This window comes from Tamandua tetradactyla (genome assembly GCF_023851605.1).
Source record: "Tamandua tetradactyla isolate mTamTet1 chromosome 22 unlocalized genomic scaffold, mTamTet1.pri SUPER_22_unloc_1, whole genome shotgun sequence".
NCBI classification, from domain to species: Eukaryota; Metazoa; Chordata; class Mammalia; order Pilosa; family Myrmecophagidae; genus Tamandua; species Tamandua tetradactyla.
The window spans coordinates 677,114-749,202 of NW_027518251.1; the positions used below are offsets into that span (position 1 = coordinate 677,114).

The window sequence follows — 72,089 nt, forward strand, 5'->3', positions numbered from 1 at the left end:
CACACTTTTTTCTGATTGAAGATTATAAATGTATTTCAAACTTATTTTAGTAGTAAGCTAATTGGTCTAGAACCCATTTTAGCTTTTTTGTTTAATTTCGTGGGCTATTTAAATTTGATGGCTTTAAAAACAACTCAAATATGTGATGATATTATCTTGTATTGTTACTACAGGATCAAATTCCAGAATTTTTTAGTAACACAATAAGATTGTATATGGTCAAGTAGAAATAGCTTAGATTTTGCAGTCACAGCAAACATGGCTTAAATCCTCGCTCAGCTGGTTATCTAACCTTGAGCCTTTGATCAAGTTAATGTTCAAATAACATCAGTTTTGTCATCTGTAAAACAACATTAGGAGTGTGAGGGTAGTTCAGTGGTAGAATTCTCACCTGCCATGTGGGAGATCCAGGTTTGACTACTGGTCCATGTACTTCCCAAACAAAGAAACCAACAAAAACAAGCAAAGAAAAAATCAACAAATTATGCTGCAATAATGAGATATTCACACGGAAATAATGAAATGTGACCCCACCATGCAGCATACAAAATGAACAAAGAAACAAAAACATTAATTGATTTAGGTTGCCTTTTACTATAAAAATTACATAAGACAGTGAGAGGGAATCCAAGATGGTGGCTTAGTAAGGTACATGCGTCTTAGTTCCTCCAACTCCAAATCAACTAATAGGTGAACAGAAACAGTACAGAACAGCTCCCGGGGCTACAGCAGGGAATGGACACACAGCCTAACCTAGTCTGGGCTGGCTAGTCTGACTGCGAAACTCGGCTGCGGTGAGGGAGATCCCTGAGCGGCATGCGATTTCCCGAGCAGCTGCAGCTGCAGCGGTCCGAGCTAATCCCTCCCTCCTCCCCGGGCTGGCTGAGAGACTCGGAGAGACAAGCTTCCCAGCCAAGGCGGCCGGTGCCACACTTTTGTGGGCGGCTTCGAGTCTCGGCTTAGAGTCCGCGACTACGAGTCTCGGATCAGAGGGCTATCCAAAGTCTGGGCTGGCAAGTCTGACTGCGAGACTTGGCTGCGGCGAGACCCCCGAGCGGCGCACGATTTCCTGAGCAGCCGCAGCTGCGGCGGTCCGAGCTAATCCCTCCCTCCTTCCTGGGCCGGATGAGAGTATCAGAGAAGCAAATTTCCCAAGCCGAGGCAGGCGGTGCCCTTCTTTTGCGGACGGCTTTGAGTCTCGGCTTTGAGTCCGCGGCTACGAATCACGGATCAGAGGGCTATCCAAGCCGCGGTAGCCCCCCCCGCGGGAGGCTTCCTGGTCCGGTGGGGAATCCCCCAGGCCTGCTGTGGCCTGCAACCAGCCACAGGGTCCCCTCAAGCCGTGGCAGCTGACGCCCCCACCACGCGCAGCCCCTGAACCAATGGAGAGAATTGGATCCGAAATCCCCAGGCTGCGGAGATCAGTGACTGGGGGAGACCCATTCCAAACACTTGAGACAAACCTGTGCCACGTGTGCCATGTACTGGGCAAGATAAGAAAAACAGGTCCCAGAGATTTCACAGAAAAATCTTACAACCTTGCTGGGTCCGACACCCAGAGAAATCTGAATAAATGCCCAGACGCCAGCAGCAGAAGATAACTGTTCACGCTCAAAAGATTGAGAATATGGCCCAGTCAAAGGAACAAACCAATAGCTCAAATGAGATACAAGAGCTGAGACAACTAATGCTGAATATACGAACAGAAATGGAAAACCTCTTCAAAAATGAAATCGATAAATTGAGGAAGGACATGAAGAGGACATGGGCTGAACATAAAGAAGAAATAGAAAAACTGAAAAAACAAATCGCAGAACTTATGGAAGTGAAGGATAAAGTAGCAAACATAGAAAAAATAATGGATAGCTACAATGATAGATTTAAAGAGACAGAAGATAGAATTAGTGATTTGGAGGATGGAACATCTGAATTCCAAAAAGAAACAGAAACTATAGGGAAAAGAATGGAAAAATTTGAACAGGGTATCAGGGAACTCAAGGACAATATGAAGCGCACAAATATACGTGTTGTGGGTGTCCCAGAAGGAGAAGAGAAGGGAAAAGGAGGAGAAAAACTAATGGAAGAAATTATCACTGAAAATTTCCCAACTCTTATGAAAGACCTAAATTTGCAGATCCAAGAAGTGTGGCACATCCCAAAGAGATTAAACCCAAATAGGCGTTCTCCAAGACACTTACTAGTTAGAATGTCAGAGGTCAAAGAGAAAGAGAGGATCTTGAAAGCAGCAAGAGAAAAACAATCCATCACATACAAGGGAAACCCAATAAGACTATGTGTAGATTTCTCAGCAGAAACCATGGAAGCTAGAAGACGGTGGGATGATATATTTAAAATACTAAAAGAGAAAAACTGCCAAGCAAGACTCCTATATCCAGCAAAATTATCCTTCAAAAATGAGGGAGAAATTAAAACATTCTCAGACAAAAAGTCGCTGAAAGAATTTGTGACCAAGAGACCAGCTCTGCAAGAAATACTAAAGGGAGCACTAGAGTCAGATACAAAAAGACAGAAGAGAGAGATATGGAAAAGAGTGTAGGAAGAAGGAAAATCAGATATGATATATATAATACAAAAGCCAAAATGTTAGAGGAAAATATTATCCAAACAGTAATAACACTAAATGTCAATGGACTGAATTCCCCAATCAAAAGACATAGATTGGCAGAATGGATTAAAAAACAGGATCCTTCTATATGCTGTCTACAGGAAACACATCTTAGACCCAAAGATAAACATAGGTTGAAAGTGAAAGGTTGGGAAAAGATATTTCATGCAAATAACAACCAGAAAAGAGCAGGAGTGGCTATACTAATATCCAACAAATTAGACTTCAAATGTAAAACAGTTAAAAGAGACAAAGAAGGACACTATATACTAATAAAAGGAACAATTAAACAAGAAGACATAACAATCATAAATATTTACGCACCGAACCAGAATGCCCCAAAATACGTGAGGAATACACTGCAAACACTGAAAAGGGAAATAGACTCATATACCATAATATTTGGAGACTTCAACTCACCACTCTCATCAATGGACAGAATATCTAGACAGAGGATCAACAAAGAAATAGAGAATTTGAATATTACTATAAATGAACTAGACTTAATAGACATTTATAGGACATTACATCCCACAACAGCAGGATACACCTTTTTCTCAAGTGCTCATGGATCATTCTCAAAGAGAGACCATATGCTGGGTCACAAAGCAAGTCTTAACAAATTTAAAAAGATTGAAATCTTACACAACACTTTCTCTGACCATAAAGGAATGATGTTGGAAATCAATAATAGGCAGAGTGCCAGAAAATTCACAAATACGTGGAGGCTCAACAACACACTCCTAAACAACGAGTGGGTCAAAGAAGAAATTGCTAGAGAAATTAGCAAATACCTCGAGGCGAATGAAAATGAAAACACAACATATCAAAACTTATGGGACGCAGCAAAGGCAGTGCTAAGAGGGAAATTTATTGCTCTAAATGCCTATATCAGAAAAGAAGAAAAGGCAAAAACTCAGGAATTAACTATCCATTTGGAAGAACTGGAGAAAGAACAGCAAGCTAACCCCAAAGCAAGCAAAAGGAAAGAAATAACAAAGATTAGAGCACAAATAAATGAAATTGAAAACATGAAAACAATAGAGAAAATCAATAAGGCCAGAAGTTGGTTCTATGAGAAAATCAATAAGATTGATGGGCCCTTAGCAAGATTGACAAAAAGAAGAAGAGAGAGGATGCAAATAAATAAGATCAGAAATGGAAGAGGAGACATAACTACTGACCTCACAGAAATAAAGGAGGTAATAACAGGATACTATGAACAACTTTATGCTAATAAATACAGCAATTTAGAGGAAATGGACGGGTTCTTGGAAAGACATGAACAACCAACTTTGACTCAAGAAGAGATAGATGACCTCAACAAACCAATCACAAGTAAAGAAATTGAATCAGTCATTCAAAAGCTTCCTAAAAAGAAAAGTCCAGGACCAGACGGCTTCACATGTGAATTCTATTAAACATTCCAGAAAGAATTAGTACCAACTCTCCTCAAACTCTTCAAAAAAAATTGAAGTGGAGGGAAAACTACCTAATTCATTCTATGAAGCCAAGATTACCCTCATACCAAAACCAGGCAAAGATATTACAAAAAAAGAAAACTACAGGCCGATCTCTCTAATGAATATAGATGCAAAAATCCTCAATAAAATTCTAGCAAATCGTATCCAACAACACATTAAAAGAATTATACATCATGACCAAGTAGGATTCATCCCAGGTATGCAAGGCTGGTTCAACATAAGAAAATCAATTAATGTAATACACCATATCAACAAATCAAAGCAGAAAAATCACATGATCATCTCAATTGATGCAGAGAAGGCATTTGACAAGATTCAACATCCTTTCCTGTTGAAAACACTTCAAAGGATAGGAATACAAGGGAACTTCCTTAAAATGATAGAGGGAATATATGAAAAACCCACAGCTAATATCATCCTTAATGGGGAAAAATTGAAAACGTTCCCCCTAAGATCAGGAACAAGACAAGGATGTCCACTATCACCACTATTATTCAACATTGTGTTGGAGGTTCTAGCCAGAGCAATTAGACAAGAAAAAGAAATACAAGGCATCAAAATTGGAAAGGAAGAAGTAAAACTATCACTGTTTGCAGACGATATGATACTATACGTCGAAAACCCGGAAAAATCCACAACAAAACTACTAGAGCTAATAAATGAGTACAGCACAGTAGCAGGTTACAATATCAACATTCAAAAATCTGTAGCATTTCTATACACTAGTAATGAACAAGCTGAGGGGGAAATCAAGAAACGAATCCCATTTACAATTGCAACTAAAAGAATAAAATACCTAGGAATAAATTTAACTAAAGAGACAAAAAACCTATATAAAGAAAACTACAAAAAACTGCTAAAAGAAATCACAGAAGACCTAAACAGATGGAAGGGCATACCGTGTTCATGGATTGGAAGACTAAATATAGTTAAGATGTCAATCCTACCTAAATTGATTTACAGATTCAATGCAATACCAATCAAAATCCCAACAACTTATTTTTCAGAAATAGAAAAACCAATAAGCAAATTTATCTGGAAGGGCAGGGTGCCCCGAATTGCTAAAAACATCTTGAGGAAAAAAAACAAAGCTGGAGGTCTTGCACTGCCTGACTTTAAGGCATATTATGAAGCCACAGTGGTCAAAACAGCATGGTATTGGCATAAAGATAGATATATCGACCAATGGAATCGAATAGAGTGCTCAGATATAGACCCTCTCATCTATGGACATTTGATCTTTGATAAGGCAGTCAAGCCAACTCACCTGGCACAGAACAGTCTCTTCAATAAATGGTGCCTAGAGAACTGGATATCCATATGCAAAAGAATGAAAGAAGACCCATATCTCACACCCTACACAAAAGTTAACTCAAAATGGATCAAAGATCTAAACATTAGGTCTAAGACCATAGAACAGTTAGAGGAAAATGTCGGGAGATATCTTATGAATCTTACAATTGGAGGCAGTTTTATGGACCTTACACCTAAAGCAAGAGCACTGAAGAAGGAAATAAATAAATGGGAACTCCTCAAAATTAAACACTTTTGTGCATCAAAGAACTTCATCAAGAAAGTGGAAAGACAGCCTACACAATGGGAATCAATATTTGGAAACGACATATCAGATAAAGGTCTAGTATCCAGAATTTATAATGAGATTGTTCAACTCAACAACAAAAAGATAGCCAACCCAATTACAAAATGGGAAAAAGACTTGAATAGACACCTCTCAGAGGAGGAAATACAAATGGCCAAAAGACACATGAAGAGATGCTCAATGTCCCTGGCCATTAGAGAAATGCAAATCAAAACCACAATGAGATATCATCTCACACCCACCAGAATGGCCATTATCAACAAAACAGAAAATGACAAGTGCTGGAGAGAATGCGGTGAAAGAGGCACACTTATCCACTGTTGGTGGGAATGTCAAATGGTGCAACCACTGTGGAAGGCAGTTTGGCGGTTCCTCAAAAAGCTGAATATAGAACTGCCATACGACCCAGCAATACCATTGCTGGGAATCTACTCAAAGGAATTAAGGGCAAAAACTCAAACAGACATTTGCACACCAATGTTTATAGCAGCGTTATTTACAATTGCAAAGAGATGGAAACCGCCAAAATGTCCATCAACAGACGAGTGGCTAAACAAACTGTGGTATATACATACGATGGAATATTATGCAGCTTTAAGGCAGGATAAACTTATGAAGCATGTAATAACATGGATGGACCTAGAGATGATTATCCTGAGTGAGTCTAGCCAAAAACTAAAAGACAAATACTGTATGGTCCCAATGATGTGAATCGACACTCGAGAATAAACTTGGAATATGCCATTTGTAACAGAGTTCAGCAGGAGTTAGAAACAGGGTAAGATAATGGGTAATTGGAGCTGATGGAATACAGACTGTGCAATAGGACTAGATTCAAAAACTCAAAAATGGACAGCACAATAATACCTAATTGTAAAGTAATCATGTTAAAATACTGAATGAAGCTGCATCCGAGCTATAGGTTTTTGTTTTGTTTTGTTTTGTTTGTTTTGTTCTTATTATTATTACTTTCATTTTTTTCTCTATATTAACATTCTATATCTTTTTCTGTTATACTGCTAGTTCTTCTAAACCGATGCAAATGTACTAAGAAACGATGATCATGCATCTATGTGATGATGTTAAGAATTACTGATTGCATATGTAGAATGGTATGATTTCTAAAAAGAAAAAAAAAATGGTCAGCACAATACTGCCTAATTGTAATGTAATTATGTTGGAACGCTGAATGAAGCTGCATCTGAGCTATAGTTTTTTTTTGTTTTTTTTCTCTTATATATTTTTGTACTTTTTATTTTTATTTGTGTTTTCTCTCTGTGTTATCACTTTATTTCTTTTTCTGTTGTCGTGCTATTTCTTTCTCTAAATCGATGCATATGTACTGAGAAATGATGACCATACACCTATGTGATGATATTAAGAATTACTGATTGCATATGTAGAATGGATTGATTTCTAATGTTGTGTTAGTTAATTTTTTTAATTAATTAAAAAATAAAAAATAAAAAAATAAAAAAAATTAAAAAAAATTACATAAGACAGTGAACACAAAAATTCTAACCCCTAGCAGCCACTTAATATTAGGTAGCTGGTATCATAGCTTTCCATCTTCTCAAACTCAGTATTTGCATGACTGTTCTTATCATCACCTGCTACTTTGTATTCTAATTATAGAGTTGTGGAATTGATTTTATATGAGTGTTTCAGATTGATCAAGTTTTTAAATAAATTCAGAGTCTGTGTATTTCTCTTACTGTCCTTTATTTTTAAAGGGAAATCAGCTACACATAACCACAAATATTTTAATATTAGTTAACAGAAGTACCTGCTTGAAGAGCAAGTGGGGTAACATAACCAAATCCCATATATGTTGTCTGTCAGTTTCCAGATCCTAATAGGGAAATACAGAATTTCCCTCCTGTGATCTATTTTTATAAGACATACATTCATTTGTAAACCAACATCCTGATCTACAAACAAGATCAGAGCTAATAAGAGATGCCAGAGTATTATATTTATAAGAATATCAGGGCAATTTAATCAAAAGATAGTATAATTTTGCTGAGATGTCCCAAAACAGAATGTGGTGATTGAGATGCATATATTTTGATTCCTTAAAACATAGAATAATGTGATTCATTGGGTTTAATCTCAATGGAATTATATTTAAATATTATATAACAAGCATATGCATAGATTAAGGAAGCAATATTTACATTCTGATTTGAGGTCATTCATTCTTCAGTGCTTTGATGAAAAAAGATATATTTCTATTTATTTTGTATTAGATAAATTAAATTAAAAGTAACATCAATTGTATGGATCCTTCACATATAATGAAAATTTCATATAATAAAAATATTTAATGCATTTCTATATAAGACTCTGGAATGACACCATATTCATGAAGCTTAACTTTACATTCTTTTGATAATTTTGGTCTGTCTTATTCTTTGGTTTGGAAGGATGAAATTGCTTTTCCATCTCAACTTCATTCAGACCTAACCTCCTTTTTAAAATAGGGTTTTAGAGGCTCTTCATCATCAACAATTATCATGTCTCAGACATGGTTGTGAAGTGTTGACCTGCAATATTGTTGAAATTTCATGGTGTATGTTAACCAAGAAGTTTTAAGAAGTGAATTCCTTTACTAGAATACCAATTGGTAACATTCACCAATGAGTATATAAATATATATATATTAGAATACCAATTGGTAACATTTTTGAAGTTTGCTTGCATATTTTTATGTCCTTTTACAGTATTTCCTATTTCCAAATTCCTATTTGTCCTAGACCACTGGCATGAATATTTTTAATGTATTCCAACTCATTCTTGTTAAAGAATTCCAGAGTCTTCTCTGGAATTGAAGAGCAGCTGGAGTAAAATAACCAAATCCCATATATGTTGTTTGTCAGTTTCCAGATCCTAATAGGGAAATACAGAATTTCCCTCCTGTGATCTATTTTTATAAGACATGCATTCATTTGTAAACCAACATCTTGAGCTACAAACCAGATCAGAGATATTAAGAGATGCCAGAGTATTATATTTATAAGAATATCAGGGCAATTTAAGCAAAATATAGCATAATTTTGCAGAGATGTCCAAAAACATATTAACCATAAACACTGTCTAATTACCAAATTATTTACTGAACCCAAATAGGAACATTGTACATGATAAATTTTAGCTGTTTTATGATATGTTTGGTTTTTATTTCATGGGTTTCTTTGACATGTACTAATCTTTTTTAACATATGCTACACTCCTTTAAACTCATGGAAATATATGGGCCAATAATTTTAGAAAGGGTCAATTTAGTTCATGACACATTGGAGGAAAAAACAAAAGCTACTATACAGACATCTCATGCCTAAACATGGTGGCTTCTGAACTTAATTGTGATCCATCAGTCAAAGTTTCAATAAATATAACTGCCTCTTACACACAGTGGATTTTTTTAGAGAAGTTGTGCATTTATAGAAAAATCATGCAAAAAATACAAGATTCCTGTATATCACCATATTATTAATATATTGTAGTGATGTGGAACATTTGCTAAAGTTGATGATTGACATTCTCCTCATTGCAGTATTAATTATGATCCATGGTTTAAAGTAGGGTTCACTGTGTAGTGTAGTTCCCTGGGTTTTTAAAAATTGTATTCTGTTATCATACATGCTATCTAACATTTCCTCTTTTAACCACATTCAAATATATATTTCAGCACTGTTAATTGTGTTTACCATATTAACCATCACCACTGTCTAATTACCAAATTATTTACATCAACCCAAATAGGAGCATTGTACATGATAAATTTTAGCTGTTTTATGATACGTTTGGTTTTTATTTCATGGGTTTCTTTGACATGTACTAATCTTTTTTTCACTTTCCTCTGAAAGAGAAACAAACTGATGACAAAGGGAAAAAGGAGAATTCAAATATTTCTTAGTGGCAAATAATGTGATTTAGTTATTTTAGTAATAGTTTTTTTTGCATGGGCAGACACAAGGAATTGAATCTGGGTCTCCAGCATGGCAGGCAAGAATCCTGCCACTGAAACCAATAGTTTTTATAAACATTTTTATTAGTGATCATTAGGTGATAGTGTTTTAGAGACTACATAAATGATTATAAATATTAATGAAATGGCCATCATTTCCTCTTGTTAGAAATATGTCTTGAAAGTTTATCAAAGGGCATTGTAGAGATAGAAGAGAAAATCAACTCATATTGTCATTAAGTTAAAATTTGAACAACAATAATAATAGTAAGACAAGTGACAAAAGCCAAAACATGAAGAAATTATCTTATGTATCTTGAGAGAAGAAATTGAGAAAAAGATATTTTACTTTTTTAATGGCACACAAGTTACATTTACCTCCAGAAGACCTACTGCTGCTCTTTCATTATTGCTTCTGAAGGAGTATTGGACTGGAATCAGCAGAGAGCAGAAAATAATTTTGTGTGAAAAGAAAGCCCTGTGAGACAACTTGAAATGTAAGTTTAACTGACAATTTTCAAAATCATATGGAATCTTTTTTTTTTATGGGCAGGCACCAGGAATCAAACTCGGGCCTCCAGCATGGCAGGCAAAAACTTTACCTGCTGAGCCCCCATGGTCCATCTGGAAACATTTTTAATTGAATAATTTTCATATTATTTCTTACTTATATTTAGTAAAATCTTGTGATGTGAATGTGATAAAACAATGAGTTATGGTCTGACATTGGGATTCAGTCCATACCTCATTGCTCAATAATAAAGGAAGAAAATATAATAATAATAAAGGAAGAGAACTTTTAGTTCTAAATTAATACCTTTATCATAATTCCAAAGAAAGCATTAAGCACTGCTCCAACCTAGAATTTAATAAATGTCAGTAAATTATGTCAGCTATACACTGATGATTATGTTCATACTGATCCCTATTAAATATTCATTAATAAATAGATTGTTATTGTTAGTTTTTGTGTAATTTGATTTTCACTAACTGTGCTTAGCATTTCCTTTCTGAGGATTTGCTGGCTAGACATAACCTCACATTATTATGAGTTCTACTCTCATTGTGAAGTGAATTTCTCTTCTGGAATCCCTGTGAAAGACCTCCAAAAAGCATGTACTTACTTCATGCGCACTCATACTCTCAGTTCCATTCTCTGGATATGAATTTTGCAATTTATTCTATTGTTTCCTTCTTGCTATCCTGTCAGAAATCAATTAGATTCATTCTAAATCTCTCCTGAAAATATGATCGTCATATGATTGTATGTACTAAGTGTACAATGAATGCTCTGAAAGAACAAATAAAAGTGTATCATAAGGAATTATTTAAAACTGGCTACTATGTATAGATGTTCCAAGATTTCAAATCTAACCTAAATTTTGGAGTTCATATACTGTCATATCCTTTTTTATTTGTTGTTGCATTGGTAAGAAACAGGAATCAAACCTAGGTCTCTGGCGTGGCATGTGAGAATTCTGCCACTGAGTTACCATTGCAGCACCTGATGTTATATACTTTTGTAGTTGCCATTTTTGCATTTATCATATAACTATGAGATACAAACTTGCATTTATTATCATTCCAAAATTTAAAATTTCTGAACAAATCACAGAGAAATGTTCTCATAACACATCAATTCACATCTACTTCCACCTATTTATTCTGCTTTGTTTATTTTTACAGCTTTTTTTTTTATACACGGGCAGGCACCAGGAATTGAACCCGGGTCCTCTGGCATGGCAGGCAAGCATTCTTGCCTGATGAGCCACCGTGGCCCTGCTTTGTTTATTTTTATCCTAAGATTTATTTATTTGCAGGAGAATAATAGTATAAATTTACTTTTCTTTCAATAAATCTTCTATATTAAAATCTTTTGAACAAATTGGCCAATAGCTCAACTCAAGAATTTATTCTTTTTTAAAGAATAAAACAAAATTGTAGCAATCAGAGAAAAGGGAATGATTAATTTTAATCATGTCTAAATTAAGCAAAACTGTTATTTACTGAAATTTGTTGATATCACAGGATAAGGCTTTGAAATTGTTAACAAGCAGAAACAAAAGAGATATTATAGTATGATATATTTAACCTGATGAATTGATAAACTTCAGATCTTAAATCATTGGAATATTAAAGTCTTGATTTTGCTTATGTACAAAAAACATTCATGTCTCAAAATTAAATTACAGCAGAATTAACAAAGTTTTTAGGGATGAGTGGAAACTGAAAGCTGTAAGAAAAGAAATATAAAATTATAGAAATTATTTATATATATGTAGTATGTATATACAAAGCATAATATTAGTCTAGATGACTATGTAGAACCTATTCCAATGCTCAAGATATTCTGTTCACTTATATTTAAAAATATTTTCCAAATTTTCTTCAATGGTCACAAATCATTTTTCTGTAACTGAATTCTATCACAGTATTTTACTTCACTATAAGAACACATGTTAAAGTATTGATTTTAGCCACTTGTTTGTATATACATATGATTAAACAAAAGTACATGTAAAGCACCAGTGAATATTTTCATAATGAAAGCATTCAGTGATCAAAATTTTGCAAGAATGTTAGTGTTTTGATGATGTGGCTAAAATTTATTGCTACTGCATTAAATTTGTATTTAGAGTTCTTTCTTGTACATAGGAGGAAATGAGATTTAAGCTTTCCATTTCTGAGGAATATATAGTTAAAAAGCTGGCAGATCTAGAAGCTAAACCCTGCATTTTTCTATTCTGAAGCAGTGCTCTTTACTACTCTCTAAAGAATAAAAGGGATTTCTGAAAGTTTTCATCATAATGAAATTATCTGAACTTGGAACATTCATGGGGAATTTTATGATACAATTTGAAAGATAAAAACCACAGGTTTTTGCACATTGGTTGCCCACAAAAAAACATGTGTATCTAAATCACAATTTTAACACATATTTCATAGCTTCTTATTACTATGTAGGTTTCTAAAATCATATTTTTGGATATCTTCCAGATCATGTATTCTTAAGTGTAAGATGGTTCAAAAGACATGCAAACTGACTAAATGATGTTAGTGTGTTTAGAGAGGGAATGAATAGATAATCAATTAGGAAAATGAGAAAAGGTAAACTTAAATATTCAGCATCACTGTCATTTCAATTGCCTGGAGCCTTCTCTTTTCTGCATGACTCTCATGAAAGCATTTTTCACTTCTCTGTTCCTAAGACTATAAATGAGTGGGTTCAGCATGGGAATCACCATAGTGTAAAACACAGAGGCCACTTGATCCCTTCCCAAGGAGTAGGACTTCTTTGGCTTTAAATAAGTAAAAATCATGGTGCAGAAAAAGATGATGACTCCCAGGAGGTGGGAAGCACAGGTAGAGAAGGCTTTCTGCTTTCCTGAGGCAGAATTAATTTTCAGTATAGTAGACAGAATGGACCCATAGGATACAGAGATTGTGATAAGAGACACCATTACTGTTATGCTGGAGAGGATAAATATCATTATTTCAGTGTCATAAGTGTCAGTGCAAGAAAGGGCTAAAATTGGGGCTATGTCACAGAAAAAGTGGTAGACTACATTGGAGCTGCAGAAATGCAGATGACTTGTGCAAAGAACATTGACCAAAGAGTCTGTAAAGCCAATCATGTAGGACCCAGTGATGAGGGTACAGCAGAGTTTCATAGACATAACAACAGGGTACTGAAGAGGATTGCAGATAGCTACATAGCGGTCATAGGCCATTGAAGAGAGAAGGAAAAATTCTGTGGCACCAAGGAAAACAAAAAAATACATCTGTATGAAGCAGCCCATGAAGGATATATGTTTGGAGGAATTTAGTAAGTTCTCTAAGGTTTTAGGCATGATGACAGTTGAGCAACAGAGGTCAAGGAATGAGAGCTGACCAAGGAAAAAATACATGGGGGTGTGAAGCTGGAGATCCAGGTGAATTATCAGTATCACCCCTGCATTCCCCAGCAGAGTAATCACGTATATCAGGAAAAACACCATAAAGAGGACCTGCCTGATTTCTTCAGATTCTGTCAATCCCATAAGGATAAAGTGATGTATATTTGTGTTATTCTTATTTCCCATGGTGTTCAGCTCTTGCAAACTGTTGAGAAATCACATGTGATACTCAGAATGAATACTGCAATAGTTTTTTTATTTTATCAACTATGTTGCATTGAAAGAAACTAGTGTAGTGTGTCTAGAATGTTATAATAAACTGTAGTTTGTAAAATATGAATGGAAAAATCTTAGTTTGATGGCTAAATGAATATTATGTATAAATCATACTCTGAATATTATATAATAGAAGCTTCTATATGTTGCATAATTAGGATGCTCTTGGTATGACATTTCAGTTAAGAAAAAGGACATGGAAAGTTAAGTTATCCAGAGTCACAGCACTAACTGTTGGTCCTATGATTTCTTCAAGATTTGTTGAGTTAAGAGACTAAACTCGTAACACTGTATTCCTACTTACAATAAAAAAATAAATCTTAGATATATAAAAAGTAATGATAGAGAATATTTTTGAATCATTTCCTCTCCTTTCATATCCAATATTATTTCATATAAATGGCACATCAGAAATTGAAACCTTAAGCTTTAATGTGGTGTATTAATGCTGTAGACCACACATTATTATTAAATTTTAAAATATGCTTTTATGTGATTATTTAAAATAACATTTCTTCCAAAAATGTATTTGTAATATATATATATGCTCTTTTGACTCTGAATCCATCAATTCTATAACTCCAGGCATTTCTTAGGTTTTGGCTCATGATAAATATATACTCCACATTCTAATAATATACCCATTTTTTTCAGATAAACTAATGCACTCTAACTTTGAGAACAACATTTATCATTAACCAAAAGTTAAGTTTTTCACAAAAACTAAAATAGGTAAACCATATAAGGAACCTGAAATTTCTGAGATATATTATTTGTTTTCTTTGAGATAATTTGTGGTTTTGTGCATGCATTTTTATTTTATTCAGGTCCTGGTCAGATAGAAAGTTCACTTGGAAATTATGTCTCACATGTTTGCCTGGGAACTAGTCTGAATACAAACAGAGCAGAGTATTGTTTGACTTTCCTCCTGGCTATGTCCTGTCACCTCTTATTTTGAAGATTATTGATAATGGAACATTCACTCACCCATTGTACCAATTTCTAAGGAATTTTGGTCAGCATACTTCCAATAATAATTTATCCATGCCAAGTGACTTCACTTTTGAATAAACTTCTGTTTTCATTTACTTACACTGCCAAAATGGGATATAGAAGAATGAGTTAGCATGGGAAACTTGTAGATTTAAAATTATGAGGATATGAAAATGTCAAAATCAAGACATCAGTGGAATGATACCTGGACTCTGAAGACAGGCTGCCAGCATCCTCAGCTCCTTTGTCACATGAAAAGGCAAATGGCATAATTGTTAGTCCCCCACTTTTCTCCTGAATTTCATCATTTCCAGCTTCTGGCTTCAGTGGTTTCCTCCCTGAGTTTCTGCATATTTCTCTCATTTAGCATCTGTCTCTCTAGTTTCTGTGTATGCTTCTCTCTAGGCTTCTCTGGCTTTTATATCATGAAAAGAGCTCCAGTAAGAAGATAAAAACTCACCTAAGGCAGGTCTCAACTTAAATAACGTAATCAAGAGGACCTACCAGCAATATGTCTAGACAGAAAGGAATGGATTAGTTCTAACAAGATGATCTTTTCTGGGGTAAATAAGAGTGTCAGACCATTACACTCCACTCTGCAGTCTAGTCCACTAGACTCCAAAAAATCATGTTTTTCCATATGCAAAATACATTCATTTCATCACAATATCCAAAAAGCCTTAAATCATTTCATAATGTTACTAAGTACAAGTTCTCATAAAAATAAAAAATAAGGTACAAGTTTGGTCTGTCCTGCAGCACAATTGCTCAGAGGTCATAAATCTGTGAAACTTTGAGCAAGTTATGTACTTCTAATACACAAAGGAAGAACAATCACATAATAATACTTCAATTGGCATAGGAAAAATTTGGAGAGAAAGCAGGGGACACAAGCCCCAAACAGTTTGAAAACCTGTTGCATAGTTAATAAAATTTCAAGGTCAAAGTGTCATCTATAGAATAATGACTTGAACTCATGGTTAGATAGAGTGTCAGCCCCACCTTTTCCAAGGACTGGTGTAGTGACCATTCTCTCTGAGCACTGGAGGGAGTTTCCAAACAACGGGAGTGATAACCAGGCTTTAGGTCCCACTCTCCTCAATCATCATTGTGTGGTCAGATTCTCCACAAACTCTTGAGTACAGGCTCAAGCCCTCAGAAGAGTGGGATGGCAACCAGGCTTTCCCCAGTCTTTGGCAAATGGGCTTCACCCACTGTGAAGTCTGGGGTGGCAGCACTCATCCTGAATAGTGGGGCAGCCAATTTCTGCTCAATGTTCCAAACATCTGAGAACACTGGGGTGATAACACTTATCCTGAATAATGGAGCAGAAGGTCCACCTTCTGCAAGATCTGGGGCACACTAACCCTTTCCACATACATGGATATGTACATTCTTTCAGCCCAAGTAGATGTCTTGGTTCCAAACCTCATTTATGGTTCTGCCCTTGTAGTCATTTTTTCCTTCAATCTCTCACTTTTATGTCCCTTTAGTGCATGATGACAATGGCTCCATTCTTATATATTTCACAAAATATTTATTGGTTTCACACATAGTATGCAGGATTCCCAACCTTCAGACTATATGCCTTGCCATAAATTTTTTTCTGGATAGTTGCATTTCCAATCCTGACTTGTACTAAAATGGCTGACTGTTTCCATGTTCAGTTTAATTCTCACATGAGACACTGTTTTCTGGGGACTCATTTTTCTAAATTGCATAATATTATAAACCATTAATTTTTGATTTCTTTGTACCCAAATGTTCAGTTTTAATCCTACCTCTTTCTCTCACATTTTATTATAAGTTGCAATGAGTAGCTACACTTTCCACATTTAGTTTGGAAATCTCCTCAGCTAAATGTCAATGCTATTCACTTTCAAATTCTGACATCCATCTGGCATCAGTACTCAGTTTGGCCAAATTCTCTGCTACTTTAAAACAAGGATCACATTTATTCCAGTTGGCAATGGCATACTCATAATTTTGAACTAAAGCCTCATTAGAATTGGCTTTAGTGTCTGTGTCCATATTTCTACCAAAAAGCTCTAAGCCTTTCTACCAAAACAGTCTGAGCCTGGTCTATCAAGTATCTGTCAATTCTTCCAAAATCTTCCCCTTACTTATTTATAAAGCTATGCCAGGATTTTTGGTATTTGCATTCACAGCAACCCAATTCTCATACCAAAACCTGTTTTAATTTATGAAAGTGGGTGAAATTCACTAACCCCTAAATGGGTTGGCTTTTTAAATGGAGATTTGTTACCTTACAAGTTCACAATTCTGAGGCTGTAAAAATGTCCAAGTCAAGAAAACAATAGATTGATAACTGGATTCTGAATGTAGTTTGTGTAGGCATCCTCCACTCCTGTCACATGGGCAAGGAGAGCTACTGTTCCCTTCTGGGTTTTGGTGATTCTAGGATTGGCTTCAGTGGTTTATTCTCTGGGCTTCTATGTGTGTCTTTTTAAGCCTCTCTCTTTATTAGCTTTTGTGTGTCCTTTTCAGTGAGCTTCTATCACTTTTTTCTCTTAGAAGGGCTCCAGTGAGAATATTGATACCCATCTGGGGCAGGCCTTAGCTGAAATAACCTAATCACAATACAATAGGTCTATGTTCACAGGAATGGATGAACCATTTTAGCTCTTTTCATATTAAATCACACTAATGCTGAAGGTGAACAGCTAATTGAAATTTATCACATGCAAACCCATGAGATAGTATATGACTGAACAGAATATTGAATTAGAACAACAGAGGTTCTAGCTTTTTCAGCAATTGTGCAAACTGAATTGTCATATTCTCTTCCCACTAGAAAGAATATGTCAATATATATCTAAGAATATTGGAATAAATATTGAAGTACAAAACATGTAGGGAATCACTAAAACAATTTTAAATATAGAATGTCTAAATGAGGTAGACCATACACAACCTTAGCCTCATGTATATTAATATTTTATGAGCTACTCTTTAAAAATGTACCACTACATAAGTGTTTTAAATATTTGCTGAACAGAATAAATCAACATATTTATTGGGGATATACATTATGATTGAATTAAAATTTGCATGAAAGTTCATGTTTCACTCAAATTTATTCCTTTAATAGTTAGCATTCTTCAATATTTAGCATAATATGAATGTATAAGATGTTCCAGTGTGTTGTTTTCAAAAGAATCTCTGAGCAATTAGAGAAGATGACAAAGGCATATTTCAAACCTCTGAAAAATGTCATTTCAATTTGGCAAGAGGCAAATAAAAAGCACAGCTTTAAAGGCAAAAGGAGTAACTTGGGTACCATTGCTGGTTTTTCTTCCACCCACACCCTAATGATTTGGAGCATGCCTACACCTCCATGGTGGCTTCTTAGCTGTATTTCAGTAATATTAGAGTAACCCCTATTTGCATAATGGGATGCCTGATGGAGCACCATCAAGGCAGGTGAAGCCTGAACCACCAAACTAGGGTATCCCTGTTGGGCTTGCTCTCCTAGAACTTGCCCTGCATTCAGAAGCAATTCTTGGGTAATGCAGTCAGTGTGAGAAACAGATAATTCAAATGGCCTGGGATAAAGGACTACCTGCTTTAAGGTAGGCAATAGAGCATAGGAGAGTGGGAAAAAGTCTATTTCATAGTGGGTAAAAGGGGAATTAATATTCCCTTAAAACGAGGAATTCGTAAGATCATGGGAAAATGCAAGCCAAAGCCAAAATGCTGGCTGAAAAATGATGGAAAGGAAACTGCACTTGTCATTCATTTCAGGCCAATATTCTTGATAGGAGGTCTAAAATTTTGAGGCACATATAGGCCACTATAGAGCCAAATCACAAAGTATGTGGAAACAATTGTATGCATTAATTTGGTACTTTTTGTGAGTATTCAAAGAAATCTCTATCAAATCACAAGTTGGGTATAAATGTAGGGAACAGAAAACTTTGGAACTAAATCCCAAAATTAACACTTTAAATCTTAAATTGCAGCATACAGAAAAAGACCAAAGACAAAGAAACAGGAAATGAGCACCCATGAAAAAGAATATGATAAAATTGAAAACGCCATCAAGGAAGAAGGCAAGACTTTGGCCATAACTAAAAAAGACACAAAAAATTCTCAAAATACTTAAGGAGTTAAAGGAAAACACAAACAAAAAGGTAAAGTATAGTTAAATAATGAATGAAAAATATGATATCCTATCAAATGGAAACACTATTAATTGAAGACAAAAATAAATGAATTTATAATTTCCTACAGAGTTTCAGTAGGTGTTAAGAGCTGACCAAATGAAGAATAAGTGAAGTTGAAGAAAAAACAATCAAAATGATACAGTATGAGTAAGAGAATGGAAAAAAATAATTTAAAGAAATGAACTGAGCTGAAGATCTATTGGGCACCATCAGGCATACTAATATGTGCTTTATTGAAATCCTAAAAGGATAAAGAAAGAAAGGTGCAGAAGAAATAGTCAAAGAAGTAATAGCAGAAAACATATTATATTAAAAAATGAAGAAATTCACACAATAAAAAATCCCATTTACCCCAAAAAGGATAAATACTAAGAGAAAAACAGAAACATGTTTCAAAGTCAAAATGTTGAATGCCACATACAACGGCAGTTTTCTGAAAGATTCGAGAGAAAATTAATGTGTTCTGCATGAGGGAATTCCAACAGATTAATTGCCAATTTTTGTTCAGAAACTATGGATGCAAGGAAACACTGGGATAAAAAAATAAAGGGCTGAAAGAAATTTCCAACCAATAATTTTACATCCTGAGGGAATATCTTCTTAAAAAGGACATTGATATTGACATTTCCCATAAAAGCTGAGAAGGTTTGTCACCACTATACCTCCCCTACAAGCAATGCAAAATGGTCACCTTCAGATTGAAGGGAAAGTCCACTAGTCAGAGGACCCTAATGGTGTAAAGACCTCCAGTGAAGGTAAACATATTGATAATTACAAACATTGGTAATTTTGCATTCTATTTTTTATTATGTGACTCCATTTTTTATATCCTACCAGTTCTAAAATGCAAATTAATAAAAACTAATATTTTAATTCTGGTTTGGGACATAGAACATAAGAAGATGCATTTTATAAATGTGAGGAAGGTGAGAAAATGGAGGGTATAGAAACAGTGTACATAAATGCTATTGAAATTAAAGTGATATCACATAAAAAAAGAATGTTAAAGATTTCAGATATCAAGGTTTAGCCTCAAGGTAACTACAAAGTAAATATATATATATATAGATAGGAATGAGAAGGAACTCAAAATGGTAACCATACAAAAAATCAAATACATGTGAATGCCAGCTTTAATGGAAGAATTGAAGGGGGAAATGTAAAAGATTTATAAAACTTTATAGCTAAATAACAGAAAAATGTCCTGCATGTATTAAGCTATCCAGTCAAAAGCCAGGGGTTGGAAGAATAAATAAAAAGCAAGACACAACTCTATGCTATTTACAAGAGAATCATCTGAAATTCAAAAAATGAAAGTGAAAGAATGAATACAATGTACTATTCAAAACAAAGCAAAATAGGTGTGGTAGCTTTACTCCTATTAGACTACATAGACCTTAATTACAAAATTGTTAAGAGGGACAAAGAAAATCACTATATACTGTCAATACAGTCAATTCCACAAGTAGACATAGCTCAAAAATTAATATGCCTTTAAAGGTAGACTCCCAAATTGTATGAAATAAAGTGACAGATTTGAGGGAGAAATAGACAGTTCTAGCTTAACAGTATGTGCCATGAATACAACACTTTCAATAACGGATAGAAAATCTAGAAACAATATCAATAAAGAAATACAAAAATTGAATGACACTAAAAATCAGCAAGAAAACCTATACCAATAAAACACCACATCAGCAGCAACAAAATATACATCTTTTCTGATACCCAGGGACATTCATCAGGGTAGAGTACATATAAGTTCACAAAACAAGTCACAATGAATTTTAAAATACTGGAATAATATCCTTTATTCTCTCCAAAACAATGGATTGAAGCTATAAATCAAAACACAGTGGGAAATCAGCAAAGTTGCTAAATACATGGAAATTAAAAATGTACTCTTAACCAACAGATGTGTTAAAGGTGAAATCACAAAGGAAAACAGGAAATGCCTTGAAGAGAATGAAATTGGAAACATAACCTACCAGTTTTATGAGATGTAGCAAAGGCAGTGGTGGAAGGGAAATTTATATCTCCAAATGCTAACTTTAAAAAAGCCTCAAATTGGAGATCTGAATCACAACTGGAGGATTTAAGATAAAGAAGAGCAAACTAAACCTAAAGTGAAGAGAAGAAAGGGCATAGCAAAAATATGATGGGAACAAATGAAACAGAGAATTAAAGGCAATAGAGAAAATCAAGAAACCCAAAATTGGTTCTTTGAAAATATTAATAACACAAATACACATTTAGTTAGACAAAGAAGAAAACAGAGAAGAAGAAAATAATTAAAATCAGAAGTGAAATTTTTAGCTCTATCATTGGAAAGATGCTCGATATAGTCCTTTAGCTGGAAAATGCTTAGTACGACCTTTAGTGTGTAGACAATATTTATTATAATCCCTCAGCTAAAACAGATTTAATTCATCTAAAGCCCTTGCTGAAAGAGCTGGCTGCTTATCTAATCTCAAAAGTTTACTCTCTGCTACACTAGTTACATTAGCCAGACCTTCTTATATTTGCTTGCAAGGAATGAATAACATTCTAAAACAGAATGCAATGGTGCCAGAAACACTGTATAGACTATTAAATCAGCATTTTGCTGCCTTGAAGGAAAAAAAAATATGAGCATGGATGGTCAGCAAAGGAAGAGGACCTATAAGATAACAGAATATTCTGACCAAATAAGAATGAAGCAGGTGGCCATTACTCATTTATAATGAAACTTGTGACTATTATTCAGTTTCTTTTCTTTCTTATTTTATACTTTCTTTGGATCTTTGCCATTCCTTTGTCTTCTTGGGCTATAAAAGCCTGAATGCCATCTCTCACTACAAACTGGTCTAGGAAAGATTTTTTCAGTTCCTTGCATGTGTACTTGTATTAAAAGTCACGTTCTTGACTAAAGCAAAAAATGATTATTTGGTACAAAACCTATATTTTGACTAGTGCACTTCCTAACATAACTTATGTAGACGGCTTAATTGAGCATCATAAGTACATGGAACCTTGAGTAGGGCATGAGATTTTATTAGCTTGTCCAGAGTGATGCCGAATAAATCCCAGAGTGACTGGAACAGTGAATAAAAAAGTATTTGCAAAGTCCTCTTGGGGCAATGGTGAGAAAGGGGGAAAATTCAACTTCCCCACATTGAATTCTTGATATTCTCAAAAGTAGTGGGGACAACCAAAGCAATAGGCTGAGCTCCCCATCTTGGGATTTGTTCATAGAAAACAACCCCACAGAAGATAGGTCAAGCCTACTTAAAATTAGGCCAAAGAGTCACACCCAAGAGAACCTCTTTTGTTGCTCAGATGTGGCTTTCTCTCCATCCAACACAACTGACAAACTCACTGCCCTCCCCCTGTCTATGTGGGGCATGACACCCTGGGGTGTGGACTTTCCTGGTAACATGGGACAGAAATCCTAGAAGCTGAGACTCAGCATCAAGGCATTGAGAAAACCTACTCAACCAAAAGAGGGAAGAGTAAAAAGAGACAAAATAAAGTTTCAATGGCTGAGAGATCCCAAACAGATTTGAGAGGTTATCCTGGAGGCTATTCTTACACACTAAATAGATATCACCTTGTTAGTCAAGATGTAATGGAGAGGATGGAGGGAACTGACTGAAAATGCAGAGCTGTGTTCCAATAGCCATGTTTCTTGAAGATGATTGTATAATGATACAGCTTTCACAATGTGATGTGTGATTGTTAAAACCTTGCATCTGATGCTCCTTGTATCCACCTTATCAACAGATGAGAAAAACATATAGAATAAAAATAAGTAATAGGGGGAACAAATGTAAAATAAATTTAGATTGAAATGCTAGTGATCAATGAAAGGGAGGGTTAAGGGGTATGGTATGTATGAATTTTTTTCTGTTTTTTTTAATTTCTTTTCCTGAATTGAGACAGGTGTTCTAAGAAATGATAATGATGATGAATATGCAACTATGTGATGATATTGTGAATATTAATTATATATGTAGAATGGAATGATAATAAGTTAATATGTTTGAGTTTGTTTGTTGTTATATTTAAAAAATAAAAATTAAAAAAAACCCCAAACATTCTCACCAAAGAAACTCATTTCTATGCTTAGGGTTAGTTAGGGTGAACCTACTTATTGAAAGCCATGATTTTACTATAACAAAACTGGGGACACTATAGCAGCTCCATATAAATAAAAAGACTATAAGAAGATATGATAAACATCTGTATGTCAACAAGTTATGTAACCTAGATGAAATGGAAAATTCCTAGAACTACTCAACCTACCTACACAGACACAAAAATAAGTATATATTCTACAAACTCCCACTGCCACAAAATGATATTGAACAAAACCGAATTCCTGTAATATATTAATTTTCTCACCATTAGCGCAAGAGAAACTGAATCAGAGGCTACCATTAAGAGACTATGAAATGCATAGTAATCTTCAATGCCTCCTAGAGAAGATAGCTAACAAAATACACTTACAAGCAATATAATTTTACTCATTATATCAAAATATAAGCCACTGGAAAGTTGAAGGTTTCTTACCTTCTATTAATAAATTTTCATACCTATTTAAATTTGGGCCCCAGTTTCAATGTTCTTTCTTTGAAATGACTGTCTTCTTTCATTGGAAAAGTGAACATATTCTCGGAATTTTGAGTTCTCTTACTGACCACTGTGAACATAAATTTTACAATTTATTTTCTCTTTACTGTTTTCTAATAAGAATAGTACTCAAATACCTATGTAGAAATCTATATAACTCAGGTTTTGATAGAAATGCTCTATTTGCCTTGGTACTTAATACCAGATATTTCACAGCATATTTTATCTTAATATTTTGCATTCTATCCCTAAAATACTTTGCAACTTAACTGAAATTTTCTCTTATTTGTGACACAGCAAAGGCAGATATTGTTTTCATTAAGAAAAAGGTTTATATTGATGGTTTATATCACTTTACTGGGCTGTTGGAATGAATAGGTGATACCTTGCCTTGAGGGAAATATGCTTCAATTATTTTCAGGTTCAAAACAACAATATGTGATCTACACAATAATGGAAAGTAAATGGTTCTAGAATAATGCACTTATTATTGACATGTGTTGAATGAATATTTTGGCCTCTCATTTAAAAAATATACCTTAGAAAAGTCATGCATATATGTTTTAACAATATATAAGGAATCTTAAGATATGGGATATAAACTTGCATCACAGGCTCTGACATGGGTTAACACTTAAATTCTCTGAGGTCCAGATTCCTAATCATGGCAATGGAACCATATTTTGTTGCAAAAACTTAATAATAGGATAAACTGTAATAATGTTATGCTACAATATATTTCTTGCTGCAACAAGCATTTATATTTAGAATCATCCAAATTAATTTTAATTTTATTCTTTTAACTTATGAAGTGCTGTTTAAGAATGAATAAAGGATGCATTTGACCTTATTCAAGAAGATAATGAAACTATGAAAAATGATATATGCATGTATGATGTACTGGAATTTTGTAATTTTGTGAATTCACAATACTAATATATTGACTACTCAGATGTGTTAATACACACATGCATGAACACACACTCACACACATATACACATACATTCATACCCCTAGAAACCAAATAGAAATTTAACATTGATAGACAACTAGAGACTAGAAAAGTTTTCTTTTTACAATTCTGTAGGTTTTCCTGATAGGCTATTTATCAAAGTACTTTTGAGGGCCTTTCTGTGAGTATTAAACACAACAAAAATGCCATGTTCTATTAACAGCATCAGGAGAAGCAAAGCAGAGAGAAGTGAAACCAAGTAAAAGGTTTTGTGGATTGAGGAGTCTGACATATATGTGAGAGAGAATAAAGGGTTTTAATGAAAAGGTGATATTGAAACAAAATCTGAAAGAAGGCAGACAACATGACACGGAATTTCTTTCAATGAACCACTCTTAAAAGTACCAGACAATAACATTTACCAGTCATTTGAATAAACAATCTGTTTGAAAGAGCAGAAAAGAAATAAATGCGAAAAGGAAAACTGAATTAAACTGAGACAAAGCAAGCAGAAGAAAAGTGAGAAAGGCAGAAACACTGGAACACAAGTTTCAAGTAAGAGATGACATACCAGACAGTATTTCACAGCAACATGTAAGAGGTAAAGTGCAGGGAAGCACTTATATAGGTAACAGCTGTATAACTATAGGAGTCAAAACGCTCAAGGTAGAAAGTGGTCATGAATCAAGCATATCTATGAGAATTCAAGCAGCTCACAATAAGATAACATTTAAATGTTTTCATAAAAACACAAGTGATTACTGAGTTCAAACTGGAAAAACTACTTTGACAAATCCCTAAAACTACATCTGTACCTCTTTCTGATAGCCAAAATGCCCAACACATTTAAACTTGGAAGAATAAAGGAATTATAATTAACCTCTATACAATGGTATTGAAAGGGCAACTAATAAAAAGAATAAATGCTTTTTCAAAAGTTACTAATGTCTCAACATAAAGTAAGGCCTTATGTCAGGCGAATTAGATATCAGTTTAAGATATTGAAATAAAATAAAAGACAAAAGGAAGATTAAAACATCATGAAAATTATATTTATCTGATATTAGATAGTTCTATCTGGAGGGTTTGAAGATATGATTCCAAGAAATCAGAAATTAACTAAAAATAGCAACAGAAATGGAAAGATTTTGTAAAATATAAAAATGATTGTCACCATACAAAGCATGGTTAAGAAATAAAAAAATGGAAAGGATATGTGTGAAGAAAACTCAATTTGAAATAAGAAAGAATAATTGAGAAAAATTGATAGACTTAAAAAGTGCTAAAGTATAAAATTCAAAATGTGAAAAATGTATACAATCATCAAATGAATATATGGCAAATATTTAATAAAAATTTCTCTAATATAAGAATGAAGATAATGATAAGATGATAAAAGAGCCATTAATTAACAAGGGTTCAAAGAATATCAGAACTACACAAAAAGTTTTTCTTTCCTGTGTAATATTTATTGTCGATAATATGCATATAGGGAAGTCCAGATGTCATTTGTGTAAAGCTTCTTGAATTTTCATAACCTGAAAATAATCCTGCAAAAAAGGTCAATAGGAAGCAAAGCATTGCCAACACTATGAGGACTCTATTTTGCTGCCTTGTAACCACTATCTTCCCATAACGCTAACTCTTCTGCAGCAAAGATAAATTTATGTAGTAGGTTGTTTTAAAGTTGGGATTATTTTAATATAAACATATAAAATCCACAATTTTGTATTCCAGTTATATGAATTTGGCAATGTTACACAATATAATTGTGCAACAACAATCAAGTTATATAACATTTCTATCACTCCAAATTCTGCCCTTGAACACTCTGTAGTCAATCATCTCTCTTTTCCCCAGGTTCTGAATTGTGTTCCACATTATTTAAATTTTACTCTGTCCAGAATGTGAGATAAATATAAAAGCATTGTATGTAACCATTTGAGTTTGGGATCTTCTATTCACCACACTGTATTTGAGATCCATTGTGTACTTTAATATACCAGTAGCTTGTTCCTATGTTTTTCTCAATTGTGTTACTTTGTAAAAATAAACCACAGTGGGCTTGTCCATTCACTAGTGGCCTAATGAAAACAATGTAGACTGTTTACAATTATGGAATGTTCACACTGGCATACAGTTCTTTATATAAGCATATGTTTTCATTTATCTTGGGCAAAGAGTGAAATTGCTGAGTTGTAGGTTAAATAGTTTCACTTCATAAGAAATTATCAGTTTTTTCTGAAATTGGCTGCATCCCTATCAGCAATTGTTGAGACTTTCAATTGCACTGCATTCTTGTCAGTGGTTTGTATTATCTTTTACTATTACAAATTTTTGTTTTAGTCATTTTAATATGCTTATGAGATCACATTGTCATTTTAAATTGCGTTTCTTGTGATGAATGATATTGATCATGTTTTGAGTGTTTGGTTGCCCTCTTTCTTGGCTGCTTGGTGAAGTGTTCAAGTTTTCACTTATTTTCAATTGAATTTTTAAATTTTAAGCCTATGCTTTTTAACTTATTAATTGGTTAATTTTTAAAAGTTTTTAATTGTTTATTTTTAAGTTTATAGAGTTTTCTATATATTATGGATACACGTTTTGTGGCAAATAGCATTATAGCACATATTTTCTCCCCTTCTGTGACTTGTTGTACATTTCCTCAAGTTCTTCTTGAAGAGCATATTTAATATGATGAAATACAATGTATCCAATTTTCTCCAACATATCAAGTATTTTGCATTATATCTAAAAAATGGGACTAAGTCTTGGTCACACAGATATCCTGTTTACTTTACAACTTTATAGTTTTAGGCTTCATATTAATATCTAAGCTCTGGTTTTAAATAGTTTAAACATGCTGCAGACAATGTGTTAATGTCTTCTCATTTGGGAAGAGACTTAAATTATTTCACCAATACTTTTATTTCTATTTTAAGACCTACTTTCCCCATGGATAATCTTTGACAGCTTCAAAAATCTATTGAACTTATGCATGTGAATTTTTTTCTGAACCCTTTATATGATCCCCTAGATCTAGGTTGCATCTTTTCACCATTATCACATTCTGTTGAGTTTTTGGTTCAAGGACAAATCTTGAAATCAGATTATGTGAATCCTCCAACTTTATTCTTTTTCAAATTTTTGTTGACTACCTTAGCTCTTTGGTTTTTCATCTTAACTGTAGAATAAATCAGCTTCTCAATTTATGCAAAAAACTTTACTCAAACTTCAATTGGATTTGCATTGAATTAGTGGATAAATTTTGGATTGCATGTAATTAATAGATTTTTCCCAATTGGGCAGCTTAGTGGCATGATATTTATTTTTTTCTTTATTTAAATTGAGATTCCATGGGCAGCCATTACATAATTAAGCTAGAATATATATTTGTAAATATTTCCAAGAGTTTTTTGATTAACATGCCAAATAATAGGCCCCATATTAGGGTACAGGATCAGAAATATAATAGTCTAATGTTGTATCATGTAAAATATTTCATTATCTGCCTACTGCCTCAACTTTCCTGTTAATATTTCCTATCCATTTGTTTACAATATTCATATCCTATCTCCTCTATCAAATTCTCAACAAGCTTAAACTCTGTCTTAATCTACTTAGAAGTGTATCATTGGACAATTTAAATGAGAAAACATTAATTTTATTAAACAATTATGAACTCTTTTTTAGGTTATGCTTTCATATCATTTCATTACATAAAAGCTTATGGGAATTTTTGATAGAGTTAAAAAGGTCACTTTCCCAGGGGAAGAAACTGGATTCCATGGTTTAATTTACTAACTTAATGGTACATATGTAATAAACATGAGAGTTAAGGTTATGTACTGCATGACTAGATTTCTTCTGCATTATAATACCATATGATTTCATTGTGGTTTTTTTTAGTGACGGTCAAAGTGCATTCACATAATCATTTTTAATCAAGTTGTTCATTGTTTCAGAAATATTCCCTTGCTTATTACAGGAAAAAAATTATCTTGTTGGTCTTCTGTCCTAGAAGAGAGTGTGTTTTCTCTTTTTGGCATCCCTTGGAAATTCCAGAACAGCTTGATAAGCTGTTATAAAAATCCAACTGCATTATACTCATACCTTAATTGAATGTGCAGTTCAGTTCCATAGGTAAAAGGAAAGAGTTTCCATTACTTAGCACAATATTTTAGAAATGATGAGCCTCAAACTCCAATTAGAGTATACAGTTTAATATTTAACTTAGAGATGGGATGCTCTTAGATTATACAATTAGAGCCTCAAACTCCAATTAGAGTATACAGTTTAATATTTAACTTAGAGATGGGATGCTCTTAGATTTCTATTAAAAATTGAACAGTATGCTTTTGACAGAATATAGCATGGAAAATAAGAAGAGTTCTCTATGCATGTAATTCAGTACATGTAAATTAGAAATTTGCTTTTATATTCATGATGAATTATAACAGACAGAATAGGCACACTAAAAATAATGAACCATGCTTTAAAGTTAGGCAAATTCTTAAATGGAGAGATTGCTAGGTTTCAACTGTCCTTTGGGTGTATGCAAATTTGAGACTGTATATTTTTCTGATAGAAAAGCATGTATATATATATATATATTTTAACCTTTTTTTTCACAGTTAGCTAATAGATATGGTTGCCACTTTAGTTTTTATTCATTTGTTTGTTTTAATTTCCTGATCTATGTTAGCTTGATTATTTTAAACAATACTTTCAGTAGGTGAGGATGCTATTTTGTCTTGAAGATAAAATTCCAGAATGTTGGCAAGTTACAATAGGAGTACAATATGGTCAAGTAGAAATAGTTAGGGTGTGCAGTAGAAGATGCCTTTGCTTGAATGCAGTCTCTGCTAGAAACTAACTATGTGGCTTCGGTCAAGTTATACATCCAATTGGTATAAGCTTTCTCATCCATAAGTGCACACTAAATTATTTAGTATTCATGTTGCTATGTAGATGACAGGAAGTGACATGAAAGAAAACTCCTACTCCTGTTAGTTAATATTATGTGGTCACTGCTACCATAGCTTTCCTACTTCATAAGCTGAGTACTTGTCTGCTACTTAGTTTTCTGACTTAAATGATTTGATCAAATGATTTTGTCTTCCAGATTGATCATATTTTTTTCTTGCTTCAGGATCTATATAGTTTTTCTCTCTAGCCTCAATCTATTCTTAAAGTTAAATAAGCTACACATAATCATAGCCATTTTAATAGAACTGAAATTCTAGAACTATGCCTTTAAAGAGTAGATAAGGTAGACTATCTAAACCATATGTTTTCCATCATATTAAAAGAGATTTAAATAATGTAGAGAATTTCAGTACTGGAACCTGATTTCTATTAAGGATATCTTCATTTGCAAACCAACATTTTCATCTACAAAGAAATTAGAGACATCAAGAGATAACAGAAAACTATATTGCCCAGGATATCAAGGCAGTTTAAGCATAATATACTATAATTTTGGTGAGATGTCCAAAAGCAAAATATGGTAGCAGACATGAAATTTTTGTCCCCTGGTACCATAGAATATTAGGATTCATTGGGTTTAATCTCAAGAAAATGATATTTTAGTTTATATCAAAGATCATAGCACAAGCATATATATAGCTTATAGAGGAAATACATAACTTCTGGTATGAGGCCTATATGTTGCTCAATGTTTTCATAAAAATAATCTGAGTTTATATCTTTGTTTTGTTTTATTTAAATTAAATAAGAAGTCATATTTTAATTGTATGCATCCTTCATAGATATAAAATAATGTATAATGAAAAATAGTACATAAAACTTTGAATGCATCTCATAGGTAAGCACTTTGCAATGACACAATGTTCATGGAGTTGGACAAGATGTGCCTGAAAATGTTGCTCAATCTTAGCTGTTCTTTGGAAGGATGAAGTTACTTTTCCAAGTTCATTGAAATTCAAGTAAAACTGATTTAATACAGGAAATTAGAGAATCTTAATCTTCAACAATTGTCACAGACATGCTAGTGAAGTGTAGAACTGAAATGTTGCTGAAATTTCTGTGGTGTATATTCATCAAGATATATTATATTACATAGTAGAATTCTTTACTTAGACTCCTTGACTCTTTATTGATGCTATTTTAATCATTTGCCTGAGTATTTTTATTTCCTTTCGCTATTCTTCATGCTATCTTCTTAATTCTTGTTTTGTTCCTGATGCTGTCCATTGAATATTTTTTAAGCTATTCCTTGGACTCTTATAAAACAGACAAGTGCAAAGTACTGAAAGACAGAGAAAAGGAGAGGGAAGGTGTGATAGAGAGAAAAAAATGAGGAATTTTTGTAGGAGAAATTTACTTTTGTTCACATCAGAATGTATTAATACATAATTGAATTATTAATTAATACCTTCATAGCCATTCAAACTTAATTAGAAATTATTTCAGAATTTTTTTGCATATATGTGTTTAAGAGATGTGTTAATTGTCTGAATTTACCTTCCTGCTTTTTATGTTGAATATCAGATAAATTATGCATGTACGATTTTTTGACTTTGAGAAAGAAACATTAGCAGACAATCCATCATTAATTATGACTAAGCAATATTATCTCTGAAAAGATGGGTTTAATTTTCTAATTATAATTTTATAACATAATTTAAGACAAATATAAATATTAAATTGCATTTATTAATGAACCATGAACAATTATCAAAAGTATATCATCAAAAATTAAACCACTGCAAATATACTCATCCAACAAAGTGAAACAAACCTTTAAAGCAGGGGGTGTAACTCAGATGCCTCAGGAACTGGCATACGATACTGCCGTATGAAGTAATAGTGTGAATTAAAGAAAGTAAGAGGAAATATGAGGGTGAAAATATTGTATGTCACTTTTAAAGTACCAAATTCAATTGTTAAAATACACATGGCTAAGACAAATAATTTATTCCACCCATATAAAGCCTACTAAATGTGACAATGAAAAGTGCAGAGTATTTTTGCTGCATTTTAATTTTGAATGCTACTCTTATATCTTTGTTTAAACTTTTTCAAATTTGAATAAACAAATTTTAATGTGCTTGTTGCATTTTCCCTACTACTACTTTCCCAACTCGTCTCCCCTTCAGTTTAATTCAAAGGCAAATGCTTGCAAACATTCAAGAAAGAGATCATCCATATTTTTTACAAAACCTTTCAGATTATACAAAATGTGGAGTAGTATGCAAGTCATCCTAGACAGTCTCATTACTTTGTTTCTGTAAAAAGTTATAAATGATATTTATGGCCCATAATTTCATATCTATAAATTCAAAAATCACAAACTGTATTAATATATCATTAACATCAACTTCAATAGGTAACCTCTAATGACATTCTTTCCCTCTGAATTTCCCTATTCTAGATATTTCATATTGCAAATTGTCTTCACTGAGATTAATAGGTTTTCAATGTTCCCATTGAAAGAAGAGAAAGAAAAAAGAGGGAGACAGTATAGAGGAAGGAAGAATCTTGAACAACTCTAAAAGCATTTCAGGAATAGGATTTCTGGGGAGTGTTTTTAGCATCAGCAGAGATTTGTACACATATTATTTTTAAAATAAAATGGAAATTCAATGCAGCCAATGAAACCATGACTCCTTATAAATGTTCCACTACTTACTGGGTAAAAGGGGGTGGATTATGTCAATAATGAAAGGCCAAATTCACAATATAGGGGTGACTGTGAATGCTATGGTATCTGAGGATGAATATCAAATCACTATGATGCAGCTTGTGATGATTTTGAATACTTTTAAGCTGTGCTTCTTCAGTATAATGATATTCCATTGTGCCAGATTCTCAAATACATGGACAAAATCCTATCAGCTGAAATATATTGTTTGCATTGCATCTGTGCCATATGACAGGGGCTAGTGGAGTGATATGAGGTGGTCTTATCCTTTGGCCATCTCCAAACATAGTTTTCCTTCCTTTCAAGTATATAAAATTTGTAATATGGTTTACAGACCAAGGTGAACACTTCCCTAAATGCATTTGGGTATATTCTAGAAGATAAATGGAATGACCAAGCCTAGAGCTGTTAAATGTTTAAGGTGAGACAAAGTTCACTAACACAGAATATAAATACCTGACATAACTCATCTAAGGATTGATCCTGCTTGACTCTTTAAATATAATGTTACATTAATAAAATAAATTAACATAAGTAGGGTCCAAGGCATTATATTACTTTGCTCTGCTGAATATTTTAGCCTAAGCTAAACATTTAATATTTATTTTGACTTTGCTATCAATGTACTATTGCAAATATTACTGTTGCAGAAAATTTAACTCCCCAATCCCTATCACATTGAACCTCCTCTGATATGGCTTGTAGCTGCAACCAAATTGCAGCTTCTCAAATTTCATATGAAGATTTCTCCACGGCACCTCAAAGAACCCCTAGTGACTAAACCTCACTAACTTATAGCAGTGACTTGCTCTTTATTGCACATGATTCATTTTCTTCTCTCCCCTGTCTCAAATGCCCCATTCCATCATTTATCCTTCCTGAAAATACCTACCAATTAAACATTATAAACCCAAGTCCTTGTTAGAGGATCTGCTTGAGAGAAACTTAAACTTTTACAATTCCCTTCTCTTTTATGGAATTGGTAAAATGAGAGTCAGATATGTGTGGCACAATGAAATTCTGTAGATGCAGTTAATTGGAGACCATGATGATGTTAATATCATGTTACTATATAACTGTAAACCCTCACTGGAAACAGTTAGTATTTGCAACAAACACTCTGCATTATTTACCCTGACCTGACCATCATCACCTTTGCTAAGACCACATTCTAGATGAATCTTTCAAACAATGCTTACCCTTTTCCCTTCAGAATTTTCATAGTTTAGATTTTCACTGTCAAAATAGACATCATAGATATTGGAAATTGATACCTCATTTTCTTCAAAGACCATTAAAATGATGTTAAAAAATACCAAGTCACTCCAGAAAACATTGCTGTAAAATGAGAATATTAATTTGTTTGACATAGTGTGCTGAGTCTGTCCTTGGTACAACTGTCATTGCATAATTTAATTCAAAATCAATGAGTTAAGAATTTTCACTGGTGCCAGTATGATAATAATCAGAGTCACCTACTCACCTTAAATGATGAATGTGTTATTTATCCCCCACATGATTGCTAACCTCACTGAAATTAGAGGAATTTATGACAAACTCTCCCCCTTAAGACACAAACCTGGGAGTTTGAATGCAGTTTGTTATTATTCCAAAATCATCTGAAATCAGGAAATGATGCCACTGGGTCTTTGTTAATTGTCCAGGGTATCTTTGATTTCCCAATTGAGAAACATTTTTGTATACAATTTATCTGCTTTCATACTATTATTTTGTACTAACCTCTCTCAAGTACCTTGAGCTAAGTGTTATTTGTTGAATACACACTTTAATCTCCCCCCAATTATTTAGATATTCAGCATTTTCCACATTATCTCCAAATTTTATGTGTAAGGTAAATTTTTTAACATGTCTTATGTTGCTTTAAAAAGTTTCAGAAAGAATCCAAATTATGAATACATATATTTCTCTTATTTTATTTCTTTCTTTTAATCTCACTACTCAATTAAGTTAATCCCACTTTAATTCCTTTCCATAATTATCATCAGTCTTCATTCCAAATTCCACTTCAATTTTCATTTCTATATAGGCAGCTCATCTAAGAAAGTTATATAAGGCCTTAAAAAGACATACACATCTTTATAAAGTAAATATAATGTATGTTTTAATGAGCATGCATCTGCTGCTACATAAGATGTTTTGATATCTAACATTCTCACTCATATATTATTTTGATTGCCAAAGTAGTTATTCCCATCAGTACTAAGCTTCAAAACAAAAAACCAAAAATTCAACAAATGGTGCTTGCTACAATAATGGGGTATGTACATGGAAAAATAATGAAATTTGAACCCACCATACAACACATAAAAACAAAAGACCTACCTACAGTAGGTCTACACCCACAGTAATGGGGTGCCTTTTCTGGGGTACCTACAGGTTCAAGCCATCACACTTGCTTTTGCTGCTTCTAGGTGCTGTCTTATTCTTTGGCTTGTGGGCCAAGTTAGCAATCATACCATTCCAATCTCTGCATCTATCAGCATACCTCTTTCTATGACTCTGATGTTCCCTCTCTCCTGTTTTCTCTATAAAATATTTTTGTGATTACACTGACTGACAACACACAAATAATCCAGCAAGGCACAGTCATAAAAAAAGAACTGTCTGGGAATATTTATGCATGTTTGGAAGGACCTGAAAGAGCAACTGTAAGGGCCCCTCATTCTGTAGCTGCAGTTGAAGCTGTAGATCTGTCATAAATCCAGAATTTAGAGATACCCTGAACAGTATGCATTGCAAATATATAAATCTTGGATGAGACATGTGTAGAATACCTTCAAGAACATGAAATAAAGAAGCAATACTTTCCCAAATTCAGAAGCATAGTACCATTTTGCATATTTAAACCCAAACCTAAATTACTGAAATCCATTCCATTTTCGCTAATGATTAATTCAGTAAAATACTGTTTTGCAAGACGTGATTTTTACCTCAATATTTTATATGCATTTTAATACTTTATGGATGAAAAGACTTTCATACTGTATCAACAACTCTAAAAAAAGAAGATAGACATTGTCATGATTCCACATTTTTTTAAAAATTTAAAAGCAATATCAAGGGGTTTTAAGTTTCCATATTGGAAATATTCTTCCCTTTTAGGTGTACATGCATTTGACTTAAACAGCATACATTTCTCACTGAAATTTCACAGATCCTAACTTCTGATATTTGCACTTCCATAATCCCCTCAGCAAAGTAGAAGTTTATATCATAACATCAGACTGCCTTATTTTCAGAGTAATGTAATCACTCCACAATGAGGGCTTTCTCCACTTGTCCCTCATCTTCTGTGTTCCCCTAAGGTTTTAGCACTTTACTAGTTCTTTTCTCTTTCTGTTATTCACCTTTTCCATCCTTCATTTCTTTCCACATCTCCCTCAAAAACTGTAAAACTTTATTTCCTTTTTCAAAATAGAATATTTAGGGTGCACGGGTAGTTCAATGGTAGAATGCTTGCCTTCCATGCAGATCTGAGTTCAATTCCAAGACAATGCACCGCCTAAAATAAAATAAATAAAATAAAATATATAACTAGGTCCTTCAAAAATTATGACCTCAGCTGTAACCTTCTATTCCAAGCTTCTTTCTCACACAGTTTTTTTCTTTTCACAGCAAGGAATTTTTACAAGCAGCAATGATTAACTGTGTAGGAGCAGATTGTTGACACAGGAGATGTAATAATAAATTTTCATTTCATAAAATGTATATGAAATTAGATTAACTAAAATTTAAATATCAAAAGGTTTACTTCTTCAAAACAATTCTAACCACTAAAGGAGACTGAAGTTCAATGGTGAGAAGAGTTTTCTTATAATTTAAGAAAAAGCAGTATTTCCAAAATATGGTTTAAAGAACTAACAGAGTACATTATTGAATATTAATAGTTATGCAATTTCATTCAATCTCAAAAGAGATTTAGTCATGAACTCATGAGATTATATCATTTTATTTAGAACCTTTTATGAAATACATGTTAGAAACTTCAATGTTCAGATATATATGCTTGAAATATTGCTTCTTGATCACAAAGTAATCAATATGGCTGAAAACAAACAATTCTTGGTTTGTAAAAGTATCTTCTCTTCAACTGTAATTGCATTTCTCATTTTTTCCTTCCCCCCTCAGGCTTTTTCAATATTTCATTAACATTTTATTGTTCACCAATTGGAAAACACAATTGATACACCAGGAAGCCATTGTAGAAACAATTCATGAGAAACACAGTGGTGGGAAGAATAGCTAATAGTTAGTATGCCTCTGGAAGAAGTTAGACTAGACCTCAGTCACTTTGACACACCTCACTGCAAATACAGGTGACAATAGTTTAGCCCCGTGTTCAGGAGGCAAAAGAAAAAGTAAGCCAGCCCATCTCTGCTATTAAGTGTGTCCATTCTGTGTGAATTCAACAACCACTTTATCAGCATTACCTTAATCTGTCCATCTTATCATTACTAAAAACACTGAAATATTAGATATATATGGAAATTTTGTGTTTATTTGTCTTCGTTACAATCTCTGAATGTCTTTGTTGGTATAGATTGTGTTTAAATTTCAAAGTCAGACCAGTTTTTTAATTGCTTCTTGATCACAAAATAAAATAATATATCAAGGCAAATAGAAATAATTTAGCTCTATCAAATTTAATATGATCAAATTATTTTTCAATACTCGTCATCTGTATAAGCAGCACATATCCATAAGATATTAGGAATCTGAAATCTTTTTACATTGATTGTAAAGTATATATATATATATATGTTGGTAAAAAATAATCGTGAGGGCGGGCCATGGTGGCTCAGCAGGTAGGAATGCTTGCCTGTGATGCCAGAGGACCTGGGTTCGATTCCTGATGCCTGCCCATGAAAAAAAAAGATGTTTAAAAAAATAATAATCGTGAAAGGATGTGTTAGAAATTAATTATGTTTAGCTGTCTTGAATCCAGGATCCATTCCTGGATCTCTCAGGAGTTTAAACAGAGGTGTTCAATCATGGATCAGCAGAGGTTCACATATAATATTGTTCATTTTGGTGATACATGTAGAATTCAGTACTTAGGAATCAAATGAATGTTTAATCCTAAAAAAACAAATGCATTATTAAATGGGGGTAGATACAGATTATAGCAATCTCATAACTATTATGTTAGTGGAGAAGAGAAGATAGCAAAGAATTGTTGTATGTGTAGTAAAATAAATATAAACTCAAAACCATAGCTGATTATGCAGCTGATTAAGTTGACCATTCTCCTCTCCTGTTGGTGGCTCAGTATGCAGTGGCTGTAGACAGCAATCTCTGTGGTAGTATACACAGCCTGTAGTTTGTATGGGTTACCCGAAGGGACCTTGCAAACAGTTTTTCCTGTTGATGGGCCTAACTAACCTAATGCAGTCCCCAGTCAAGCCTCCAAACAGGTATGTGAGTTGACTTTGGAAAGTCCCAGGATGTGATAGACAAGGTCCACTTTGATCAAGTTATTATGCTCATTAACACCAAGCCTCGAAACAAGAAGTCTCTCCTTTGTGCATTGGAAGCATATAACTTGCTCTAAGTTTCACAGGTCCACAGCTGAAGGGCAGGAGAGACCACACCTGCAACCAATTTTGATGAGACCTCATACTTAATCTTGTTACTGAAATGTTTTAAGGCTTTTGGGATTTTTGATGAAATGCATATATTTTGCACATGGAAAGAATATGCCTTTTGTGGTGAAATGTGATTGTTTGGAGTTCCTTGTGCCCTAGAAATGATCCTATTCTTTAATCCATTCTTGTGTGTTACACCTTTTTAAGGTGGATTTTAGGATAAGGTATTTCAATTGGAATGTGTCCCAAATCACTCAAGGTGAGTGTTTTAGCTTGTTAATGCTGCCAGAAAGCAATATACCAGAAAAGGAATGGTTTTAAAAAGGAAATTTAATAAATTAAATGTTTATAGTTCTGAGGCCATAAAAATCTCCAAACTAGGGAATTCAGAGAAAGATACCTTGACTTAAAGAAGGCTGATCTGGGAAGGCATGTAGTGGTTTTCTTCTGGTCCTTGTTCAAGGTCCATTTTTCTAACTTCTGATGCCACTCTCTAAGAGTCTGTGGGCCTCCACACAACACTGGGCTCTAGCTTGCATAACATCTCATGGGAAGGAACATGGCAATGTCTGTTGGGTTCTGCATCTCCAAATAACTGTGTCTACATCTGAGGTCTCTAAAAGATCTTTCCCCTTTTAAAAGACTCCAGTAAATTAATCAAGACACACTTTAAATGGGCACTCACAACTCCATCTAATCAAAATGTCCCACATAAAATTGGGTGTGTCACATCTCCATGGAAACAATCAAACCAAAAGGTCACACTCAACATTGAGTGGATCAATCCCTATGGAAACAATCTAATCAGAGATTTCCACCCTCAGCAATGGGTCTCCTGATCTAGCAAACTATTGGATAAGAATTAAAACAAGGCTTTTCTGGGGTACATAATAACTTTGTACTGGCACAGTGGGGTTTTTTTGGTATGCTGTGTGAGGGGGGTCACATTTCCAACTTATACTTCTTTTCCTTATATTTTTTAAAACCTACTTGAAAATTTTGTATTCCTTGTATTCTTTAAAGTCTGGTCACTTTATTTTGTAATATAGAGAAAGGAATGGGCAGAGGACTAAAATTTCATTTCTAACTGTACTCATATTTATGTTAAATATTTTGACAAAATTTTTCCATTATTCTACAGAAGAGTCCTGGAAAATAGTTTTTTTCATGTTTGATGAATAAATTTTACACTGAAAGCTAAAAAACATTGCTAAAAGGATTTAAAGATGTCCTATATAAATGGCAAGATATCCTATTTTCATGGATAGAAGGACTTCATACTTTGACAATGTCAACCGTCCAAAGGTATCAACAGATTGAAAGCAATAGCTCTCAACACCCCAGCAGCCCTTTGTGCAGAAATTGAGAAGCCAATCCCATAAGTTTGTAGGACATTGTAGGGAACCTTGAATAGCCAAGTCAATATTGCAGAAGAACAAAGCTAAAGGCCTTACACATGCTTTCAGACAGCTTTGGCAAATACCACAGAATGGCCTGGCTTAAGAAACAAGAATGTGTGGCTCATGATTGCAGAAGCTAGAAGTCCTAAATCAAGGCATTTTCAAGGCAATACTATCTCCCTAAATTCTACACCATTCCATCAGTAGCCTCCATAAAATTCACAAGTTTCCTTCACTTGCATTGCAGCATGGCAATTACTTTCTTCTTGTGCCTACTTTTCTGATTTCCACTGACTTCTTCCTACTGCCACCTCCCTTTGGCTTTTACTAACCATATCTAATTTTTTTCTGCTGTCTTCAGTAATATGGATTGGCACTGATGTTGGTTCAGTTGGACCACACTTGAACTAAAAACATCTTCTAAAGGTCCCACTTAAGAAAGACCCAGAGGAATGCAGATTAAAATTGAAAACGTGCTTTTAATTGGGATATAAAATCAAGCCTTCACAAACTTATTGATTTCAAAGTTTGCTATAAAACTATCAGTTTGAAATTTATCATTAATTTTCCAAGAAATAATTTACACTTTTAAGATATGAATATGCTACTTAAGAAAGTAACCTTGGACAAGCAAACTTCTTCTTTAGACTCTGCATTATTAAATCTAAATCTAATCACTGAATCACAAAATTTCACTAGTCAAAACATGTAAAAAAATTCTTTACACATACACCTACAATGACATAAATATCATATCCTCATACCCACCTTTATGAAATTTTTGTCATTTTACAGATAAACTATATTTCCATTGAGTCAAACTCAATGCATTCCAGTCTATAAGCAAACACTATTGATTTTAAGGAACTCTTTGAGTCTTTCCAAATCTTTTTAATACATTTACTTTTATGCACTTAGATACAAAAACTGATTAAATATATATTTTTCAGTGATCCAGATTTATAATTTACCATAGTTGATTTATGAATTACACATCATTTTGTGATTAGACTTTTTTCACTCACCAGTAATTTTTTTGTATGCTTTATGACAGGGTTATGTTTCATTCTTTTTCCATGTGAGTATCTAATTATTGCAGCAGCATTTGTTGAATTTTAGTTTTTTGTTTGTTTGTTTCTGGGAAGTGCATGGACCAGGAGTTGAACCCTCATCTGCCACATGGCATGCAAGAACTCTACCACTGAACTCCCTATGCACCCCAGCAGTAAAATTTTGAGCTATATTTCTCTTGAGTTTTATGGTTGAGTTCTTGTATTTAATTAAAGGATCATTTTGATTCTTTTGAATGTTTTCTATAATAAACATCAGTACAGTCAATGTCTATGTTTTTGTACTTTTCTATTGTATAATATATCTACAAAGCAAAGAAATAAAAAGCAATAATTTTCAAAGCACATTTCAACAAGTAGTTATAGACAGATCCCAGAGTTTGTCATGGGTGACCCCTCATATTTTTCCTTTTAGCTGCTCCAGAATATAGGAAGGTAGAAGGCATAAATATTTTTTATCATCATAATCAACTTTTCTCTTCTTTTTTTCGTGAAAAATATCATAGATACAAAAAAATATATTTCAAAGCACAACACCACAATTACTTGTAGAACAGATATCAGAGTTCAGCATGGGTTATAATTTCACAGTTTTAGATTTTTATTTCTAGCTGCTCTAATTCTAAGATCTTAGAGGCTAAAAGATATAAGTTTAATGATTTAGCAGTCATGTTCATTTGTTAAATACTATCTTCTCTGTATAACTCCACCATCACCTTTGATCTTTGTATCTCTCTCTTTAGGGGTGTTTGGGCTATGGCCATTCTCAGTTTTTCATGTTGGAAAAGTTTGTCAATGTAGTAGGGAGATGGAATCATATGACATTCTGAAGAAGCTGCACCCTCTAGGTTTCAGGACTCATCTGAAACAAGGACTCCTCTGGAGGTTGTAGGTTTCTTGAAAGCTACCCTAGGGCATGAGACACTTTTAGGGTCTTATATATTGCCCTGGGTGTTTTTTAGGATTGGCTGGAGTGGTACTGGTTATGATTTGGCAGGTTATGATAGGTAGGAATATCTAACTGAAGCTTGCATATCAGCAACTCCTAGAGTAGACCCAACTCTATTTAAACTCTCTCTGCCATGTATACTTTATAAGTTACACATATTTTCTGCCTTTTAGTCAGGATGGAATTGTTGATCCCACAGTGCCAGGGTTGGACTCATCCCTGGGAGTCATCTCCATGCCACTGGTGAGACTTTAAGCCCTGGATGGCATGTCCCATGTAGGGGGGAGAACAGTGATTTCACTTGCAGAGTTAGGCTTAGAAAGAATGAGGCCACATCTGAGCAACAAAAGAGGTCTTCCAGAAGTAACTCTTAGGTATACGTGTAGGTAGGCTAAACTTCTCAGCTACCTCCATAAGCTTCACAAGAGAAAGCTTCACAATCCAGGGCTTGATCTACAGATTTGGGTGTCCCTAGACTTTGACACAGTTTCAGGGAATTCCCTGATGGTAAAGTTTAATAGATCCATACTTTTTCTCCCATCCCTCAAGTGACTTTGCCAATATATTTTGATCATTGGCTTAATATACCCTGGGATGTATCCAGGCATTACATTAACATATGCAGGATTAAAATGCCTCTTTCTTATTCTGGTCTCCCTGTGTTTCGATTGTCCAAATGAGCTATAAAGATAGGCTGAGTTAGATTATGAGCTACAGAAAATTTAATTTCCATACAAAATAAACCTTTCTTCCTTTGGTCTTAAAGAATATGTGTGGTTCTAAAATACAGACAATGTATTCCATAACCCTGTGTTATGAATATCTTTAATGCCAATCCAGTCAGCTTCATTCTTATCTCTAAATATCAGGTTATGTATATATATACATAACAGCCTCTTGAAATCTAGAAATAATAATTACCACTCAGGATTAAATGTGACTGCTATAAAGCTTACAATCTAGGCCCCTCTTTTCTTGTAAGCATTTTCTAAAGGAGACCATATTGTAATTGTTCTTCAGTTTCTGGCTTATTCACCAAACATCCCACAGAATCATTAACATCATTGCATGGCTCATGACTTCTTTCCTTTTTGTAGCAGCACAATATTTGATCTTACGTATCCACCACCATTCACCAATCTACATCTCACTCAGTGCACCCTTAAGCCACCTGTATTCATTAGGCATATGTATAATGCCCAAGTCCACAGTCAATCAACACTCAATTTTAGATAATTTCTTTGTTCCCAAGAGAAATGTAACCAATAAACTACCTTCACCAAATAGGATATCTAAATCTCTTAACTCTTGTTCCTACCATCATTATTTGCTTCTGTTGTTGCTGTGGTAGTGCTGATGTTTTCCTATTAAACATATACCATAGCATGCTGTTCTAGTTTGCTAGCTGCCAGAATGCAATGTACCAGAAACGGAATGGCTCTTAACAAAGGAAATTTAATAAGTTGCTAGTTTACAGTTCTAAGGCCAAGAAAATGTCCCAACTAAAACAAGCCTATAGAAATGTTCAATTTAAGGCATCTGGAGAAAGATACTTTAGTTCAAGAAGGCTGACGACGTTCAATGTTTCTTTCTCAGCTTGAAGGGCATGAGGCAAACATGGCAGCATCTGCTGGCTTTCTTGTGGCTCTACCCAAAAGGGACTCTCTCCAAAAATGTTTTCTTTTTTAAAGGATTTCAGCAAGCAACTCCACCTTCACTGGATGGAGACACACCTCCATGGAAATCATCTAATCAAAAGCTACCACCCCCAATTGGGTGCATCACATCTTCATAGAAACAATCAAAATGCTACCACTCAGCAATATTGAATGAAGATCAAAAGGCATGGCTTTTCTCGGGTCCACAACAGATTCAGACTGGCACACATGTGATAGCAGTTTACCCCCTCTACCTTGGACTTAAACACTCTTTGTACATTTATCATATATTTGAAGTAGTTTTGACAAGAACTAATTTACATTTCTAGTGTTAATCTATGGGACACATAGGTCTATACAACCCATTTACATTTTGTTCACCTCCAATATGGTAATATCACTTACAGACACACTACAGAATGGCCTTCAATTTATCTATTCCCTTACATTTGATTTCACCTCATTAGCTCACCATTCACCCATGTCTAGCTTCTATTTATCTCTAAGTCCTCTGTATTTAGTATTATAAGCCTCTGATTTTATCTTTACCATGATCATAAAAGTGAAATCATACAGTACCTATTCTTTCATGCTTGGATTATTTCACTCAACATTATGTCCTCAACTCCTCCATCTTGTCAAGTGCTTCAGGCTGTCATTTAATCTCACTGCTGCATAATATTCCATTGTATCTATATACCAAACTTTGTTAATCTACTCATCTGTTGATGGCATTTGGTTTGTTTCCATCTTTTGGTGATTGTGAATAATGCTGGTATGAACATCGGTGTGCAAATGTCTTTTTGTGTCATTGCATTCAGCTCTTCTGGGTATATATGAATTAGCCAGGTCATAGGGAAATTCGATACTTATTTTCCTAAGGAACTGCCAAGCAGTCTTCCATAGTGGCTTCACCATTATACATTTCTGCCAGAAGTGTGTACCTGTCCCAATTTCTCTACAGCCTCTCCAACATTTATAATTTTCTGTTTGTTTAATAGCAACCATTCTTATAGGTGTCAGGTGTTATCTCATTGTAGTCTTGATATGCATTTCCCTTATAGCCAATGAAAATGTGCACCTATTTATGTGCTTTTGAACCATCTCTTCAGAAAAATGCCTATTAATGTCTTTAGACCATTTTATAATTGGGTTGTTTGTTCTTTTGTTGTTGAGTTTTATGATTTCTTTGTATATACAGAAATCAAATCTTTGTCTGGTGTGTGATTTCCAAATATATTCTTCCATTGGGTTGGCCACCTCTTCACTTTTTGAGGTGCAGAAGCATTTGGTTTTGAGGAGTTTCTATTATTATTTATGTTTCTGCTTTGGTTGTAAATTTTTGAATCCCCCTCCTAATACTAGGTATTGAAGATTTTTCCCTACGTTTTCTTCTAAAAGCCTTATGGTGCTAGTTCTTATATTTAGATGTTTGATCCAATTTGAGTTAATTTTTTGTGTAGATGTAAGATAGGGGTCCTTTTTCATTCTTTTGGTTATTGATATTCAGTTCTTCCATGCTCAATTATTGAAAAGATTATTTTTTCCCACTTCAGAGGATTTGGGGAGCTTGTCAAGAATCAGTTGAACACAGATTTGGTGGTCTATTTCTACACTCTTTGTTTGATTCCATTGGTCAATGCTTCTGTCTTTGTGCCAGTACCATGCTGTTTTGACCATTGTGGCATTATAATAGTTTTTAAAGACAGGGTGTGTTAATCCTCCCAATTCATTCTTATTTTTTAGGATGCTTTAATTTATTTGGGCTCTCTTTCCCTTCCAGACAAATTTGGTAATTGGTTTTTACAAATCTTCAAAGTAGTTTGTTGCTGTTTTGCTTGGTACTGTGTTGAATCTGTAGAGCAATTTTGGGAAAATTGACATCTTAATTATATTTAACCTTCCTATCCATGAGCAGGGAATATCTTCCCACCCGTTTTGATCTCCTTTGATTTCTTTTAGCAATGTTACATAGCTTTCTGTGTACAGTCCCTTATGTCCTTAGTTAAGTTCATTCCAAAGTACTTGATTATTTTAGTTGCTACTTAGAATGGAATTTTTTCCTTAACTGACTCCTCAGCTAGGTCATTGTTTGTGAACAGAATTGTTACTGATTTTTGCATATTAATTTTATATCTGCCAACTTGCTGAATTTGTTTGTTAGCTCAAGTAACATTGCAGTAGATTTTTCAGAATCTTCCAAGTATAGTATCATATCAGCCACAAATAATGAGATTTTTACTTCTTTCTTTCCAATTTGGTTTCCTTTTATTTCTTTGTCCTGCCTGACTGCTCTAGCAAGAACTTCTAGCACAATGTTGAATAATGGTGGTGACAATGGGCATCCTTTCCTTGTTCCTGGCCTTAGGAGGAAAGCTTTCAGTCTCTCTCCATTGAGTACATGTTGGCTATCAGTTTTTCATAAGCTCTCTTTATCATATTGAGATACTTATCTTTGATTCTTATCTTTTGGAGTGTTTTAATCAGAAAAGGATGCTGATTTTGTTGAATGATTTTGCAGCATCAGTCGAGATGATCATGTGAATTTTCCCTTTTGATTTGTTAATGTGTTGTATTACATTAATTGATTTTCTTGTGTTGAGCCATCCCTGCATTCCTGGTATAAACCCCCTTCGTCATGGTGTATAATTCTTTTAATGTGTTGTTAGGTTTGATTTACCTATATTTTATTGAGAATTTTTGCATTTATGTTCATTAGGAAATTGGCCTGTAGTTTTCCTTTCTTATAGCATCTTTACACAGTTTTGGTATTAAAATGATATTAGCTTCATAAAATGTGTTAGGCAGAGTTACCTTTTCCTCATTGTTTTGGAAAAGTTTGAGCAGCATTGGTGTAAGTTCTTTTGGGAATATTTGTTAAATTCCCCTGTGAAGCCATCTGGTCCTGGACTTTTCTTTCTAGGAAGATTTTTGATGACTGATTGAATCTTTTTACTTGTGATTGGCTCGTTGATATCTTCTATTTCTTCCCGAGTTGGTGTGGCATGTTTGTGTGTTTCCAGGAATTTTTCCATTTCATCTAAGTTGTCTAGTTGTTGTTGTATAGTTGTTCATAGTATCATCTTATGATATCTTTCATTTATTCAGGGCCTGTGTTAATGAACACTTTCTCATTTCTAATTTTGTTTATTTGTATCCTCTCTCTTTATTTCTTTGTCCGTCTTGCTAGTGACCCATCACTTTTATTGATTTTCTCAAAGAATCAAATTTTGGTTTTATTGATTCTTTCTATTGTTCTTTTGTTCTACCATTCACTTATCTTTGTTTTAATATATGTTATTTCTCTTCTTCTATTGCTTGGTGTTAGTGTGCTGTTCTTTCTCAAGTTCCTTCAGATGTGCTAAGTACTCGATTTTTGCTCTTTCTTGTATTTTTATATAGGCACTTAAGGCAATAAATTTGCCTCTTAGCACTGCCTTTGCTGCATTCCATAATTTCTGATGAATTTTAATCTCATTTTTATTCATCTCCAAATAGCTACTGATATTTCCAACAGTTTCTTCTTTGATCCACTGGTTGTTTAAGAGTGTGTTATTTAATCTCCATGTATTTGTGAATGTTCTCATTCTTTGGTGGTTGTTGATATCCAGCTTCATTCCGTTGTTATCAGAGAATATGCTTTGAATAATTTCAATGTTTTTAAATTTATAAAGACCTGTTTTGTGTCCCAGCATATGATCTGTCCTGGAGCATGTTCCCTGAGCACTAGAGAAGATTATATATCTTTGTGTTTTGGGGTGCAATGATCTACATATCTGTTAGATCTAATTCATTTATCAAGTTATTTGACTTATCTATTTCCTTGTTGATCTTGTTTGGTTATTACACCTACAGAGAAGAGTTATGTATTGAAGTCTCCTACTATTTTTATTGAAACCTCTATCACTTCCTCCAGTTTTGCCAATGTCTGTCTCATGTACTTTGGAGCACCTTGATTTGGAGAATAAACATTTATGATTGCTATATCTTCTTGATGAATTGATCCTTTAATTAGTATATAGTGTCTTTCTTTGTCTCTTATGATGTGTTTACATTTAATGTCTATTTTGTCTGATATTAGTACAGCTACTCCTGCTTTCTTTTGGTTACAACTTGTATGGAAAATCTTTTTCCATCCTTTTATTTTCAATCTGTTTGTATCAAGATGAGTCTCTTGTAAGCAGCATACAGCTGGATTATGTTTATTAATTGATTCTGCTAATCTGTATCTTTTAATTGGTAATTTAGTGCGCTAATATTCAAAGTTCTTATTGAAAAGGCATTTCTTGAATCCACCATCTTATCTTTTTTATTTTGTCAGATCTATATAATCTTGTACCTCTTTCTCTTTTTATTCCTTAAATTACCATTAGTGGTACTCTTCAATTCTGTGCAATCCTCCAGACTTCTTTCTCCTATCTTTCTTTTTCAGTTGGCAGTACTCTTTTTAGTATTTCTTGTAGGGCTGGCCTTTTGTTAAGAAATTCTTTCAGGACATCTTTTCTGTGAAAACTTTAATAGCTCCCTCAGTTTTGAGATACAATTTGGCTGGGTAAAGAATTCTTAACTCGAAGTCTTTCTGTTTCTGTATCTTAAATATATCATACCAGTGTCTTTTCACCTCCTAGTTGAGTAGTCTGAATTTAGTCTTATTTGGTTTCCCTTGTATGCAGTAGATCGTTTTTCTCACTGCTTTCAGGATTTTCTGCTTCTCTTCAACATTTGAAAGGTTGATTAGTATGTGCCTTGGGGAAGGCCTATTTTGGTTTATTCTGTTTGTATTTCATTGGGCTTCTTTGACTTGTATGTTTATGTCCTTTATGAGGGTTAGGAAATTTCCCCCCATTATATCCTCAGGTATAATTCCTAGCTCTTTACTCCTCTCTTCTCCTTCTGGGAAACCAATAATTCTTATATTTTCTGCTTTATTTTGTTTATCATTTTCCTGAAATACAATTCCATTTTTTTGCCATTTTTTTTTCCTTTCAGTCTTCAAGTCAGTTACCCTGTCCTCTGTGTCACTTATTCCCTCTTCTGTCTCTTCAAATCTGGTGTTGTGTGCCTCTAGTATGTTTTCATTTGCTCCACAGAGTCTTTAATCTCTGTGATATCTTCTATTTTTCTATTTATTCTATCAAATTCTTCTTTATGCTCTTCTACTGTCTTTTTGATCTCGTTTATTTCATTTGCTATCCCACTTGCTTTATAAAGTAGAGTTATATGGACATGTTTGATTAGTTGTTCCAATGTGTGTGTCTCCACTGGTATTTTAATTTGGTGATTAGGCAGGGTTATATCCATCTGCATTGTGATATGCTTAGTGATCTTCTGCTTTCTTTGTGGCATGTAAATAGCTTGATTGATTTACTTTGGGAGCTGATTTTTTTCAGTAGTCTAAGGCTTTGCGCTTGCAGAATGGTTGTACAACGCAGATCAGGGAGCAAGAAACAGTGCAGTGATTTCTTTCATGGTAAGTAATTTGGAGATGTTACACTGATACTTATGGATGTGGGTGTCCAGCAGCCAGGGAGGATGTAGATTTGTAGGTGCACCAGTCTTGGAGGTGTAACCCTGATGTGCACTGATCCAATGCATGGACCAGTTGTGTGCTTGTGTAGAACTGTGCCAGCAGGTTGGCTTTATGCCTTTATGGATTGGGGACAGAAGTGATCTGGCTGCTCAGGATAGCACTTTCTCTGAACTGGGAAGGGTGGTTGAGGGTCGTGTGCATGTGTGGTTCTAAGACTGCTGTAAATTGCAATACCCAGAGCTGAATGATGTGATTGGGGCCTCGTGCACATGCATAAGCCTAGGAGTGCTGTAAACTGATGTAGAGCTTGGGGGTGGGGTGAGATGAGACTGTGCAAAACTATGGGCAGGGGTCAGGGATAGTCTGGGTGCAGAGGTTAGTACTGCAGCCTATGCACTGGCAACAGCTTGCTGGGAACAGGGAACATGAGGTAGTGCTTACAAGGGTTGCAGAAGAGGTGGGTTAAACTATGCTTGGAGTGCAGTGTGGGACAGGTACATGCACTAGGGACTGGTGGGATGGGGTCACTTGGAGTGCAGGTAATGGGAGCAAGTGATGGGGTTTAGATGGATGGTGTGTGGGGTGAGTTGCCTGTCATGGGGATGTGCTGGTGAGGGTAGTGCACCCAAGGAATGGGGCCTGGCTTACTTCCTATTACCTGGCTCCAGCCCATGCTCTCCCGCAGGCTCCATGCCTCTGTGCCAGGCTCCAGCTTTCTCCTACTTATTTCCTCAACTTCTGCAAACAGAGCTGTCCTCTGTGGTACTGAAGTCTCTGCCAGGTCAGCCACACTCATGAATCACTACCTCAGTCACCCTCCTGTCCCTTCTCTAACATTTCTGTGGAGCCAGGTTAATCTTGAGTTACTATATTCGGCCACATCCCAGAAGTCTCTCTCTCTCTCTCTGTTTTGAAGGACAATTTGACTGGGTACAGAATTCTTGGCTGGAAGTCTTTCTCCTTCAGGATCTTCAATATATCATTCGATTGTCTTCTTGCCTCCATGGTGCCAGTTGAGTAGCCTGAACTCAGTCTTATGTTGTTTCCCTTGTATGGAGTAGACTTTTTCTCTTGCAGCTTTCAGAATTTCTTGCTTCTCTTCAACATATGACAGATAGTTCAGTATGTGTTTTGTGGAGGGCCTGTTTGGATTTATTTTGTTTTAAATTCATTGAGTTTCCTTGACTTGTATAATTGTATCCTTTAGAAGGGTTGGGAAGTTTTTTCCCTTTATATCCACAATTACTCTTCCTAGCCCTTTACTCTGCTCTTCTCCTTCTGGGACACCAATGATTCATATATTTGCCTGCTTTGTTTTGCCCATTATTTCCCTGGGATTCAATTCAGTTTTTCATGTTTTTTCTTTGCTCTTTTGAGTGTTTGAAATCAGTTATCCTTTCCTCTAGTTCACTAATTCTTTCTTCTACCTCCTCAAATCTCCTGCTGTGTGTCTCTAGTATGTTTTTTATTTGGTCAACAGAATCTTTAATCTCTGTGATATCTGTTATTTTTCTATTTATCCTTTCAAATTCTTCTTTATGCTCTTCTACTATCTTCTTGATCTCTTTTATGTCATTAACCATCTTCTTATTTTATTTAGTAGGGTTACATGAATATCTTTGATTAGCTTTCTCTGCGTCTGTGTCTTTTTTGTTGTGTTAGTTTGGTCATTAATCTGTGTTATATCTGTCTGCATTATGATATGCTTAGTTATTGTCCATTGTTTTCATCCATGTAAATGTCATTGTTGATATACTTTGGAAGTTGATTTCCTTCAGTAGTCTAAAGCCCTGAGTTTGTGTGATGGATCTGTAGCAGATGCAAGTCATGGTGGAGGACACAACAGTAAGGTGATGTATTGCAGTGCAGGTATATGTGCAGGTTGGAAATGCTATGCTGGCACCTGTGGTCATGGATACCCAATGGCCAGGATGTATGCAGCTGTGTGGGTTCATTGGTCTTGGTTTAACCCTTGTGTGCATGGGTCTAGAGTGTGGGACCCTTTGTGCACAAACACAGAGCTCTGGCAGCAGGTTGGCATTATGACTGCATGGGCTGGGGGTGGATGTGAACTGTCTATGCAGGTTCATGCATTCCCTGAGCTGGGGGGGCATGACTGGGGACCATGCACATGTGCAGGCCTTGGGGTTCAGTAAACTGATGTTTCCAGACCTGAGGGGCATGATTGGGGCCATACACATGTGCAGGTCTAGAAGTGCTGTAAACTGAAATAACCATTCACAGAGTCCAGGGGTTGCCTGGTGGGGCTGTGCGACTATATGGGCTGAGGGCAAGTGTATCCTGGGTGTGGAGGTAAGCACTTGCAGCGTTGATGCCCTGGGAATAGCATGCAGGTTGCAGGAAAGGTGTTTTAGTCCTTGGGAGGGCTGCAGGAGAAGTGGGTTGGGCTGCATTTGAAGTGGGGTTTTGGTTGAGTATGGGTACTGGGTTTTTGTGGGGACATGGCAATTGGAGCATGGGGAGTGGGGGTAGGTGATGGGGTTCAGGTGCATGGGGTGTGAGGTGAGTCATGGGTGCAGGGCTCAATGTTGAGTGTAGCATTTTCAAGGAATGTGACTTGGCTTACAATTAAGTTCCTGTCTCCCTATCTGTGAACTCCTGTGGGCTCCTTGCACCTGCATTAGACCTCAGTTCTCTGCTTCTAAGTTTCTCAGCTTTGGCAACCAGAGTCACCATGGGAACTGGAAGCAAAAGGAATGCTACTATTGCATGTCACGGTTGTTTCCAGCCCGATTTGCTGACATTAGAGTTGACAAGCTGTCACAGAGCCTCAGTCCACATCTGTTTTAAAGGTTTCATTTCACTTATATACAATAACCTAAATTGTCTATATGTTGTCAGTATTGAATTCCTGGGTTATTGGCTGGGCCATGAGAAAGAATTCAAGGGCACAGCACAGACACAGCAAGCAAGTAGAAAGTTTATTGAGTTCTGATACAAGAGGAGAGTGTGAGCTCTCTCACTAGAGAAGAGGAAAGAGGTGGGGGAGAGGTGTGCAATGTTGAGACAATTTGCTTTTATTATTTGGCTTTACTTACTCTTCTTCCCCACTCCATTTTAGGTCAAAGTGGTTTATTAGTGAGATTTTTCTGTTACTTACTCCATTAGGACTGAACTTTTCCAAATAGACCTTAGAAAAACATATCTTTCAAGTCAGAGCTTTATTCTACACTCACTTCTATTCAGGGAGGTACCCAATAGTAGATAGTACATTTACGTGGTCTGGCTGCTGCTGAGTATTCCTCAAGGACTTCTTCATGGTATCTTTCCTTCTCTCACAAGTCCCTACTCTAGCTTGCCTCATATATATTTGACTATCCACTTAAAATTAGTATATATCTTATTTTAAAATTACTATAGGGGAAGAAGTTGACATGAATATTAAATGAATGGAAGTTGCAACAAAAGTGTTTATGTAGTTGAGACAAAAGCTGAATGGAAAGAAATATAATACCAACATTGATGAATATGGTGAAATCAACCCATTCTTATTTATTTTTCATAGGGTTTCAAGAAAAATTGTTTGCCATAGTACAATGCTTGCCATCAATTCAATAATGTCCCTGAATTCACAATGGTACAAGATAAATAATATAGGATTTGGAGTCTATAAGTATGTGTGTATGGCTGAGATCAATGACTAAAAGGTTTGCACAGTGTTAGACATTCTCACACAGTTTACTGTCTTTTAATATATTTGAATAAACAAGAAGATATAATAATGTACTCGTAGAAAGAACTTAAATATATGAAACAAAAAGATATAAATAATTTTTAAAAATATTTCAATGTTTGACTATTAATGGATACATGCATAATTATGTTATTCATCAAATCTATTCATTTTTATAAATAAAAATATTGGTTCTCAAAGTTAACATTGCAACAGATATATTGTATTCATTATATATATGATATATGATATATAACAAGAACCTTAAGCTGGGTGCTTCATCCTTTAACTACATGTAACATATTTTTTGTGACTGGTAATCTGCACTCAAACATTACACTGTACAAATAAAATCTCATGGGTATTTTCTTGATTAAAAGGGCCATAAAGGCAAGTTTTGTGATTGCCTTTTGTCTTTTATATACCCCAAGTAGTATAACTTTTGAAAAATATTTCTAAGTTTCATAAATGCATATGTGCTGATTTGAAAGGATGTGCATTCCCTAGAAAAACCATATTTTAATCCTAATCCCATTTTGTAAAGGCAGCCATTTCTTCTAATCCCTATTCAGCATTGTATGTTTGAAACTGTAATTAGATCATCTCTCTAGAGATGTGATGAAATTGAGAGTGGTTGTTAAACTGGATTAAGTGACGACTTGTCTCCACCCATTTGGGTGGGTCTTGATTTGTTTCTGGAGTCCTATTAAAAGAGGAAACATTTTGGAGATTGTAGATCCAGAGAGAGCAAGAATGCTGCAGCACAATAAAGCAAAGAGTCCACCAGCCAACCACTTTTGGAGATGAAGAAGGAAAATGCCTACTGGGGAGCTTCATGAAACCAGAAGTCAGGAGATAAAGCTAGCAGATGATGCCATATTCACCACATGCCCTTCTAGCTGACAGAGAAACCCTGACTGTGTTTGCCATGTGCTTTCTCATTTGAGAGAGAAACCCTGAACTTCATCAGCCTTCTTGAACCAAGGTATCTTTCCCTGGATGGATGCCTTTGATTGGACATGTCTATAGACTTGTTTTAATTGGGACATTTTCTCAACTTTAGAACTGTAAACTAGCAACTGATTAAATTCCCGCTTTTAAAACCCATTCCATTTCTGGTATATTGCATTCTGGCAGCTACCAAACTAGAACAGTATATTATTCTTTGCTGTTTTTCAATAAGTATGGGATTGCATTTCTTGAGTAGAACTCCATGTACATCAGATGCAGATGGATTCATTCTATTCACCTATGAAATAGACAGGAGCTTAAGTCTTTTCGAACTGGGAATTTCACAGTAGAGTCAAACTTGAAAGTTAAGGTTTTATCTTGCAAAACATTCTGAAAATGGCTTGTAATTTTCTGTTACTTTCAGAAGAGCAAGTGCAGTTTAATTATACTATGAATATGGTTCATTAAGTTGTTTATATGTACTTATTCTGATGTTGTAATTCATAGGATATGCACTAATGGAGATATGCTCTGAGTATTTTCTGCCTCAAAACAGAAATGCAATGATTCATACAATAATATAGAGTGAATGTTCTGGAATAATATAAACAAAGTCTTTTTAAGCACTGAGTCAAAATGATGCCTTTTAAAAACATATGTTTTATGAATAGGTAAACATCTTTTGAAGTGCAGTAGTGTATTAGGGTTCTCTAGAGAAACAGAATCAACAGGGAACACTTGCAAATATAAAATTTATAAAAGTGTCTCACGTGACCACAAGAATGCAGAGTCCAAAATCCACAGGGCAGGCTGTGAAGCTGACGATTCCAATGGATGATCTGAATGAACTCCGCAAGAGAGGCTCACCAGCCAAAGCAGGAATGGAATCTGTCCCCTCTGAGTCCTCCTTAAAAGGCTTCCCATGATTACATTTAGCATCACTAATTGCAGAAGACACCCCCTTTTGGCTGATTACAAGTGGAATCAGCTGTGGATGCAACTGACGTAATCATGACCTAATCCTATGAAATGTCCTCATTGCAACAGACAGGCCAGCGCTTGCCCAATCAGATAAACAGGTACCACAATTTGGCCAAGTTGATACATGTCCCTAATCATGACAGTCCATCCCTTGTCAACTTGGCACCTATATATATATCACCTTAAACCATACTTAATTTCCAAATGAAAACAAATAAGCACACATTTTTTCTTTTACCTGACAATACTCAACTGTCCTGCATATAACTGAAAATACATTACATCTCTCCAGAATAGAGTGCAAATCCTAGGGTGACATTCATTCTTAAACTTGATATCTTACAACTTAAATAGTATAACATGAATAAAACAGCATTACAGTCCTCATTTGTGTAAATGATCACATGGTCGAAGTTCATATTTATCACTTCCTTCTGATAGTCAGGGTCAATTACCCAAGACAATAATGTAATCCCCTTTTTGGTTTGTTGTTCCAGAGGCATAAGTAGCCCAAAGTGACCAGGTGGCAATCTTAACTTCAAGTTCAGTGGTATCACTTTTGTTTCTCCTGGAGGAAGCACACCCTGTTTTGGAACTAAAACCTGTAGACCAGCAGAACTCAGGGTAGCAGGGACAGGAAGCAAAAATTAACCTACTGGATCACTAGGGGTCATAGTGAGTGGTACCACACCCATTTCCACCCCTTGGTTTCTGGATCCATGGATCCTGGCTATGGGAAAAAGAGCACCATACAGCGGACACTGATTCAGAGCATACACAGCTTCCTGGAGAACATTACCCCAGTCTTTCAAGTTTTTGCCACCTAGTTGGCACCGTAATTGAGTTTTCAAAAGGCCATTCCACCGTTCTATCAATCCAGCTGCTTCTGGATAATGGGGAATATGGTAAGACCAGAGAATTCCATGAGCATGCACCCATTTCTACACTTCATTTGCTGTGAAGTGTGTTCCTTGCTCTGAAGCAATGCTATGCAGAATACCATTATGATGGTTAAGGCATTCTGTAAGCCCACAGATGGTAGATTTGGCAGAAGCATTGTGTGCCGGGAAAGCAAACCCATATCCAGAGTATGCGTTTATTCCAGATAGAACAAATCACTGACCCTTCCATGAAGGGGGTGGTCCAATGTAATCAACCTGCCACCACGTAGCTGGTTGGTCACCTCGGGGAATGGTGCCATATCGGGGGCTGAGTGTGCATCACTGCTGCTGGCAGATTGAGCACTCAGCAGTGGCTGTAGCCAGGTCAGCCTTGGTGAGTGGAAGTCCATGTTGCTGAGGCCATGCATAACCTCAATCCCTACCATGATGACCGCTTTGTTCATGAGCCCATTGGGCAATGACAGGAGTTGCTGGGAAAAGAGGCTGACTGGTATCCACAGAATGGGTCATCTTATCTACTTGATTATTAAAATCTTCCTCTGTTGAAGTCACCCTTTGGTGTACATTCACATGGGACACAAATATCTTCATGTTTTTAGCCCACTCAGAGAGGTCTATCCACATACTTCTTCCCCAGACCTCTTTGTCACCATTTTTTCAATTATGGTCTTTCCAAGTCCTTGACCATCCAGCCAAACCATTAGCAACAGCCCATGAGTCAGTATACAAATGCACCTCTGGCCAGTTTTCCTTTCAAGCAAAATGAACAACCAGGTGCACTGCTCGAAGTTCTGCCCACTGGGAGGATTTCCCCTCACCACTGTCCTTCAAGGACACCCCAGAAAGGGGTTGTAATGCTGCAGCTGTCCACTTTGGGTGCTACCTGCATATCGTACTGAACCATCTGTAAACCAGGCCCGAGTTTTCTCTTCCTCAGTCAATTCACTATAAGGAACTCCCCAAGAGGCCATAGCTCTGGTCTCGGAAAGAGAAGGTAATGTGGCAGCAGGAGTGGAAATCATGGGCATTTGTGCCACTTCTTCATGTAACTTACTTGTGACTTCAGGACCTGCTCTGACTCTATCTCGTATATACCATTTCCATTTTACAAGAGAGTGCTGCTGTGCACACCCAACTTTGTGGCTTGGTGGGTCAGACAACACCCAACTCATGACAGACAACTCAGGTCTCATGGTAACTTGATGGCCCATGGTTAAGCGTTCAGTCTCTACTAAGGCCCAGTAGCAGGCCAAAAGCTGTTTCTCAAAAGGAGAGTAGTTATCTGCAGCAGATGGTAAGGCTTTGCTCCAAAATCCTAAAGGTCTGTGTTGTGGTTCTCCTACAGGGGCCTGCCAAAGTCTCCACACAGCATCTCTATTTGCCACTGACACATCCAGCACCATTGGATCTGCTGGATTATACGGCCCAAGTGGCAGAGCAGCTTGTGCAGCAGCCTGGACCTGTCGCAGAGCCTCCTCTTGTTCAGGTCCCCACTCAAAATAATAGCAGCTTTTCTGGTCACTCGATAAATGGGCCAGAGTATCACACCCAAATGAGGAATATGTTGTCGCCAAAATCCAAAAAGACCAACTAGGCATTGTGCCTCTTTTTTGGTTGTGGGAGGGGCCAGATGCAGCAACTTATCCTTCACCTTAGAAGGGATATCTCGACATGCCCCACACCACTGGACACCTAGAAATTTTACTGAGGTGGAAGGCCCCTGTATTTTTGTTGCATTTATCTCCCATCCTCTGACACACAAATGCTTTACCAGTAAATCTAGAGTAGTTGCTACTTCTTGCTCACTAGGTCCAATCAACATGATATCATCAATATAATGGACCAATGTGATGTCTTTTGGGAGGCAGAAACGATCAAGATCTCTGCGAACAAGATTATGACATAGGGCTGGAGAGTTGATATACCCCTGAGGTAGGACAGTGAAAGTATATTGCTGACCTTGCCAGCTGAAAGCAAACTGTTTCTGGTGGTCCTTACTAATAGCTATTGAGAAAAAAGCATTTGCCAGATCAATAGCTGCATACCAGGTACCAGGGGATGTATTGATTTGCTCAAGCAATGATACTAAATCTGGAACAGCAGCTGCAATTGGAGTTACCACCTGGTTGAGTTTATGATAATCCACTGTCATTCTCCAAGACCCATCTGTTTTCTGCACAGGCCAAATAGGAGAGTTGAAGGGGGATGTGGTGGGAATCACCACCCCTGCATCTTTCAAGTCCTAAAGAGTGGCAGTAATCTCTGCAATCCCCCAGGAATACGGTATTGCTTCTGATTTACTATTTTGTTTGGTAGGGGCAGTTCTAGTGACTTCCACTTGGACTTTCCCACCATAATAGCCCTTACTGCACAAGTTAGAGAACCAACGTGGGGATTCTGCCAGCTGCTCAGTATGTCTATGCCAATTATACATTCCAGAACTGGGGAAATAACTACAGGATGGGTCCAGGGGCACACTGGACCCACTGTGAGACAGACCTGAGCTAAAACTCCATTGATCACCTGGCCTCCATAAGCCCCCATTCTGACTGGTGGTCCAGAGTGACGTTTTGGGTCCCCTGGAATTAATGTCACTTCTGAACCAGTGTCTAATAATCCCTGAAATATCTGATCATTTCCTTTTCCCCAATGCACAATTACCCTGGTAAAAGGCCGTCGGTCTCCTTGGGAAAGACTTAGAGGAAGATTAACAGTATAAATTTGTGACAGTGTAACAGGTTTATCCCCCATAGGGATCTGGCCTCCCCTTCATTCAAGGGGTTCAGGGTCTGTAAACTGTTTCAAGTTGGAAATTGATTAAGGGGCCGTGACTCTGTGTTTTTGTAATTCAGGTTAGACTTCTGTTCCCTTGACCTAGAACTCTTTTGTTTATACAGCTCCAACAAGAATTTAGTAGACTGCCCTCCTATTGTATTTCTAGGCACCCCATGATTTACTAGCCAATGCCACAAATCTCTGCATGTCATATAATTTTGATGCCTCCTTTGAGTTTGCTGTCTGTTGTAATAGCCGCATCTACCCTGTCTTTGGTGATTAAGTGCTGCCACCTGGCTTCTGCCAACTCGGAATCCTGTCATCCTCATTGTATTTAAGGATTCCAGCTCGGTGACAGCAGTTCCTACAGTAATATCTGACCTACAGAGAAGTGCAACCACAGAGCTCTTGAGGGATGACGGTGCGAATCTCACAAATTTATTTCTCACTGTCCTGTTAAAAGGTGCATCCTCTGAACATTCCTCGGGTGTAAGAGCAGGCTTTGCATGATAAATCCACTCTGACATTCCAATCTCTCTAAGCCTCTGGATCCCCTCATCTACATTATACCAGGGCAGTTCTGGCATTTCAACCTCAGGTAATGTTGGCCACCTTTTGAACCATGTTTCAACCAACCACCTAAACAAGCTGTTAACACCTTTTCTAACTGCTCGAGCTATAACATTGAATGTAGAATCTCTGCTTAGTGGGCCCATATCAGTAAATTCAGCCTGATCCAGCCTTATATTCCTCCCACCACTATCCCACACTCTTAAAATCCATTGCCACACATATTCCCTTGATTTCTGTCTATATAAATCGGAAAACTCACACAGTTCTTTTGAAGTATAATGTACCTCCTCATGTGTGATACTTTGTACCTCACCTTTAGAGGCCTGTTGGGACTTCAGTCTAGTTATAGGTCTAGAAGAAATGAGGGGTGGTGGGGGTGGGTCATGAAAAGAATTAGAAATATCTTCCAAGCCATTTGCTTCAGGGCCTTCATTTGCAGTTTCATCTTGTGAAACAGGAATAATCACTGTAGGGCTAATCCCTTCAGGAGAAGGATGGGTGGCCAATTCCTCAAGGCAGGCTGGAGATGGGGCAGCTATGTCTTCAGGGCAGACTATTACAGGGTTATCTAGAGAAGACTCAGTATGGCCTAGGGTTTCAACCTCGCCCTCAGCATTATTATCAATCCATATGTCACCATCCCATTTTTCAGGGTCCCACTCCTTTCCAATCAATGCCCTCACTTTAATGGCAGACACCATGCAAGACTGAGATTTCAGTTTACGTTGTAAAGTCGCTACTGTAAAAATAAGATTCTGAGTCTGATTTTCAGAGTTCTCAACTCTATGGCTACAGGAAATAAGATTTTCCTTCAGGATATTCATAGAAACGTCTACATCTTTCAGATGGTGTAAGAAATCTTTTGCCTGTAGCCCCATGAAAAGGGTCCCCACCACTGGCTTCAGGGAGCTGAGTGGGGTGAAGGTGGGACCTTTGCAAGCCTATACCTCTGGGGTGGGATAGGCAAGATCTGAAAAGAAGCTTCTGGAGCAAACTTGTCCTTCTACCTGGTATCAATGAACTAGAGAACATTGGAAGGGGGTACTTCTTAGCATGTGGGGGGTGCTGCAGTATTTTACTTAAGGTCTTTGACCTTTGACCTGACTCCCTGCAGACACAACCTCTCCATGACCCTGGGCCTATAGGTGCAGCTGCACAATGAAGAAAAAGAGAGTGAGGCCTCAGGACTCCCAGCAATTGTGGTTCTTCATGACCAGAATCAAATAATTACTGGGTCACTACAAATCTGCTAAAATCCTCTAAGACCAGCTTATCCTCTTTGGAATTTCATTTGGGGTGCAAATGAAAGGCAGGTTGTTGCCACAGCTAGCAGAAATGACAATCTCAAAATGAGAGATGGAGACACTGCACTGGCAAGGGCTCCCTAGAAAGAAAGAATTCTAATAGTATGGCTTAATTTATACAAAAGAATTAGATAGGAAGATAAACATTTCAACACTAGTTCAAGGAAAACCTGAAACTACTGCCCCTTGGGCTGGTGAAATATTTGTTAGGTAACCCATGGCTGTGCCGCATGGGCAGGGATGTGTACTTATGTGCCTGAAGGAAGTTCCTGATATTTTGTGCAATAGAAAGAATGCCCTACAAGAGAATTTGTGAGATAGGAGCCAACCTGGAGAGCTAAAGGTAAAAGATAGATGCCACATTATTAAACCCTGGTTTTACCTGGTGGAATAATAAGGTACATTAATTTTCTCCTTTCTGTTTATCTATATTTCCTAGTTTTTATGAAGTGATAATGTCATAGTTTTCTATTTTTAAAGAGTTGAAAGACAAAACAGAGGTGTCAACAGGTTGGGTTGGTGCCCTGCTGGCCAAGTCTACTGAGGCCAGAGAAGTTAGTACAAGAGTGGGAAATGGATGGAAATTAGAGGATGTCAATCTGCATTTGAATATCTCTTTTGGTGCAGCAAATCTTCCAGTTATAGTGAAACTTTTCTGGGAATATGGTCATGGACCTTTTCTTTAGGACACACTAAAAGTTCAGTGAATATATTCCTGATCACCCATAAAGCACTAAAAACTTTTAACAAGACAACTGATTACTTAAAGAATAAAGATATTCTCTGGCCCCAAGAATGAAAGGATTGAACCACTCCCTCAAACTCCAATTTATGGGATTCTCTCCTGAAATTCTACCTAGGATGCCAGACACCTAAGTAACCTGCCAAGTAAATGTCAGCGTACTTGATAAAGTAACCCTTCAAAATGTCAAAGTAAACATTCTTCCAACATAAAATTGTAATATAAACTTTCCAAAATTTCAAGTAAAGTACCATGTACTATTAAATTAAATTAAAAAATAATTCAACAAATTATATTGCTCTTTCATTGTTTTAAAATTAGTTACTTTTTTAGGTTGCTGTATGCTCAGTAAGTCCAAGGTAAGATGTTTCTGTTTACATACAGAATCTTAGTAGGCCCTTTGAGCTGGGCTTACTATTCCCTTTTTACTATTATGAAATGAGTCCAGTTAATTTTAAAACACTTTGAAAAAGACTTTGGTAGTAAAAGACCTCAGCCTAGATTTTGAAACCATGACTATCAAACTAAAATATGCACTCTTACCCTCAGCACTCCACAGTTTATATTGTAAGTATGTTAAACCAGGACAAATTCTTCATAGTCTTCCTATCTAATAGAGCTTGGTATATGAGCAAAAGGTAGCCCCCCATGAATTTAACCCATGGCCATTGTAGAAATAGGTTTTCTTTCTCCTCCTCTTCCATGCTCTCTAAGGTGAAAGGCCACTGTTATTGTATCTTAAACATATTTGCCCACTACTTCAAAGTTCTCATCCTTACCTGAACCCAGACTAGATCTGGAGTGGATTTTTAGTACAATCACTTAATAGCTCTGTGTCTTGGGCAACTTTCATATCCTTTCTGAGCTCCCCATCTTTCTTTCTCCTTTTGTTGTGGGGTGCAGTGAGAGAGAGACAACAAATTCAGAACTGCAAGCCAATTTGGAATCTTTATTACCTGGCTTGTGATTGCCTCAGAAATCCCTGAGAAGGAAAATTCAGAGAGCAGCCCTGTGGGGCTTGCAGGGTGGGCTTATAAAGGCTGAAACCGCAAGATTATTCACAGAAGCAGAGAAGTGGCATTAGTTTCACAGAACCACATGCTGGTTTTTGCACCTCTAAGAAAGCAAGCTTATCTACAGAAGCAAAAAAATGCTATTAGCTTTTGCAAAAACATATATGTGTAATTTCTCTCATCCTGGCCCCATTACCAGGTTTACTTCATGGGCCTGGGGGGGCATATTCCCCAGCTGGGGTCGAGCTCCTGGTCCCTTACATTCCCCACTGGATTTTAGGAAAGAATCATATCATTGTTTCTGAATTTTGTTCTTGTGTGGGAATGTGGTGGTAGTGGGTTTGCAAGACCATTAATTTTATTGTTTGCATTTTTTTAAATATATGATGTTCAGACAGTTTATTATACAGTGTCCAAATATTAAGTTTAATAATATGAGCATCAGGGGTCCCATCCACCGGGCTTCCAAGGTGGCTGGCTGAAGGTTTTTGATCCAGACCAGTTCTCTGGGCAGCACCTGAAATAGATTTTTCTTAGGGGCAGGATTTTTTGGTCCCAGATGGGCTGCCTTCACCAGGTCTTGAGTTTGCTGGATGGCAGATTGCAGGGCCTGTAATGGTTTTAGAAGAGAATGGTTATTTAACTTAGTTATTTTTTCCTCCAAACTTAGGAAATAGTGGGGGTGGTCACCCAAACATGATTTCATATGGGGTAATTACCTTAACATAAGGAGTACATCTATTTCTTAGGAGGGCAAATGAAAGGAGACACCTAGTTCTCACAAGTATTGAGCTTTAGTTTATTTAAAGTTTCTTTTATTGTTTTATTTATTCTCTTAACTTTTCCTGAGCTCTGTGGCTTATAAATATAATGTAATTTCTATTTGACATTTAATATTTTTGCTAACAATTGGGTAATTTGGGTGATGAACACCAGCCCATTGTCGGACCCCATTGCAGTCGGGAGGCCAAATCAGGGGATGATTTAACCTTGGGGAAAGAACTGTCACCCACTTGTTATTTATGATACAAGAAAGTCCATGCCTCCTTTTGAGAAGAGACCTTCTCCAAAAATTACAGGCCACCATCTCTTTCAAAAATAATTCAGCTGAGGTCTCCTTCAATACCAACACCTCAGCAATCCTCCTCACTTGCCCCTTATCAGAAGAGTATTTACTTACTGTGGAGGTGGCACTGCTGGCCCCAAGCCCATATCTGCAGGAATTTAAGGAGAAAATACCAGGCATATGGGCAGAGACTAACCTTCCAGGATTAGCCACCCACCAGCCCCTCATTGTTGTCCAAATCACTAGCACCACCACACAAGTCAGAGTCTAACAATACGCAATGAGCTTAAAGGCTAAAAGAGGCATTGCAGTCCGTATCAAAAGACTTTCAGAAGCAGGCATTCTAGCTCCCTCTCATTTGGTCTGGAATACCCCTCTCCTCCTGGTCCAGAAACCCGGGACCAATGACTGCCGGCCAGTACAAGATCTCTGACAAGTAAACAAAAGAATTGATACCATTCAACCTGTGCCTAACCTGTATATGGTCTCTAGCCTGTTACATCCCAGCCAGCAGGTCTATACTGTTCTGGACTTGGAGAATGCCTTCTTCTCACTTCCCATGGCCTCAGTCAGCCAACCCATCTTTGCTTTTGAATGGACTGACCCAGAAGGGGGACTCTTTGAACAACTGAACTGAATTTGGTTGCCACAGGGTTTCAAAAATTCTCCTACCCTGTTCTATGAGGACTTATGCCAGGATTTGGCTCATTTTAGACAAGAGAACCCAAAGATAACCCTCCTACAATAAGTGGACAACCTCTTACTGGCAGCTAATAACCTGTCAGACTGTAAAAAGGCAACTGAAGATTTGTTACAGTAATTAGCCCAGTTAGGCTATCTGGTGTCTGTCAAAAAGGCCAACCCTGCACCAGTTCAGCAACATACTTAGGATATAAGTTAAAAGGGGTTAAAGAGCTCTGTCTTCTAATAGGATTGAAGCTATACTAAGGATACCCTAACGAAAAACAAAAAAGGCAGATATAGGAATTCTTAGGAGCAGTTGAGTATTGTCAGCTCTGAATTCTCGGGTTTGTGGAAATTTCAAGACCCCTGTACACTAACACAGAGGGTAAGGAGGAAACTCTAACCTGTACTGAAACTGAGCAAAAAGCTTTTAAAACACTGAAACAGGTGCTTGTAAGTGTACCTGCCTTGACCTTTCCTGGCCTGTCAAAAGCCTTTCAGCTGCATGTTGCTGAGGCCCTGGGGATAGCAACGGGTGTCCTAATCGAAATTAGGACCATGGAAAAGACTGGTTGTCTACCTGTCTAAGAGCTGTAGCAGCTGGATGGCCAAACTGCCTCTGGACCATTGCTGCCACCACTGTTTTGATTAAAGAAATATCCAAATTAACTCTGGGGCAGGACTTACAAATAGTGACCCCACATTCAGTAAAAACATTACTAAAAAGCCTGCCTGAGAGATGGCTCTCAAATGCCTGTATAACCCAGTATTATGTTACTAGATCCCCCAAGAATATGCTTCCTAGAAGTGATGGCCCTTAACCCCACCACCTTATTCCTGGATGATGAACCATCTGAACCCATCCATGACTGCTGTGAGGTCCTGGAATCCCCCACGAACCTGAGGGCTGACCTCACCAACAAACCCTGGCCAAATTCTGATGAAGAATTATATATGGATGGGAACAGTTACATCTCAGAAGAAATCAGGTATGTGGGGGCAGTGGTGGTAACTGTATACTGGGTCATCTGGGCTCAGGCCCTAGGACACGGGATCTCATTCTGACCTAGGCTCTAAGGTGTGGAAAGGGGAAGGTTATCAACATGTACATGGACAGCAGATATGCCTTCACAACTGCACATGTCCATAGGGTACTATATCAGGAGTGGGACTTTTAACATGGGGAGGAAAAAAATAAAAATTATACCAGAAATATTCACCCTACTAGAGGCTATTTGTCTGCTGAAAAGAGCAATTATTATACATTGCAAAGGCATCAGGCTGCTGAAACTCAAATCACCAAATGAAATGCCCTGACTGATAAAACAGGAAAAGAGGTTGCCCAAAAAACAGTGGGGACACTGCAAATACTTCTTGTTTTACTGGGATGGGTGCTGCCAAGCCAGCCAAATTACACCAGGGAAGAAATTAAACTGGGTAAAACTCTGGGCACTAAAACAGGTCCAGATGGTTAGAAAATTCTCCTGGATGGGATAATCATGGTACCAGAACACAGGGCACAGTTTCATTCCCCCGATTCACCAAAGTACACACCTGGGCATTACAAAACTAACTGAACTCTTACATAGAAATTACTACATTTCCCAACATCAACATCTAGCCCAGCAGATATCATACAGATGCCACATCTGCACCCAAGTAAATTCTGGCCAAGAGAAGGAGATGCCCCAAGGAACCAGGCTGAGTGGACAAACCCCAGGAGAACAGTGGGAAATAGACTTCATGGAAATATTACCTGGTCCGTGCAGATACAAATACTTGCTTGTTTTCATTGAAATATTCTCCCGATGGACTGAGACATTTCCTACCAGAACCAAGACAGCAAAAATAGTAATGAAAAAACTAGTTTCTGAAATCGTCCCCCGATTTGGCCTCCTGACTGCAATGGGGTCCAACAATGGGCCGGCATTCATTCAGTTAGTCCTTTAGGGCAGCTACCTAGAGGAACTACCTGAGACAACTGTTTAGGTGACTTCTGGAACTGAACAAACATCAAATATCAGTCTGGAGTGGGTGGGAGGTCTGAGATTACAGCACAGAACTATAAGTAAATTCTTCTAAACAGTGGACACTGGTGACACCTCCACTCACATGGCAGATTATTTTGGAGACACTTCCATATAGGAAAATGAAGATTTGTTTACAAGGAGCACAGTAAGGAGAGTGCAGTAGAGCTCCAATTGCAGACTTAAATAACAAATTAGGACTCTTGGATACAAGTTTCAAAAACAGATAAACCAAGAGCAGGTATGAGATCTTGAGGCCTCTCCAGACAGAGAGGACACAGGGCTGATGAAAAAATCTAAGAGTGACTTTTAGAATCTGCTGAGGTCAGAATCCTGGAAAAAGGCTGTGGCTCAAGAAAAGAGGCACATAGAGCTGGGTATCAATTCTGACTCTTGATTGGTGAACATAAAGAATTAGAGATGAGCTCTGAAAAGGATTGTCTTAAACTATTTTAGCAGATCAATAATCAAAATGTCTCAGGCATTTTCAATTGTCAGCACTGACCTAGGCAAGGATAAATTCTGACAGATAGAGTATATTTCTAGGTAAAGGAAATAAGATATGCCTTAAGGGGCATATCTTCCCCCAAGAATGGAGGGAGCAGGGCTAAACACTAATGGTGGGCTTCATTCAGAAAATTCTGACCCCATGTGCTGTAAAACAGAAATAGCTTGAGCCTACCTTCTATCTCAGCCTCCATATCAACCACACCCTTGGCAGGGACAAGGTCTGCAAAGAATTAAAGGAACTCAACCACTTCATGGCAATTGGAAACTTAAGGCTGACAAAGTCACTTGCTGAGCAGGATAGGAAAATAACAGAGTCAAGAGTCTTCCTAGGAAAAATTGGCAACCTTCTATGTCTTATCCTGAGGGAAAATTGATATTAATTGCAACCTCTTCTGTAGACTTGTGCTTGACTTGTCAGGGAAAATATACTTTGGATGATCATATTTGAGGAGACCCTCCACAAAAACATGATTTTAAAAAGGCAGAGCAAGAACAGAAAAAAAAAGCTGAAAATTTTTGATAGGTTAAACAGAAGCTATCCTAGATTTCTAGAATAATTTGAACTGAATGTTAAGGAACAGAGAGAGCAAAAAGCCAAAAAATAAGAAACCTTAAGTAAAACAGAGAAAACAATCTCTGGAATAAAACAATCAAGGAAATCAGGTGTCTAGATAGTGGGAAAAAATTACATGTCATACTAGAAAGAACAAATATATGGCCTAGTCTAATGAAAAAAACATAAGACTTCAAGTGAGTTGCATAAATTTAAACAACTAATTAAAAATGCTCAAGTAAGTATTCTAAACTAAATAAAAAATCAAATCAATAAGGTGAAGTGGAATAAGGCCAGAGAAATGAAGGATATAAAAAAGACAGTGGGTAACCATACAGAAAAAATTGAAAACCTGAAAAAAAAAACTGTTAGAATTTATGAAAATAAAAGGTACATTGGAAGAGAGGCAAAATACAATGGATATACAACAGCAGATTTGAAGAGGTGGAAAAAAGGATTAGAGAAACAGAAGACAGGCCAACTGAAACACGATACAGCAAAGAAGAGAGGCAAAAGAATGGAAATAAAGGAGCAGATTCTCAGTGAATTGAATGACAACTGCACATATGTGCATGCTATGGGTGACCAAGAGGGAGATGAGAAGGAAAAAGGAGGCATAAAGAATAATGGAGGAGACTTCCGGAGAAGATGGTGGCTTAGTAAGACGCGCAGATCTTAGTTTCCTCTCCAGGACAGCTACTAGGGGAGTAGAAACGATACAGAACAGCGCCCAAAGCCACAACAGAGATAAAAAAGACAGCGTGCCCCATCCTGGAATGGCTGGCTGGCTGAGAGAAGCTGTTCGGGTGAGATTGCCGAGGCGTGCGGGCTTCACCGGGCAGGGTGGCAAGCGGCCGGAGTCACTCCCTTCCCCCTTCCCAGGCCAGCTGGGAGAATTGGAGAGGCGGTCCCCTGAAACTGCAGTGGCTGGTGCCCACACCACGTGCGGCCCCCCGGACCAACTGAGAGAATTGGATCGGAAATCCCCAGGCCGCGGAGAACGGTGACGGGTGGGGGAGGCCCCTTCCAAACCCGTGACTCCCTGGGAACGTGCACTCTCCCAGGTGGGCCGCTGCCGCTGGCGCCCTCCCGCCACGCTTGTCGCCCCGGGCTGACTAGGAAATTCGGACGGGCGCTCTCCCGGGCTGCGGTGGCAAGCAACCCTCCCCATGTTCGGACTCCGGGCCGGCTCGCACTCTTCCAAGCCACTTCAGCTAGTGAACCTCCCAGACGGCGAGAGTTTTCCAAAGTTAAAGGTCCCACAGCACCTTTTACTGGTGGGACCCGCAGACAAACGTGTGCCACGAGCGTCATCTACAGGGCAGGATAAGAAAAACAGAACCCAGAGATTTCACAGAAAAATCTTCCAAACTTTTGGATCCAATACCCAGGGAAATCTGTCTAAATGCGCAGACGCCAACAGAAGATAACGGATCACACTCAAATAATTGAAAATATGGCCCAGTCAAAGGAACAAACCAATAGTTCAAATGAGATACAGGAGCTGAGACAACTAATGCTGAATATACGAACAGAAATGGAAAACCTCTTCAAAAACGAAATCGATAAATTGAGGAAGGACATGAAGAAGATATGGGCTGAACATAAAGAAGAAATAGAAAAATTGAAAAAACAAATCAGAGAACTTACGGAAGTGAAGGACAAAGTAGAAAAGATAGAAAAAACAATGGATACCTACAATGATAGATTCAAAGAGACAGAAGATAGAATTAGTGATTTGGAGGATGGAACATCTGAATTCCAAAAACAAACAGAAAGTATCGGGAAAAGAATGGAAAAATTTGAACAGGGTATCAGGGAACTCAAGGACAATATGAACCGCACAAATATACGTGTTGTGGGTGTCCCAGAAGGAGAAGAGAAGGGAAAAGGAGGAGAAAAACTTATGGAAGAAATTATCACTGAAAATTTCCCAACTCTTATGAAAGACCTAAAATTAAAGATCCAAGAAGTGTGGCATATCCCAAAGAGATTAGACCCAAATAGGCATTCTCCAAGACACTTACTAGTTAGACTGTCAGAGGTCAAAGAGAAAGAGAGGATCTTGAAAGCAGCAAGAGAAAAACAATCCATCACATACAAGGGAAACACAATAAGACTATGTGTAGATTTCTCAGCAGAAACCATGGAAGCTAGAAGACAGTGGGATGATATATTTAAATTACTAAAAGAGAAAAACTGCCAACCAAGACTCCTATATCCAGCAAAATTGTCCTTCAAAAATGAGGTAGAAATTAAAACATTCTCAGACAAAAAGTCACTAAGAGAATTTGTGACCAAGAGACCAGCTCTGCAAGAAATACTAAAGGGAGCACTAGAGTCAGATATGAAAAGACAGAAGAGAGAGGTATGGAGAAGAGTGTAGAAAGAAGGAAAGTCAGATATGATATATATAATACAAAAGGCAAAATGGTAGAGGAAAATATTATTCAAACAGTAATAACACTAAATGTTAATGGACTGAATTCCCCAATCAAAAGATATAGAATGGCAGAATGGATTAAAAAACAGCATCCTTCTATATGCTGTCTACAGGAAACACATCTTAGACCCAAAGATAAACATAGGTTGAAAGTGAAAGGTTGGGAAAAGATATTTCATGCAAATAACAACCAGAAAATAGCAGGAGTGGCTATACAAATATCCAACAAGTTAGACTTCAAATGTAAAACAGTTAAAAGAGACAAAGAAGGACACTATATACTAATAAAAGGAACAATTAAACAAGAAGACATAACAATCATAAATATTTATGCACCGAACCAGAATGCCCCAAAATACGTGAGGAATACACTGCAAACATTGAAAAGGGAAAGAGACACAAATACCATAATGGTTGGAGACTTCAATTCCCCACTCTCATCAATGGACAGAACATCTAGACAGAGGATCAATAAAGAAATAGAGAATCTGAATATTACTATAAATGAGCTAGACTTAACAGACATTTATAGGACATTAAATCCCACAACAGCAGGATACACCTTTTTCTCAAGTGCTCATGGATCATTCTCAAAGAGAGACCATATGCTGGGTCACAAAGCAAGTCTTAACAAATTTAAAAAGATTGAAATCATACACAACACTTTCTCGGATCATAAAGGAATGAAGTTGGAAATCAATAATAGGCAGAATGCCAGAAAATTCACAAATACGTGGAGGCTCAACAACACACTCTTAAACAACGAGTGGGTCAAAAAAGAAATTGCAAGAGAAATTAGTAAATACCTCGAGGCAAATGAAAATGAAAACACAACATATCAAAACTTATGGGACGCAGCAAAGGCAGTGCTAAGAGGGAAATTTATTGCCCTAAATGCCTATATCAGAAAAGAAGAAAAGGCAAAAATGCAGGAATTAACTGTTCACTTGGAAGAACTGGAGAAAGAACAGCAAACTAATCCCAAAGCAAGCAAAAGGAAAGAAATAACAAAGATCAGAGCAGATATAAATGAAATCGAAAATATGAAAACAGTAGAGAAAATCAATAAGACCAGAAGTTGGTTCTATGAGAAAATCAATAAGATTGATGGGCCCCTATCAAGATTGACAAAAAGAAGAAGAGAGAGGATGCAAATAAATAAGATCAGAAATGGAAAAGGAGACATAACTACTAACCTCACAGAAATAAAGGAGGTAATAACAGGATACTATGAACAACTTTACGCTAATGAATACGACAATTTAGATGAAATGGACGGGTTCCGGAAAGACATGAACAACCAACTTTGACTCAAGAAGACATAGATGACCTCAACAAACCAATCACAAGTAAAGAAATTGAATTAGTCATTCAAAAGCTTCCTAAAAAGAAAAGTCCAGGACCAGATGGCTTCACATGTGAATTCTACCAAATGTTCCAGAAAGAATTAGTACCAATTCTCCTCAAACTCTTCAAAAAAATCAAAGTGGAGGGAAAACTACCTAATTCATTCTATGAAGCCAACATCACCCTCATACCAAAACCAGGCAAAGATATTACAAAAAAAGAAAACTACAGGCCAATCTCTCTAATGAATATAGATGCAAAAATCCTCAATAAAATTCTAGCAAATCGTATCCAACAACACATTAAAAGAATTCTTCATCATGACCAAGTAGGATTCATCCCAGGTATGCAAGGATGGTTCAACATAAGAAAATCAATTAATGTAATACACCATATCAACAAATAAAAGCAGAAAAATCACATGATCATCTCAATTGATGCAGAGAAGGCATTTGACAAGATTCAACATCCTTTCCTGTTGAAAACACTTCAAAAGATAGGAATACAAGGGAACTTCCTTAAAATGATAGAGGGAATATATGAAAAACCCACAGCTAATATCATCCCCAATGGGGAAAAATTGAAAACTTTCCCCCTAAGATCAGGAACAAGACAAGGATGTCCACTATCACCACTATTATTCAACAGAAATACAAGGCATCAAAATTAGAAAGGAAGAAGTAAAACTATCACTGTTTGCAGACGTTATGATACTATACATTGAAAACCCAGAAAAATCCACAACAAAACTACTAGAGCTAATAAATGAGTACAGCAAAGTAGCAGGTTACAAGATCAACATTCAAAAATCTGTAGCATTTCTATACACTAGTAATGAACAAGTGGAGGGGGAAATCAAGAAACAAATCCCATTTACAATTGCAACTAAAAGAATAAAATACCTAGGAATAAATTTAACTAAAGAGACAAAAAACCTATATAAAGAAAACTACAAAAAACTGCTAAAAGAAATCACAGAAAACCTAAATAGATGGAAGGGCATACCGTGTTCATGGATTGGAAGACTAAATATAGTTAAGATGTCAATCCTACCTAAATTGATTTACAGATTCAATGCAATACCAATCAAAAATCCCAACAACTTATTTTTCAGAAATAGAAAAACCAGTAAGCAAATTTATCTGGAAGGACAGGGTGCCCCGAATTACTAAAAACATCTTGAGGAAAAAAAATGAAGCTGGAGGTCTCACGCTGCCTGACTTTAAGGCATATTATGAAGCCACAGTGGTCAAAACAGCATGGTATTGGCATAAAGATAGATATATCGACCAATGGAATCGAATAGAGTGCTCAGATATAGACCCTCTCATCTATGGACATTTGATCTTTGATAAGGCAGTCAAGCCAACTCACCTGGGACAGAACAGTCTCTTCAATAAATGGTGCCTAGAGAACTGGATATCCATATGCAAAAGAATGAAAGAAGACCCATCTCTCACGCCCTACACAAAAGTTAACTCAAAATGGATCAAAGATCTAAACATTAGGTCTAAGACCATAAAACAGTTAGAGGAAAATGTTGGGAGATATCTTATGGATCTTACAACTGGATGCGGTTTTATGGACCTTAAACCTAAAGCAAGAACACTGAAGAAGGAAATAAATAAATGGGAGCTCTTCAAAATTAAACACTTTTGTGGATCAAAGAACTTCATCAAGAAAGTAGAAAGACAGCCTTCACAATGGAAGACAGTATTTGGAAATGACATATCAGATAAAGGTCTAGTATCCAGAATTTATAAAGAGATTGTTCATCTCAACAACAAAAAGACAGCCAACCCAATTACAAAATGGGAAAAAGACTTGAACAGACACCTATCAGAAGAGGAAATACAAATGGCCAAAATGCACATGAAGAGATGCTCAATGTCCCTGGCCATTAGAGAAATGCAAATCAAAACCACAATGGGATATCATCTCACACCCACCAGAATGGCCATTATCAACAAAACAGAAAATGACAAGTGCTGGAGAGGACGTGGAGAAAGAGGCACACTTATCCACTGTTGGTGGGAATGTCAAATGGTG

General features: G+C 36.3%; 1 protein-coding gene and 1 non-coding gene across 2 annotated transcripts; one reads left to right on the forward strand and one right to left on the reverse strand.

The window, feature by feature from the left end:
- Positions 1-12,814: 12,814 nt before the first annotated feature.
- Positions 12,815-13,762, reverse strand: LOC143672908 (olfactory receptor 8H1-like). Its single transcript, XM_077147354.1, has one exon. It carries the CDS (start codon positions 13,760-13,762, stop codon positions 12,815-12,817), a length of 948 nt encoding a protein of 315 aa, XP_077003469.1.
- Positions 13,763-37,505: 23,743 nt separating this feature from the next.
- Positions 37,506-37,640, forward strand: LOC143672917 (small nucleolar RNA SNORA70). The gene has a single exon (XR_013170107.1). It is a non-coding gene; the product is annotated as a small nucleolar RNA SNORA70 (small nucleolar RNA).
- Positions 37,641-72,089: the final 34,449 nt, after the last annotated feature.

Bases quoted from the DNA above. Each gene is read 5' to 3' on its own strand.
- LOC143672908 (XM_077147354.1), bottom strand. From the start codon at position 13,762: ATGGGAAATAAGAATAACACAAATATACATCACTTTATCCTTATGGGA.